We start from the raw sequence: 72,089 nt of genomic DNA, 5'->3' as shown, positions 1-72,089 counted from the left end.
AGTTATGAAGTTTGGCTTAATTGACTAAGTGATCAGAGGCTTCCAAATTTGTCTTACCATCCTCAGTTATAAGGACCGGCAACTATGACCAAACAAGTCCATTAACAAACTTCCTACATTTCTATTTCCATTGCTTCAGACTTCTCACACTTGTGAACATGTTAAAAATACCCTTTCTCACTGGTAATCTAAATTCATGACTTTTGCAAACAGCTATTTGAACCTTTTGAGTGTGACCACTTTCAAGAGAGGTGACAACCTTCATCTTACACCACTGTAGATGTAAACAACCTTCTTATTAAATAAGAAACACAGAACCAATGCAAAGAAGAAAGCCAAGAGGTCAGAGCTAAGAGCTAAAACCTTACCCTTCCTCCTGCAGTGGTCCTACCTCTCCGAACCAGAGCTACCCCTGTGTTAAAGTCTTTATATAGAGTTCCTGTCCTGCCTTCTCATTGGTTGTAAACCCAACCACATGACCGCCTCCTCATGGCCTGTCTGTATAGGCCTCCAGGTTTTCCATGATTGGTATTGAGATTAAAGGCATGTGTATCCAATAATGGCTGTATCCCTGAACACACAGAGACTTACCCAGCTCTGCCTACCAAGTGCTGGGATTAAAAGTGTACACCACCACTGCCCTGCTTTCCTATGGCTTGCTAATAGCTCTGACCCCCGGGCAACTTTATTTATTAACATACAAATAACATTTTAATACAAAATAAATATCACCATACATCACTCACTGTCTTAGTCACAGCTTTTAAGTGCTCAACTAAATCATTAAACTAAATTAATATTGCACTGATCACAAAGGAACCTTTCCAACTAGATAATGATATGTCCCCCTATTTAAAGATTTTTCTCAAACACAAATAAATAACTTAGGAAATACAGTATTAATTATATAAGTGGCAATGTAGTGCTGGTTATGATTGAATATATACTGCAGTATATAACTATATAATCATTTGACCTGCTAAAATAAGCTCAGAGACCATTTCAAGTACTATCTTCTCAAGTCACTTAATAAAAATAAATAAATAACTGAAATTCAGCTGCACTACTAAATCTACAAAATGAACACAAATTATGAGTTGTAGTTTTGTCTATCGTCTTTAAAAGAAAGAAAAACTATAATGGAGAACAATTTTATTTCTTTTGTAAAACCATGGAAGTAAAATATTGCTTAAAAGAGGATTCACAGCATAAACATTTTAAGGTAAGAATGTCCTACATGCTGGGAAACATTCACAAGTAGAAAGCTCTCAAGGAGGCTTCAGATCCTTGTATTATAACCACATCACATTATGTAATTGTTAAGATCCTTGTTTTATAAGGACATCATAATATCTGATTGTTCTGTACAAAAATATAGAACTTTTATCATTTCACTTGCTAAATACAGTGTATTTTAGATGCTTTTAAGAGTTGAACTTTATGACTAAGTCTTTATGCCTCTAGTGTATTTTATTATTGGGAAATGTAAGCTAAAACACACCTAATAACATAACCAATAAAGGCTTTTTAAAGTAACTAGCAATCACTGAATCAATACATTGACAGCATAATTCCTTGTACATTTAAATGATAGCATCAACTTATTAATAAAAATTCATTAATTCCTATAGTTTGGGTGAAGACACTATTTATTAACAATGCTGAGATGGAGTCCAGGAAGTTTTGCATAATATGAGAATTCTACTGCTGAGATGCATTTCTGGGTGCTACAGGCCATGTTTCACTTATTAAAGTAACATTTCATTACATTTAGAATGAAAAGAAATAGAAATTTATGCTAAGTTATATGTATTATAAAATAAGTATAAATTTAAGCTGTATTTGATTACATAAATATGGTATCTGTGAAAAATTCATTTTTCCAATTGCATATACATGTGTGTTTTCAGAACCAATATAAAAGGAGATTGAATAATGGATACTTATATTCAGTACCAATGAGTACCAAGTAGAGTTACATAAGAAGAATAAGGTCAAATGTTCTCTAAGAGAATAAAGTATCCCATTTCTCAGAGAGACTGTTTCACTTCCGGGTATTCCGGTTCTTACAATCATTTTGTCCCCACTACGTTAATGTACCTGGAGCCATAGATGCAGGTGATATGATAGAGATGTGTCAACTGGAGCTGGGCTCCTCAAGATACCCTGCTCTCTGCATTGTGGTCACTTGTTGATTTCTGCAGTGGCCTCCATTTCCACCAAAGGGAATCTTCTTTGATGAGGGATCATAGCTACATTTATCTGTGACTATAAGAATAAAATTTAGCCCAGGTGGCCTAAAAGTCATGATCCTCCTGCCTCCAACTCCTTCAGCAAATCCTACCAGCATGGGCCACCAGGGAATGGGGAGGTGGGTTGGGGGGAAAGGCTGGGGCGGGCAGGAGGAGGGAAGAGAGGAGGATCTGTTGGTTGGTATGTAAAATGAATAAAAAAAATCTTAATAATAAAAAGAATAAATTTAGAATGTAGTAAGATATTATACTGAACTAATAAGGTTGTGGTAGTAGATGCTTTTCTCAGGTCCATGATATCACTAACCCTGGGAAGCTGGCTAGGTTTTCAGCACTAGGCATGATTTCTTAGTTTATTGGACCTTAAGTCCAATTAGACCGCTGTTATCAACAACAACGTGTGAGCACCACTTACTGCATCTTTACAAATATTTTGCCATGGTGTCTATTGTGGTTCACACACATGCCTGGAACTACATAAACTATGACAGCTGAGGTGGGGGAGGGGGGATGGAGAGCTAGCCTCCCCTAGGGATGAGCTCCCTAAATGGCTGTTCAATACAAACTGGTCAGCCTTGAAACAATATACACACAAATAACAATAGATTCAGCAGGTAGTATTTACATATTTGTACACACACACATACATACACACACACACAACTATAATAATTGAAGAAGAGGCCATCAATTGAGAGTAGTTGTACATGGAAAGAATTGGAAAGGGGAATTGGGAATGACTGGAAGGAGGAAAGTAAGGGGGAAAGTAATGTAATTATATTTTGATTAAAATATTAAAAAGAAAAAAGAAAATAAAACAGTATCCCTAGTTCATAATAAAATAACTTATTTTATAATAAAAACTGGAAGAATGACTAAAGAAATTGCTGAGTGGGTAAATTAACTACCATCTAAGTGTAAGGAATAAATTTCAGATTCCCAGCACACCCATATAAATTCCAGGCAATATGTGGAATTCTTGAAATCACACAGGCTGCCCAGGGAAAACTGGCTGGGCACACTACCTAAATCAGTGAGCACTAGATTCAATATAGAAGGTGGAGAACAATTGAAGAAGATGACATCAATCTCTGATCTCCATGCACACATGTACATACACATTCATGTTCACATGAACACATGCACATACACATTCATGTTCACACGCACACACACCTTCATGTTCACATGCATACATGCACATACACATTCATGTTCACATGCAAACATGCACATACACATTCATGTTCACATGCACACATGCACATAAACACTCATGTTCACATGCACACATGCACATACACATTCATGTTCACATGCACACATGCACATAAACACTCATGTTCACATGCACACATGCACATACACATTCATGTTCACATGCACACATGCAAACATGCATAGATATCACACATATAAACAAATAAAAATCGATAAACTTGGACTAGGCATGGTGATGCTGACATTTAACCCCAGCTCTAAAGAGGCAGAATAAGGTAGATCTCTGAGTTCCAGGTCAACCTGGTCTACATAGTGAGTTCCAGGAAAGCCAGGGCTATGTAGAGAGAAACTGTCTTAAAATAAACAAAAAACAAGAATAATAAATAATCAGATTGAAGATCCTGACATTAATCTGCATACCTATTAACACCTGATTTTTGACAAAGAAGCCAAAACTGTACAATGGAAAAAGAAATTATCTTCAACAAATGGTGCTGGTATAACTGGATGTCAACATGTAGAAGATTGCAAATAATCCTGCATAGGCCCCAGGTTTCAAACAGCCAATTCATGCAATGAGCACAAGATCTGGTCCCACTGGCAGGATTGTTTGGCTTGGCCTGGGAGGAGGGGACTAGACCTACCTGGACTGAGTCTACCAGGTTGACCTCAGTCTGTGGGGAAGGCTTTGCCCTGGAGGAGATGGGAATGGGGGGGGTTTGGGGGGAAGGTGAGGGGGATGGGAGGGGGGAGAACAAGGGAATCCGTGGCTGATATGTAGAACTGAATTGTATTGCAAAATAAATTAAAATAAATTAAAAAAAAAGAAGATTGCAAATAGATCTGTATCAATTGCCATGCACAAAACCAAACAGATCAAAGACCTCAACATAAATCAACTTACCCTGAACCTGATAGAAGAGAAAATAGAAAGTATTCTTGAATGAATTGGCACAGGAGACCACTCCCTAAATAAAACACCAGTAGCACAGACACTGAGAGAAACAATTAATAAATGGGACCTCCTGAAACTAAGAAGTTTTTGTAAGGCAAAGGACACAGTGAATAAGACAAAACGACAGCCTACAGAATGGGAAAAGATCTTCACCAAACTTACATCTGACAGAGGGCTGATCTCCAACATATATAAAGTGTTCAAGAAACTAGACATCAAAATACCGAACAATCCAATTAAAAAATGGGCTACAGAGCTAAAGAGAGAATTCTCAACAGAAGAATCTCAAATGGCCAAAAGACATTTAAGGAATTGCTCAATATCCTTAGTCATCAGGGAAACGCAAATCATAATGACTCTGAGATATCATCTTACACCTGGTAGAATGCCTAGAACAAAAGCACTGATGACAGCTTATGTTGGAGAGGATATGGAGAAAGGGGTACATTCCTCCACTGTTGGTGGGAGTGCAAACTTGTATAGCCACTTTGGAAATTAGTATGGCAGTTTCTCAGAAAATTAGGAATCCATCTTGCTCAAGACCCAGTTATTCCACTCTTGGGCATAAACCCAAAGAATGCTCAATCATACCACAAGGACACTTGCTCAATTATGTCCATAGCAGCATTATTTGTAATAGCCATAACATGGAAACAACCTAGATGCCCCCCAATGGAAGAATGGATAAAGAAAATGTGGTACATAAACAAAATTGAATACTAATCAGCACTAAAAAAAATGACATCATGAAATTTGCAGGCAAATGAATGGAACTAAAAAATATTATCCTGAGTAAGGTAACCAAGACTCAGAAAGACAAACATGGTATGTCCCCATTCATAAGTGGATACTAGATGTAAAGCAAAAGATAACTAGACTACAACCCACAACTCCAGAGAAGCTAGCTAACAAAGAGGACACAAAGAGGGTCACGTGGATTGCCCTTGGAAGGGGAAATAGAGGAGATCTCCATGAGTAAACTGAAGATGAGAGGGGAAATGGAGGGTGGGGAATAGGGGATGAGAACAAGAGGGAACAGGATGGTCAAGCTGTATCAGGAATGGAGTTGGGGAGCAGTGAGGGAGATACCATTATAGAGGGAGACTTTATGGGGACGGGGAGAGACCGGATGCTGGGGAGGTTCCCTGGAATCCACAAGGATGGCCCCACCTTAAACTACTAGCAATAGTGAGAGTGCCTGAACTTACTTACCCCAGTAATCAGATCAGTGGGTACCCTAACTGTCATCATAAAGCCTTCATCCAGTAACTGAAGGAAGTCGATGCAGACAGGCCAAGTTCAAGGAGTCCAGTCAAAGAGAGAGAAGAGGGATTCTATGAGCAAAGAGCATCAAGATCATGATGGGGAAATCTACAGAGACAACCAAACCAAACTGGTGGGAACTTGTGAACTTTAGACCAACAGCTGTGGAGCCTCCACGGGACTGGACTAGGCTCTCTGCATGAATGAGACAGTTATGTTGCTTTACCTTCTTAAGGTGTCCCCTGGCAGTAGGATCAGGATCGATCCCTGGTGCATGAGCTGGCTTTTTGGAGGCTACTACCTATGGTGGGACACCTTGTACAGCCTTGATGCAGGGGAAAGGGCTTGGTCCTGCCTCTACTAAATGTATCAGGCTCTGTGAACTCCCCATGGGAGATCTTGCCTTGTTGGAGGAGGGAATGGGGGGATGGGTTGGGAGTGAAGACAGGAGGCTTGGGAGGAGGGAGGAGAGGGGGATCTGTAATTGGTATGTAAAATGAATAAAAAGTTCCTTAATAAAAAAGAAAGAAATTTCCCATGAGTCCACTATCCCCAAGAGTTAAAAATATTAAAAGTCCTCCATGCACACAATACATGGATATCAAAACTGAAGGGGAATGACCATCACAATGGCAATCACATGGCTCAGTTTTACTAGATCTTTGTTAAGCTGCTGTGCTGGTTATGACTTTTCCATTCCCATCTGATATGACTGCACCAGTGTCAAAATGAATATAATGTATAACACAAAGAATAAATCTTGAAGTACTGAATATATATGTGTGTGTATGTGGGTGTTTTGTGTGTGTGTGTGTGTGTGTGTTGTGTTGTGTGTGTGTATGCTCATCAGTTGTAATAAATGTATCCCAGTTACACAAGATTGTAGATGTATCCAACCTTCTTATTAAATAAGAAACACAGAACCAATGCAAAGAAGAAAGCCAAGAGGTCAGAGCTAAGAGCTAAAACCTTACCCTTCCTCCTGCAGTGGTCCTACCTCTCCAAACCAGAGCTACCCCTGTGTTAAAGTCTTTATATAGAGTTCCTGTCCTGCCTTCTCATTGGTTGTAAACCCAATCACATGACCGCCTCCTCACGGCCTGTCTGTATAGGCCTCCAGGTTTTCCATGATTGGTATTAAGATTAAAGGCATGTGTATCCAATAATGGCTGTATCCCTGAACACACAGAGACTTACCCAGCTCTGCCTACCAAGTGCTGGAATTACAAGCATACGCCACCACTGCCCTGCTTTCCTATGGCTTGCTAATAGCTCTGACCCCCGGGCAACTTTATTTATTAACATACAAATAACATTTTAATACAAATAAAATATCACCATACAAGATAATGACAAATTCATTGAACTTGTGGGAAGGACAGGTAAGGAAACATAAGAAAACTGTCTTCATTTTGTTCAATTTTTCTTAAAATATGAAATTCCAGAGGCAGAAATCCATTTGTTCAAGGATACAGCCAAGCATGGTGACTCACACCTTTAATCCCAGAAAGTGAGCCTTTAATCCCAGGGAGTGATGGTAGAAGGCAGAAATATATATAAGGCGTGAGGACCAGGAACTAGAAGCATTTGGCCTGGTTAAGCATTGGCTGGTTAAGCATTCGGGCTTTTGAGCAGCAGTTCAGCTGAGATCCATTTGGATGAGGACTCAGAAGCTTCCAGTCTGAGTCAACAGGATCAGCTGAGAAGTTGGCCAGGTGAGGTTAGCTGTGGCTTGTTCTGTCTCTCTGATCTTCCAGTGTTCACCCCAATACCTGGCTCAGGTTTGATTTTATTAATAAGACTCTTAAAATTCCTGCTACACTGCCTCTAACAAAAAATCTGTAAGTTAAAAAACAATATAATAGTGAGGAATAAAGACTTTATCAAATAGTATATATCATAAGAATGCAAACTATACCAAAGAAACAAAATGAAGAATGCAGAAGGAAATTCCTTTATGGCATAATCATATATGGCAAATAGATTTTAATGATAATTGACTAGGAAAATACAGTATTTTAACATGTCTTCCAAGCCTATTACTGTTTCTTAAGAAAAAATACTTAGTACTGGAAAATAAATGCCATCATATTCAATTTTGTAAAATCATAAGTAATATAGCATAAGAAATTTGTAAATGTATTCTGTGATGATATTTTGTAACTAACTCATGAGGTAGAACTTAAGTTCAGAAAATGATCAAAATGATAATTACAAAATAAACAGTTTGACATATACTTAAAATCTGAAATTTATATTTAAAAACTATGGAACAAATGACAGTGAAAAAATATATATGGATATTTGTAATATTATGATAATGATGGTATTATCATAACTGAATCTAAAACTAGCATAATTGATGTGGAAGAAAAAGAAACGATTAATAGGAAATGGTGTTGCTAATGGCTAGCACGTTCATAAAAGAGAAAGTGTTGTGAGTTTTGCTACATAAAAATGGAATTTAGCCTATCTAGAAGTTAGTAAATTTATAGTAACTTAATTTTGTTCAAATTATAATTCTCAACTTTTGTGAAAAGGTTGCATTCTCTTGGCTGTATTCAGAGTTGAGTTCAAGTTCTCTCCTTTGTTGTACTCTTTTGCCCTCTACTACCATACTCTTAATTAAGCCTCAATGAATTTTTACAGATTCAGGCTAGATATTCCAGTTTAATATTCCTATATTAGTGCTTACCTTAAAAACAACATTGATTCCCTTTGAATAGTTCCTTTATAGCAGTTTCTCACTTCTGGGTACATAATGTAGAAATGAACAGAGAGTAGAATCTTGGGGAAATACCTTTACAATTATGTTTACAACAGTTTTTAATTCTTATTCTCTGAGAATTTTGTAGATGTATGTCATATATTTTGATAATATACACCATTTATTAGCCCAATTCTGCTCCTCCCAGACACCTTTTCCCTATGTTACCCTAACCCTACCTACAGTTTCACATCATCTTCAAATTTTTATTTCCCTTTGAGTATAGTGTCAGTAGATGTATATTACCTCAGAATTATCCACTAGAATGTAGGAAACCTCGGAGACCACACTCCTAAAGAAAATGATCCTCTTTTCCTAGCATCATCAACTACCAGTGACTCCTCAGCTAAGAGTAGAGTCTTGCAATCTCCACCTCTAACCATTCTGGAAGATGATTAGCTTGATCTTGTGTAGGATTTGTGCATGCAACCACAGCTTCTGTGAGCTCATGAGCACAACAATCCTCTTATGTCCAGAATATATTGCTTCATTCTAGTCCTCCATGTCCTCTGGCTCTTATAATATTCCTATGCGTTCTTCCTCATATTTCCTGAGACTTGTGGGGAAGAGGTGCAACTTAGATATCCCATTGAGGTTTGGGCTCTCCATAGTCACTTATTTTCTGCACACTTATCACTTCTGGGTATCTGTATTAACCTCCATCTACTGAAAATAAAAGTATCTCTGATAAGGTCTGAGATAGAGAATGACATAGGTATTAACATTTTAATATAGGTGCACCAGTACAACAAGTGTAGCACTCTGGCAGGGTAGTGATAACAGAGGAAGATATAGGTATGAGCAGGGCAGGTTTGTATAGGAGGCATCTCTACATAATCCTCTAAGTTTTAATATGAACAGGTAAACAGTGTCTATATTATTCTAAAGAACTGTTGGTAGTCTTTAACCAGTATCATTTAATGAATTAGATTCTTCTAAATCTTACTTGGATAAACTGCAAGATCTGTTATACTGGATGGTGATGCTTTGAACAGTTGTGATGATGACAGTCTTCTTAAACATCACGTAACATGCTGTCATCCCAAATACTGAAATTTATAAAGATCAAAATCCCTAAAGTCTAAAATTCTTGAAGTCTAAATTAAAAACAAAAACAAAAAAACAAAAAACAGTAAGATTCTCAGTCCCGTTGACAACAGGATTAAAAAGCAAAAAAAAAAAAATGCAGAATAAAACTAACTAATGATGTAGTATGTGAAAGACTTCTATATTTAAAACACTAAAGAAAAGAAATTGAGAAGAGACTCAACAATAGAAAGACTCCTATGTACATGCATTGATAGAATCAATATTGCAAAAAGGGCCATCTTACTACTAAAATGAATCTTCATATTCAATGCAATCAAAATCAAAATTGCAGTGACAGTCATAACAAAATTTTTTAAAAAAATAGAATTCATTCATTAGCACAGGAGACACTGGATTACCTAAGCAAGGCTTGGCAAAAATAATATGGCAGAATGTATCAACATATCTGATTCCAAGTTATGCTACAAAGACAGTGATATAAACAGTGTGATGTTGCTATAAAAAGCGACACACAGATCAATGGAATAGAATGAAGATCCAGTTCCAAGGCCAGATGACTAAACCATCTGATCTTCAAAAAATATGCCAAAAATACTCACTTGGAGATAGGACAGCATCATCACAAACGGTTCTGCAAAAACTGTATGTCTACATGCAGAAGAATGAAATTAAATATTTATCTCTCAGTGTGCACATAAATCAACACCAAATAGATTGTGAACCTCAACATAAGAATTTAAATTCTGAAACTGTTTATTTAAGGTGGAAACTTGAGCTGTTGGGCACCATTTGTAGTTGAAGTTTTCCTGTGTCCACCTGGCTTTTGCAGCTGCTCAGACCCAAGTAAACACGCAGACACTTCTATTACTTACAAACTGTATGGCCATGACAGGCTTTTTGTTATCTACTTTTTATATCTTAAATTAACCCATTTCTATTAATCTATAAGTTGCCACGTGGCTTGTAGCTTACCAGGATTTTACATCTTGCTTTTCATGGTGGCTTCACCTGGCAGCTTCTCCTGACTCAGTCTTGCCTTCCCAGAATTCTCTTTTCTGCTTGTCTTGCCTATACTATACTTCCTGTCTGACTATTATCCAATCAGTGTTTTATTTATCAATCAATCAATCAGAGCAACACATTCACAGCATACAGAAAGACATCCCCAGCAACCGTTAGATGAAAAAGAGAGAAATACATTTACATAAATAGGCATAGATAAAGTCTGTATCAATAGGACTCTGATCACTCAGAAAATAAGGCCAATAGTCAACAAAAGGGATATCATGAAATTACAAAGGAAACTGTCAGTAAAATGAAGAAAAAAACTACAGAATAGGAGAAAAAGAATGTGAGAAAATCCTTCACAACTATAAATCTGATGGAGGATCTATATCTAGAATATATGAAATAGTCAAGAAAATAAGCATCAACAACATAGATGGGTGGAGACATTCAGAGGACCCGATTCTGGTTCCCAGTAGTGACAGGGACATTGGGTTATTCAGGACAGCTTGTAATTCTAATTCTGGCCTCTGTGGGTACCCACACATGGCAAAACGCTCTCTCTCTCTCTCTCTCTCTCTCTCTCTCTCTCTGTCTCTGTCTCTATCTCTATCTATCTATCTCTATCTCACATCTCTATCTCTATCTCTCTCCTTCTGTTCTTCCTCCCTTCCTACCCTCCCTCCACCCCTTCATCTGTCTCTCAAACACACACTTAAAAGAAAAATACAGACATAAATGGCCAAGTTAAACACTTGGACATGAAATTGAATAGAGATTTCTCAAAAGAAGGTATATACGTGACTAATATTTTTAAAGTATTCAACATCATTTGGAATGAGGTAAAAGATGGTGAGGATATATTCAAACAGGAATACTTATCCACTCTTAGTGGAGGCATAAATTGATACAACCACTATGGAAGTCATTGTTGATACCTCTAAAATATCTAAAAATAGAACTATCATGTTATGTATCTATACCCCTCTGGGCAATCTATTCAGAGGAAACTCACAAGAAAAATTACACATCCATGTTCATTGCTGTTTTAGTCACAATAGCTAGGAAATCAAATCAGCCAATATAGCCCTCAACTGTTAAATGAATAATTAAAATATTTATATATACACAGTAGAATTTTAAAGACAATTACAAAATGTGCAGAAAATTCAGTGAAACTGGAAAATGCTATTCTATGTAAGGTTATCTGCTGTGGGATGGTCTGTATGTCAAATGTGTTGCTGATTGGTCAATAAATAAATCACTGATTGGCCACTGGCTAGGCAGGAAGTGTAGGCGGGACAAGGAGGAGAATAGAGCTGGGAGTGGAAGGCTGAGTCAGAGAGACACTGCCAGCCGCCATCAGGATAAGGAAGATGTAAAGTGCCAGCAAGCCACAAGCCACGTGGCAAGGTATAGATTAATAGAAATGGATTAATTTAAGCTGTAAGAACAGTTAGCAAGAAGCCTGCCACGGCCATACAGTTTGTAACCAATATAAGTCTCTGTGTTTATTTGATCGGGTTTAAGCGGCTTGGGACTGGCGGTTGAGAGAGATTTGTCCTGACTGTGGGCCAGGCAGGAAAACTCTAGCAACAAATGGCGTCCAACGTGGTGGCTCGAGTTTCCACCTAAAAACTGAGAAAAGATTCTAAAACGGAGCTAAAAACAGTTCCTAATTGTCTCTCTCAAATGAGCGGCAGCTGCCGGTTTGAGCTACTGGTGGGTTCCTAGTGTGCGCGCTCGACCTGCGGTATGGCAGGAATGAGGCACATTAAGCTGCTTGGTAGATTTAGCCTTTGCTAGTACAAAACAAAAAAAAGAGGTTTCTGGGCTACACGCTGCTTGGATAAAAGCATAGACCCACGATGGCTCCCAGAGCTGGAGGTAAGCATACTGCTGCCATGTTGGGAAGCTGAGGTGGGCAGAGCCAGCAGCCACAGCTGCTGCAGTTTAAGGCAATAGATTCACAATAAGACAGATTCAGATGTAAGAGTTTAAAATGTGTGTAAAATATACGTAGGCTTGAAAGAGATTAAAAAGGTGATATATACAGTTACAGAAACAAAAACATAGTTTTAAAAAATAAAGTCTTTAAAGAGACAGTAAAATTAATATAAAAAATAAGCCCCGTAAAGATGGATATCACACAGAGAATCTGGATTGTGTTGTCTTTGGGATTCTTAACTACAGAGAGATATTTGATTATAAAGAAAGCTGAGTTAAACCAATATGCATATTTTAAAGGTACCTTGACTTCAAAATTTGGATATAAGGATATGTTACTTTGGAAAGGAGACTCTGCTTTTGTTTCCACAGAAAGCCAGAGGCTATGGATTTGTTCCAGATTAAGACACATCAGGTTTGACCAGCCAAGACCACCTGAAAGGTCTCCGATGACACCATGGCCCAGATGATCCAACATCCAGAACCGTTTCAAGGCAACTGGCTCAGATGATACAGCCTCACGGACTACTCCATGATCCTAAAATTTTCTTTGTTTTCCCAGAAGATACAGCGCCCCCCTCAGCAGGAAGTAGTAAGAGAAGCTACGCCCAAATTCCCAAATATACCAAGCTGACTTTGGAGATGTGTAAAGGTTAAAACCTTCCTTTTTAAGAAAAGAAAAGGGGAAGTGCTGTGGGATGGTCTGTATGTCAAATGTGTTGCTGATTGGTCAATAAATAAATCACTGATTGGCCACTGGCTAGGCAGGAAGTATAGGCGGGACAAGGAGGAGAATAGAGAGGACAGGAAGCTGGGTGAGGGAGACACTGCCAGCTGCCATCAGGACAAGGAAGATGTAAAGTACCGGTAAGCTACAAGCCACGTGGCAAGGTATAGATTAATAGAAATGGATTAATTTAAGCTGTAAGAACAGTTAGCAAGAAGCCTGCCATGGCCATACAGTTTGTAACCAATATAAGTCTCTGTGTTTATTTGATCGGGTTTAAGCGGCTTGGGACTGGCGGTTGAGAGAGATTTGTCCTGACTGTGGGCCAGGCAGGAAAACTCTAGCAACAGAAACCTATTATGATGTGAGGAGTAATCTGTTTTAAAACAAGATTAAAAATTGGAAGGGGCCTCTCTAGCACTTTGCTTCTTCCTATTCTCATGTGGTCTTCATTTACCATGGTCTCCTATTCCTTGTTCTCCCTCTCTGTTCTTGATCCAGCTGGGTTCACAGAAATCCACAAAGATACCCCCACAATAGACTGCTGGCAATGGTCGAGAGACAGCCCGAACTGACCTACTCTGGTGATGGGATGGCCAAACACCCTAATTGTCGTGCTAGAAACCCCATCCAATGACTGAGGGAACTGGATGCAGAGATCCACGGCTAGGCCCTGGGTGGAGCTCCAGGAGTCTAATTAGCAAGAAAGAGGAGGGTTTATATGAGCGAGAATTGTTGAGACCAAGGTTGGATAAAGCACAGGGACAAATAGCCAAACGAATGGAAACACATGAACTATGAACCAATGGCTGAGGGGCCCCCAACTGGATCAGGCCCTCTGAATGGGTGAGACAGTTGATTGGCTTGATCTGTTTGGGAGGCGTTCAGGCAGTGGGACCGGGTCCTGTGCTCATTGCATGAGTTGGCTGTTTGAAACCTGGGGCTTATGCAGGGTCGCTTGGCTCAGCCTGGGAGGAGGGGACTGGACCTGCCTGGACTGAGTCTACCAGGTTGATCTCAGTCCTCGGGGGAGGCTTTGCCCTGGAGGAGGTGGGAATGGGGGGGTGGTCTGGGGGGAATGGGAGAGGGGCAGGAGTGGGAGAACAAGGGAATCCATGGCTGATATGTAGAACCGAATTGTATTGTAAAATAAAATTAAAAAAAAATTGGAAGGGGTTTGAACACAGACACCCTGCGTGGACGGACAATGATTCTTGAAAAAGACATAGATTATAAAATGAGAAGCTCAGTACCATGATGTTATTTGTCCCCCATTCTTCTTTCCCCTTCTGAACTTATCTCCCTCACTCATCCCCAGTTGGAACCCCCTTTCCTGGTTATTCATTCACACCTCATATCACATATATCCTGCTGTTCCCCTCCCAAGTCTACCCTGCATCCTATGCTCCTTTATATTTTCCTGGATTCTGTGGTTATTCCATGTTGTATACACACATCTGAGGACTTGGAGGTAGGAACCATAGATGAAAAAGATTTTTTTTTGGGGGGGGGGGGTCTGTGTTATCTCAATAAAACCTTTTCCATGTCCATCCATTTACTAATAAATTTCTGTTTTCAGTTTTCTTTGTACATGGATAGTATTCCATCCTATATAAGTATTCCATTTTTCTTATCCACTCATCTGTCAAGGGCATTTAGGTTGTTTCCATTATTTTCTGGCTGTTATGAATAGGGTGACAAGGAGCATGGCTAAGCAAGCATCTGTGAAGTAAAATACAAAGTCCTTTGAGCATATACCAAGGAGTGTTATATCTGGGTCATGGCTCATAGGTTTGTTTGTTTGTAGTGTTTTGAGGATTCCACATACTCATTTCCATAGTATCTGTACCAGTTGTCATTTTCACCAACTTAGAAATGGCAGCATTAACAAAGACTAGAACAATGGCAGTAACAATGAACATGTTAACGTGGAAGAGGGAAGTTTTCATGCAGTTCCACCTCTAGACAAAAAAACTACAGGAAACTAATGATTGCTGAAAGAAATTAGACTTTCCCAGGGATGATGTTCCGTATTGGTTGTCCAAAGCAAAGAGGCAAAAAAGTCAGCCTTGAGACCATATAAATACCCCCAACAAATATGGACTCAGAGGGTCTTGTGTGTGTGTGTGTGTGTGTGTGTGTGTGTGTGTGTGTGTGTGTGTGTGTGTATGTGTACTACACATACATATATACATATGACAATAGTAATCAAAGAAAAGGAGGCCATGTACTTAAGCGTGGGGAGCACAGGTGGGGTTCAAGGGAGGGTAGCTGAGAGAGGTGGAAGGGAGAGAAGGAGTGAGACAGTTTTACAACTCTATTTCAAGTTAAACATATTTATAAAAAGAAAATCTCAATAGCAGGAATGGAATTCCTCCCTACAAGTTTTTGAACAGGGAGGCCACAGATCCTGCAAATCCACACAAGCTATTGTCATTGTTCTAGGTTGCCTACCAGAACAAATAGTAAGACCCTGTAGACGAATTGCTGAATGGTCTTAGCAATAAAAAAAAACCTGGAGCCAGGTATTGGGGTTAAAACATGAGAGATCAGTAAAGCAGAAAGAAGCCAGCCACTTGAAAATCCTCTGCCAACGAGAGCTACTTCCTGTGTACCCATGCCTATATGCCTTTCGGTTCTTCCATCTCAATTCCTCCCTGTCCAGCTATATCACTTCCTCTTCCTGCCCAGCTCTGTCACTTCCTGTGACCTCCGGACTTTTATGGTTAACTAGTGTTGGAATTCAAGGTATGAGCCACCACTCCTGGCTCTGTTCCAAGTGTGGCCTTGAACTCACAGAGATCCAGACAGATCCCTGCCTCCCAAGTAATAGAACTAAAGGCATGTGCTACCATTGCCTGACTTCTATGTTTAAGAGAGTGGCTGGCTTTTTCCTCTGATCATCAGATAAACTTTAATGGGGGACAGATAAAATATCACCACAAGAGCCTATTGCTGAAAACAAAACACACGTTTTTCCAAGCCATCATAACAAAATAAAGCTGAAGCTGACCTGAGAATTTTCTCCTGCTGATTTCTTTCAGAGTGCTGAAAGTTGTTGTGCAGGCCATGTTGGGGGAAAACCACACGTTTTATCTCTTTGTCAACCCTGCATGCTACGACACTGACTTGACAGGGGAAACGGGGCCCAAAGAGGAAACAGTGTAATGAAGGATCTGTGAGTGAGCAACTGTTTGGGGATTTGGTTTCTGGTCTGCTCCACACGGAGAAATTCAGATCTGGTAATGTAAATTTGGTTTGAAACCCATGACTTGGGAGGTCACAGGCCCTAGGGCAAGACCTAATGCTGGTTTGTTTTGGTTTTATTTGGTTGTTCTGTTTTGTAGTGTATTGTTTCGCTAAAAGTGCCCTCTAAATATTTAAGCTTATAATCAGAAGTCTCAGCTGCCCTCACCCTTGGCCAAAGATGGTTCTTTTTTGCAGTGATCAGCAATTAATGCAAAGCATCATAGATCATCAAAATGCTAAGTGTAAGTGTTGATTAATCACTCAATCCTGAATGAGACTTCTGTAGAAGCACCAACCCCAAGGCACAGGAAACAATGTGGAACAGAGATGGACAGAAAGAATTCAGAAAACAGGAAATGGGGAGAAGTAAATGAAATACCAAAACAACATAGTCATTACACCTATGAGTACTGCATGTAAAACTATCTCTGAAAGATCAAATTTACAGCTTTAGTCAACATTCAGTGGGATAGAATTAAAAACAGAGAGGACATAATGGGGAGGTATGTATTATGGATCCCCCGGTGTTGAAATTAAGAAGTTGGAAAGCATTGATCAAGAAAATTGTTTACATGTATGAAATTGTCAAATAATAAAATATATGTTCTAGAACAAACAATAAGATCCTTAATGTTGAGCATGATACTGAAATCCCAGGAAACAGAATTGACATGAAAAAAAATTCTACCTTTACAAGTTTTTGATATGTAGCTCAACAATAGAACCACTTGCAGAGCATATGAAAGGCCCTAAATTCAAACACTATATAGCATGAGTTGAAAGGATTATGGGGAAGGAATACAGCATGAAATATGTTAAAAATGAAAAATTCAATTTAAAAACGCAGTCACAATTAATGGAAAAAAGCCATGGGCATGGCACAGAGGGATGTTTTGGAAGGTTTGGAGGGAGGTAAAGATAGAGGAAGGGGGATTCCTCCTATCCACAACCTTCCCCAGGCAACCCCAGTAGACTTCTGCCACTTTGGCACAGACCACAACAGCCAGAACAGGTGAGTGAACCGCCTGCCAGCAGAACTGCACTCCTCCCTGTATTCTATTGCCCATGACCCATCTGTCCCCAGGCCCACACCACCCCAACTATTCCCAGACCCTGCTGCTGAGCCCTGCCCACAACTCCAGTGGACTTCTGCCACTGAGGCACAGACCACAACAGCCAGAACAGGTGAATGACCTCCCTGCCAGTGGAACTACTCCCCTCCCCAGAGTCTTTCCCAAGGGCACTTCCCTAGACCCACACCATCCAAGCGCATCCCTGGCCCTGATGATAATGGGCCTTGTCCCCATTCCCAGAAGACTTCTGCCACTGAGGTGCAGACCACATCAGCCAGAATAGGTAAGTCATCCACCTGCCTATGGAACTGCACTACTCCCCAGAGTCTTCCCCCAGGACCTTTCCCTGGGCCCATGTCATCATACATCATCCCTGACCCCTCTGCTGGTCCTCCAGTCAACTGCAGGAGACTCCACCAAGCAGGCTCAGGCCACACCAGTCAGAACCAGGTGAATGAGCTGTCTATCAGTGGGTCTGTACTCCATCTTAGATTCTGCCCCCCTTGAACTTCCCCAGGCCCAAGCCAGCCCAGCTAGTTCCTAGCCCCTGCTGCTGCTGGGCCCTGCCCCTAATCCCAGGGGATTTCTACCACTGACTTGCAAAACAAAGGAGTCACAATCTATTGTGGGATGGTCTGTATGTCAAATGTGTTGCTAATTGGTCAATAAATAAATCACTGATTGGCCATTGGCTAGGCAGGAAATATAGGCGGGACAAGGAGGAGAATAGAGCTGGGAAGTGGAAGGCTGAGGGAGAGACACTGCCAGCCGCCATCAGGACAAGGAAGATGTAAAATACCGGTAAGCCACAAGCCACATGACAAGGTATAGATTAATAAAAATGGATTAATTTAAGCTGTAAGAACAGTTAGCAAGAAGCCTGCCACGACCATACAGTTTGTAACCAATATAAGTCTCTATGTTTACTTGATCGGGTTTGAGCGGCTTGGGACTGACAGATGAGAGAGATTTGTCCTGACTGTGGGCCAGGCAGGAAAACTCTAACAACAAATGGCGCCCAACGTGGGGCAAGAGTTTCCACCTAAAACCTGAGAAAAAAGATTCTAAAACGGAGCTAAAAACAGCTTCCTAATTGTCTCTCTCAAATGAGCGGCAGCTGCCGGTTTGAGCTACTGGCGGGTTGCTGGCGTGCGCGCTCGACCTGCCGCCATATGGCGGGAATGAGGCCTCTACAAATGACACATTAAGCTACATTATGGATTTAGCCTTTGTTAGTACAAAACAAAAAAAGAGGTTTCTGGGCTACACACTGCTTTGATAAAAGCATAGACCCACTATTTCTGAAACTTGATGGTTCCCAGAGCTGGCGGTAACCGCCATGTTGGGAAGCTAAAATGGACGGAGCCAGCAGCCACAATGCCGTTTCAGGCTTAAAAGGCTACAATTTAAAACAACAGGTTTACAATAAAACAGATTCAGATATAATAGTTTAAAATGTATATAAAATATACATAGGCTTAAAAGAGACAAAAAAAGATGATATATACAATATAGAAACAAATACATGGTTTTAAAAAATAAAGTCTTTAAAGAAACAGTCAAATTAATATAAAAAATAAGCCACATAGAGATGACTATTACACAGAGAGTCTAGATTATGTTGTCTTTGGGATTCTTAACTACAGAGAGATGTTTGATTGTAAAAAAAGCTGAGTTAAACCAGTACGTATATTTTAAAGATACTTTGACTTCAAAATTTGGATGTAAGGATATGTTGCTTTAAAAAAGAGTCTCTTTTGTTTCCACAGAAAACAAGAGACTATAGATTTGTTCCAGAGTAAGATACATCAGGTTTGACCAGCCAAGACCCCCTAAAAGGTCTCCGATGACACCATGGCCCAGATGATCCAACATCCAGAACCGTTTCAAGACAACTGGCTCAGATGATACAGCCTCACGGACTACTCCATGATCCTAAAATTTTCTTTATTTCCCCAAAAGATACAGCGCCCCCCTCCAGCAAAAAGTAGTAAGAAAAGCTACGCCCAAATTCCCAAATATACCAAGCTAACTTTAGAGATATGTAAAGGTTAAAACCTTCCTTTTTAAGAAAAGAAAAGGGGAAGTACTGTGGGATGGTCTGTATGTCAAATGTGTTGCTAATTGGTCAATAAATAAATCACTGATTGGCCATTGGCTAGGCAGGAAATATAGGCGGGACAAGGAGGAGAATAGAGCTGGGAAGTGGAAGGCTGAGGGAGAGACACTGCCAGCCGCCATCAGGACAAGGAAGATGTAAAATACCGGTAAGCCACAAGCCACATGACAAGGTATAGATTAATAAAAATGGATTAATTTAAGCTGTAAGAACAGTTAGCAAGAAGCCTGCCACGACCATACAGTTTGTAACCAATATAAGTCTCTATGTTTACTTGATCGGGTTTGAGCGGCTTGGGACTGACAGATGAGAGAGATTTGTCCTGACTGTGGGCCAGGCAGGAAAACTCTAACAACAACAATCAGTGAGAGATCCTCCTGTACTGTGGCCTGGCCCCTCCTATCTCAGCACCAGCACTATTGGTGGGTCCTGCCCCCCACTCCAGAGGAATTCCACTGCTCTGGTGCAGCCCTCACAAGTCAAGAAGTAGGTGAAATGACCCACTTGCAAGCTGGACTGCTGCCACCACCTGGATTCTGCCCCCCCCCCAAGACTCACAATGTCTCCCAACCCCTTCCACCTCATCATCCTCCCCATGGGCAGCCCTTCCCCAAAACTCTAACAGACACCTTAGGTCCAGACACAGTCTATGCCAGTCCAAAGAACAGCCCCAGCTGCTCTACTGGAGGCCAGGCTGGTTCTGGGTACTCTAGAAGAAGACTCAGTCTTTACTGGAGGCCAGGCCAGATCTAGAAACCCAAGAAGACTTCAGCTTTATAAGAGGCCAGACAGGATCAAGGGAATCAAGGCCCCAAAAACTCCATTAGAGACACCCTCCTGGACCTGAAGACTCACCAGCCACCAGAATCCTTAGCCACATAGGCTAAAAGACCAGAAAGGGAACAGAAATCAAGGAACAAAACACTCATCCGACAAAGACAAACACAGGATTCAACACCTAGACCTATAACCATCCCAAATCCAGATGCCTAAAGCCAGTGTGAGAACACAGTAACAGAAAGGGCCATATAGTGTTGGGGAATATTAATATGTTGTAGAATATTATTTTAAGGTGTGTTACTTTTGTTTATGTTGCATTTGTTTGACTCTGTGAAGCTGTGTAACACACCTGATGATCTAATAAAGAACTGGACAATAGCAAAGCAGGAGAAAAAAATAGGCAGGGATGGCAGGCAGACAGGATAAATAAATAGAAAGAGAAATCTGAGAAGAGTGGATTGGAGCGCTAGGAGCCAGAGAAGGAGAAGGACTTCAGGTGCCAGTCCTCGCCCCCCCAGCTACCCAGCAAGCCACGGAGTAATAGTAAGATTTAAGGAAGTAAGAGAAAGGGAAAAGGTAGCCATGATGAGTTAAATTAAGGAAAGCTGGCTAGAAAGAAGCCAAGTTAAGGCCGGGCATTCATAAGTAATAATTAGCCTCCATGTGTGATTTATTTGGGTGCTGGGTGGTCAGTGCCCCAAAAGAATAAAAAAGAGTAAAAAAACCCAACAACAATAGAGCACCAACAGAATCCAGCTATCCCACTACAGCAAGACCTGAACATTCCAATGCAGCTGAAGCACAATAAAATAACCTTAAAAATAACTTTATGAAGATAGAGGTCCTTAAAGAGTAAATGAAATTCCTTAAAGATATTGAGGAAAAGACAAAAAAGGGAGTGGGAAATCAATAAATCTCTTAAAGAATGATAAGAAAATGAAGAAAAAAACAGTTGACAAAAACAAAACTGCTCAAGACCTGAAAATAGAAATAGAAGCAATAAAGAAAACACAAACTGAGGGAATTCTGGAGATGGAAAATCTAGGTATGCAAGCAAGAACTAGAGATGCAAGCATCATCAATGGAATAAAAGAGATGGAAGAGAAAAATCTCAAGCATTAAAGATATGACAGAGGAAATAGATTTATCTGTCAAAAAATGGTAAATCTAAAAAATTTCTAACATAAAAAATCCAGGAAATCCAGGACACCATGAAAAGACCAAAACTAAGAAAAATGGGAATAGAAAAAGGAGAATAATACCTGCTCAAAGACTCAGAAAATATATTAAAAAAATTCCTTAGGAAAATTTTCCCAACCCAAAGAAGGACATACCTATAAAGGTACAAGTATCTTAAAGAGGAGCAAATAGATTGGACAAGAAAAAATAGTCCCCTCACCACTTAATCAAAACACTAAACATAAAGAAATTAAAGACTTCCTAGAATTCAAAGAAAATAGAATGCGTATCATTCCCAAAACCTATGGGACACAAAGAAAGCAGTGCTAAGAGGAACATTCATAGTGCTAAGTGCCTGCATAGTATTTGGAGAAATCTCAAACCAGTGACTTAAGAGCATACCTGAAAACTCCAGAACAAAAAGAAGCAAATACACCCAAGAGGAGTAGATGGCAGGAAATTTTCAGACTGAGGGCTGAAATCAATAAAATAGAAACAAAGAGAACATTACAAAGAATCAATGAAACAAAGAGTTGGTTCTTTGAGAAAATCAACAAGATAGACAAGCCCTTATCCAAACTAACTAAAAGGCAGAGAGAGAATATGCAAATTAACACAGGCAGAAAGGAAAAGGTGGACATAACAACAGACACTGAGGAAATACAATCATTAGGTCAAACTTCAAAAACCTGTGTTGTATGATATTTTGTTTGTGTTCTACAAATAAAACTTGCCTGGATATCAGAGGGTGGATCTAGCCACTAGTTAACCATAGAGGCCAGACTGTGGTGGTACACACCTTTAATCCCAGCACTTGGAAGGAGGAAACAGGAAGATCAGGAATTCAAGACCACCCTAGGCTACACAAGATTGAACTAGTCTAAAAGAGAAACAGAGCCCAGAGGTGGTGGCTCACACCTTTGATCCCAGCACTTAGGAGGCTCATGCCTTTAATCAAACCACTAGGGAGGTGGAAACAGGAATACAAGACTGGTGGAGACAGCATCTGGGGCCCATTCAGTCTGATGATTCTTATAGATAAGACCTCCCCTCATTCAGTCTAAGGTTTCATAGAGACAGGATCCACCCCATTCAGTCTGAGAATTCTTAGAGGTAAGAAGTTTCTGGTGGCTGACTGCTCTGCTGCTCTGCTCTTTCAGCTTTCACTCTCAATATCTGACTCTGGGTTGTTATTGATTAAGATTAATTAGATTCATGCTTCAAACATGTACTCCACAAAATTGGAAAAATCTAAAAGAAACAGACAAATTTCTTGATAGACATTGAAGGGTCCAGGAATATAAAAATATAAAATTGTAAATCTAAAAAATAAAAGCTGACAGCCATCAGCTCTAAAGGTTAACTGCTAACAGTGACTCTCTGCTTACAGCCAGCTCCTCTGTCAACAGCCAGGGGTTAACTTTTAACGCCTTTGCCCCTTATAGCAAATAACCGCCTGGACCAAAGTTAACTTTTAAAAGATGTTTCTACATGACTTCTAGCATGTACCCCATACTTGATGCTTTCCCCTTTACTATAAAAAGTTGGCCAGAACCTGCCTCCATTGCCACAGCCTCGGAATCCTGAGCACTGGCTGCAGCCTCAGCTAGCTGATAAGCTCTTGTGCCCTGCAGTGATTTTCTTTTTTCTTTTTTTCTGGAATAAAGTCTGCCTCTGGTTTAACGAACTTTGGTGGTCTGTCCCCCATTATTGCATGACCCTGGAACCAAGAATTTGGTGCTGAAAACCGGGACTTCTTGCAATACTTGTTCTGGGGGGCACCCCAATCTCTGGCAAACTTTATTCCACTGGTTTTGGCCAAGCGTTACGTTTTCTGTATCTGGTGTCTAGACAAAACTGAAGCTCAATAAGAGTAGGTGGGTGCACTAAAGACCTCTGACCTGGAGGGCATAAAGGACGCTTCAACCCAGTTTCTGGCCATTGGGTTGCTTCAGGACTGCTTTGGGACTGGTTGAGACCTCCAAGGTCCCTGCATTGCAGCTTCTTCCTTCTGAATGTCTTGTCTACTCTGTTTGTTATCTGCTGTCATTCTCTTTGTGGTGATTGTCAGTAAATTAACATTTACCCTGGGACAAGGTTCCTCTAAGCCTCAGGTCCCTTTCAGGATTTGTTCTCTCATCTCCAGGATTTCAGGAATGTAACAGTAGTTTTGCCAGCCTTCCCTGCCCTTTGCTGCCTCAGGAGTCCAGGCTCCCCAAGGCAGTGTGAGCAGCCTCAAGCTAAGGGAGAGGACCGACCCTCCCCACTGTACATACTGCAGTTTTCGGAATGAATACCAAGGAGGAAGCCAGCAGAGGAAGGCGAAGGAGACTGTGAGGCCAGGCACCTCGCGTGACCATTGCTAGCCACTTCTCCCAGACACGGTGGGCTACGGGGGTCGCCAGCAGGCGTGCAGTAGGAGCACGGCTGACTGAGCAGCAGCCAGTGCATGGGTACCTCAGCTGCGGCCTGTTGCCCAAGTTGGCAGACCACTCCTGCCCACCCATGGAGGAGCTTGGAAGTTCAGACAAGTGCAGCTGGGAGAGCTGTGGGCACCTGGGCCCTGAGGCGATGGCCCTGGGAGCATCCCCCTGCAAGTGGGGACAGACTCAAACTGCTGGGAAGGGCCAGGCCTGTGGGACCCTGGAGGCCTGAAGGAGAGAGGCGCCTGGGGGTGCAAGAAGCAAACTGGCTGCTCAGAGAGCAGGAGGGCAAGGTCATGTGGGCTGTTCAGTAAATACCAGGGCTGAACAGCAGCAGAAACAGCCCCATTAGGAAAGCACAAACGGCCTGCCACCCCTCCCCCACCTAAGAATTCAGCTAAAGAAAGTAAGAAAAATTTTGTCTGGTTTGAAGGAATGAAGATGGCCACTAAATGCTTAGTTTCTGATGCTTCACATTGGTACAATGTTGATGCAAATTTAGAGTTATTCTTTTTATAACATATACATATATTTCTGTTCGTGTTTAAAATATTGTAGCCATACAATATATTCTAGACTACTGAGGGGAACCACAAGAAAGACTTTGGTAAAAGTTTCTATGTTGTTTGGAAAGTGAGAGAGAAGGCAGGAGGCTAAAATAATTTTTTAAAAAGAGGAAATAGAAATTTGTCTGAAACAAATGTCTTAAGAATCAAAGGCATGGACTGAAGATATGTAGAAAGTTGAAGGCCAGAGGGGATGTAAACTATGCTGGTTATGGTTTCTCATACCTGCAAATACTGAATTGGAAATTTGACCATATTAAGTTAATTCTGGTTGGTTTTCTTCATTTTAAAAATAGCTGATGATTCTTCACTGCAAAATGTTTATGTTAAAAAATAGAGATATATACATATATGTATATATGAACACATATATGACGGATTCACTCTATGTATGTGCATGGAAGCTAGCTTTAAATCTGTATGTATATGTATATAACTTAGATCCAACTGTGCATACATATGCATCTAATTATTGTTTAGAAGAACTTATTTCTAACAGAAACCACATGGCCTTCCTCCACTTTGGCTGATGACCTCATCATGATGTAGGCAGCAATTTTTTACTAAGGTTATAAAGATCTATTCAGATTAACAAAAGTTAGCTTAGAAATTTATATCTAAGTACTTATGTCTTTGTCAAATGTTCAACAATAAGCTTCTTGAGAATTTAAATAGGTGGCTATTAAAACTGCACCTCAATGCCTTTATACACAATAATGTATCTTGCTCTGGCAGCTAAACTTTGTAATTTAAGAGTCACCCAGGTGATAAGGTGATAATGGTTTTAAAGACATGAAGGGATCCTAGGGAACAACTGAGGGTTGAAAATATATGCCAGGGCCAGATGATGGTCACAGAAGCACCAGCCACAATGAAATGGAGCAGGCTGAGATCTAGAAGGCAGGCTATGTATATGCTGCCAAGGGTATACAGCCTAAGAAATGATCCAAGCCTCTAAAGAAAAGAACCAAAAGGATTATAAATATTGAACTTTGGAGCTTGGTTTTGCCTTATACAGATTATGGTTATGCCATACATATTTTCTCTATCTTAATGTAAAAGGGGAAACTTTATTTTTTATATTGCAGGAAGACATTTGAGAGATTTTTAACCTTTTTACAAACATTTAAATTTGTAAGGCTATGGGACTGATGTAATTAATTACAGGAATAAGCTTTGCTTAGTCCCTTGAGTATGTTTTCAGAGTAGAAAGAAAATTTGTCTATTCAGATATATATGGAAAGCCCTCAAATACTTCATAGATCTGCAGAATACAACATTTAAAATGTTGATTAAAAAGCTTATTATATCAGACAGACTCCCAGATCCAAACAGTGACCCAGGGTCTCCAAAGAAGATTACACGGCACCACTATCTCCAGCTGGATTATAGAAATGATGACAACAGGGTGAGATGCTCCAATGCAACACCCGCTGCCAGGACCCTGCCCAGACTGTGGATAAGCAACAGGACACTAGAAATTGATTACACCCCTTTTGCTTAGATAAAATAAGATCAATTTTCCCCATGTCCCTCTTCCACAGGAAAAACTCTCTCCTTGTGGACCTGGCAGCAGAATACTGATACTGTTCTGATACTTCTGCCTCCAACACTATGGAGACCTGGGTACGGACTGGTCCCTGTCATTTTTTTTAATAGATTCAGAAGCTGCTTGGTCTGCACTCAGGCATAATTTATCCTCCTCAGATCTCTGACAGTAATTGGTGGCTAGACTAACTATAACTTTATCAACTTTGCAGTATCAAACAACCAGATCCTTCCACAAAAATATAGCCAACTTGTTAATTCATGTATATATAAAAAAGCCTTGCTTTTTCTAAAGCTACTAGGTCTCTTGATGAAAAAAACAAACAGCTTTGCCTTACTTACAGACTTCATATTAAGGGACAAACAGGTTTCAAATATGATTTAAAATGACTGCTCTCAATAATAGCTGCTAATATCCCTGATAATTGATTAAATATAAACTTAAAAATACTTCTCCCCAGGCCAAAGAAATATCTCTCCAATCTGTACCTGGCTTTCTGAACAACAACAAAAAATGCACATGCCTTTAACCCAAATCTGTAGTTTTTGCTACATATATAAATGTATGAGTCCACTTCTGCTGTTTTACAGATACCTATTTCTTGGTTTGTCTGTGATATAGATTTCAATACAAATAGATAATACTAATATGTCTAAAACTTTTATGTCATTTTGTAAGATAAAAATCTACATAGGCCTTAGAGGATTAAAAGAGTCATAAAACCTGGATCCACTACACAGAGGTCAAAATGACTCCAGATAAGTACAGCATAAATTTATCCTACTCTATTCTTGAAGATGATCTCTCTCTCTCTCTCTCCTGTCTTGGGAATTTTCCCCTTCTCCAACTACTGACTATGAACCTAAAAGTTCCAATTATAATTTTCCCTTAAATTCCTAAATTTTAACTTTTGTCTCTAGTCTATATCTGTTTCAGCAGATTTATACTTGACTGACTGACACATCCAGGCATCAACTGCTGACTTCATCCTGTGAGCCATGGCTATGCTAAAAGCCTAAATGGACCAATCCATTTGATATGAATGCTCCTTGTCTACACCTGGGTCAAATCAGACATTTCTGATAAATGTGCCATTGTCTAAATTTCCTCCTTGTCTTTGACTAGCATTTTGCCCTCCTGAGCTCTGACCATCTATGTCCCACGTCAGCTTGAAGCAGTTATAGAAGAAAATGCATCATCCCTACCTACCCCCAAAACAGGCTAAAAAGGCCAAGTCAAAGGAAAACTCCCTGGCATGGGGATGGGGTGGGGGGACAATGGCTAGCTATAATGTCCATTGATATACCAGGAGAATGGGCCCAGAGCTGTCAATTGATAAATTCATTAACTAAAATGATTTTACAACAAGATAAGACACTTAACCTTCTTTATATAAAACTAAAGAGGTTATTATATGGTTAAAAATTATTATTTTTATATAAATCATTCAAGATTATAACTTGACTCATATTTATACCTAGAAGAATCAAAGGTTTGATTCTGGTTAAAACTCAAGGGGGGGGAATGAAGGGTCCAGGTACATAGAAATATAAAATTGTAAACCTAAAAACTAAAAGCTGACAGCCATCAGTTCTAAAGGTTAACTTCTAACAATGGCTCTCTGTTTACAGCCAGATCCTCTGTCAACAGCTAGGGGTTAACTTTTAACTCCCTAGCTCCTTATAGCCAACAACTGCCTGGACCAAAGTTAACTTTTAAAAGATGTTTCTAAATGACTTCTGGCATGCATCCCATGCCTGATGTTTCTACATGACTTTTAGCTTGAATCTGTGCTGAAATGTGGTGATATTTTCTTTGTGCTTTAATAAATAAAGCTTGCCTGGAGATCAGAGGAAAAAGCCAGCCTTATAAGTAAACACAAAAGTCTGGCAATGGTAGCTCATGCCTTTAATCCTATCACTTGGGAGGCAGGAATCTGTCTGGATCTACATGAGTTCAAGGCCACAATGGGAACAGAGCCAGGCATGGTGGCACATGCCTTAAATTCCAACACTAGTTAAGCATGGAGGTTTGGAGGTCTGTACAGACAGACAGGAAGTGACAGAGCTGGGCAGGAAGAGGAAGTGATGCAGCTTGACAGAGAGAGCAAATCAGATGGCAGAACAGCAAGACATACAGGCGTGAGTAGACAAGAAGTATTTTGCATTTGGAAGCTGTGGAGTTAGTGAGGTAAGGTTAGCTGTGACTTTCCCTATTTCTCTTCTCTTTCTCAGGCTTTCACCCCTATATCTGGCTCCATGTTCTTTAATTTAATACGACTGTTTAGAAATTTGTCTACATGTATCCCATGCTTGATGCTTTCCCCCTTACTATAAAAAGGGAGTTAGAACCCACCTCCATTACCACAGCCTCAGAATCCAAACACTGGGTGTGGTCTCAGCTAGCTGATAAGGATTTGTGCCCTGTGATTATTTTTTTCCCCATTTTTTTGCTGGAATACAGTCTTCTTCTGATTTAATGGACTTTGGTGGTCTGTTCCCCATTATTGTATGAACCCAGACCCAACAGTATCATATGCAACAATTAAATCAAGATTGATCAGATAAAATACTCAAACAGACCCCTAAGGAAATAGGATCAGTCATTAAAAGTCTCCCAACCAGAAAATAAAAGCACAGGGCCAGATGGTATCAGTGCAGAATTCCACCAGACTTCCAAAGAAAAGCTAATACCAGTATTACTCAAATTATTCCAAAAATAGAAAGGTCATTACCAAATTCTTTTTATGAGGTCACAGTGACCCTGATACCCAAACCACACAAAGATTCAATGAGGAAGGAGAATTACAGACCAATTTACTTTATGAACATCGATTTTAAGTGCTCCATAAAATACTGGCAAATCAAATACACATGAAAAATATCATCCACCATGATAAAGTGGGCTTCATCCCAGAGGTGCAGGGATGGTTCAATATATGAAAATCTGTTGTAGAAGAATTGTTTGTATGGCCATTTTACTGTGCCAATAAAGTCACCTTGTATCAAAGGATGGAGTCAGCAATTGGCTAACTGAGATTAGCAGTAGAGTTCTTGGAGGACTGAGGAGGTAGGCTAGAGAGCACAGGAAGAGACAAGAAAGGATTTCAGGGGCTGGTGGTTGGGAAAATTGTGAAGAGAGGGTCAGTCAATCAACTCTCCACTGTCCTTGGATTTATCAGTTCTTTACCTCAATTTCTGTCTCCTGAGTTTTTATTATACTGGAACAATTTAGATACTCATTACATCTGGCATCTAAAGCGTGCCATTATTAAACCACACCAAGATGGTGAACCTGGCACACTGCTGCTGCTGCAGTGGCCACCTTTGTCTCCCGCCCCACAGGCCTCCACACCTGTTTTTCTGATTCTGGGTTTTTTCTGTTGCAGCTTTTCTACAACAGCCTTCAGCTGCTGCCCTCAGCCCCCAAACACTTCTCAGGCAAGCTGCCCTGCTGCTGGCCCTCACTTCCCTCTGTGTGGGTAACCCCCAGACCTCATCCCTGAACCACCAACCCAGGGTAGCTCAGCTGTCTTGAAACCTGCACAGCACGCAGTCTCTTACTGCTGCTGCCACCACCACAAGCTGCTGAGGGGGCCCAGCCATGTGTTGCCAGTGTCCTCTACCCAGCCACGCTGAGCAGCAACAGTTAGCCACAGCTAGTGACAGAAAGGGTGATCCAATCCCAAGCCAAGCCAAACAAATTTCTCCTACCAGTTTCCATAAGTTAGCTCTTCAGAAAACTCACCCCACTCCCTGCATTACGCCTGAGCAGCCACAGTGGCCCCTGTCATACCTGCCCTCCATGCAGGCACAGTTGAACATCATCACTATAGCTGATTACTCCCACACATCTCTTCCTATGCGGTCAGCATCATCAGAGCTGGTAAGATACTTGGGAATTTTTAAACAGGGAATTAGGTTTAAAAAAATTAGATTTTAAAAAAAGCAAACTATTTCCCATGTTAAGAATTAGAAATATCACAATGCAGGGAGTTAGGACCCTGTTTAGGGATACTTTGGATGGCTTGCAAATGGAAAAAATAAATGAGGGGATAAACAACTTAGCTGGGATTGACGTAATATTAATCATAATTATTATCAGTCTGGTAATTCATATTTTATCCTTAAAGAAGTGGTTTGAGAACTTTGCCAAATATGATAATTTGACTGATAAGATATAAAGTCTTACTATTTACAAGATACAAGCTTTAGAAAGATATACTACTGATAAGAAAAATTTGAATGATAAGATCCATACCTTAGAAGGACTTAGTATTGAAAAGATACAAGCGTTAGAAAGACTGTAGCTAGAGTTTTCCTGCCTGGCCCACAGTCAGGATAAATCTCTGCCACCCGCCAGTCCCACAACCGCTCAGACCCAACCAAGTAAACACAGAGACTTATATTGCTTACAAACTGTATGGCCGTGGCAGGCTTCTTGCTAACTGCTCTTACAGCTTACATTAATCCATTTCTATACATCTATACCTTGCCACATGGCTCGTGGCTTACCGGCATCTTCACATGCGGCTTGTCATCATGGCGGCTGGCAGTGTCTCTCCCCCTCAGCCTTCCACTTCCCAGCTCTATTCTCCTCCTTGTCCCACCTATACTTCCTGCCTGGCCACGGGCCAATCAGTGATTTATTTATTGACCAATCAGCAACACATTTGACATACAGACCATCCCACAGCAAAAGACCACCTAATGAAAATAAGAAAATACTCAGATACAGAAAAAGGAATTTAGACAAGAACCTTCTGCACCATTGCATTATGAAACCTAAGAGGAGTGGCCCAAGGTTATTAGAAGCCCAATTTCAATTTATCCAGTTATCATAGAAGAATGATCACCAAAGATAGTCACTCCCAAGGTTATGCAGAAGTTGTGGTGATATTTTATTTGTGCTTTAATAAAGTTTGCCTATGAGATCAGAGGAAATAGCAAGCCATTTTAAGTAAACATAGAAGTCAGGCAGTGGTAGCCCACACCCTTAATCCAATCACTTAGCAGACAAGGTCTCTGTGTGTTCAAGGCCATACTAGGGAACAGAGTCAAGTGTGGTGACACTCACCTTTAATCCCAGTACCAACCATAGAGAACTGGAGGTCTGTACAGACAGACAGTGACAAGGAAGTGAGGTAGCTGGGCTAAGATAGCCAATGAGAGGACAGAACAGCAAGGCAATAAAGGTGTGGGTGAGACAAGAAGTAGCTCATATTTAGAAGCTATGGACCTGATGAAATAAGGTTGGCTGGTGGCTATTCCTATTTCCCTGATCTCAAATGCTTTCACCCCTATATTTGGATCCATGTTTTTTATTTAATAAGATCATTTAGAAATTTGTCTACAGGAAGTTAATTGGGATACTGTAAAAATGTTAAATTTGAAGAAATTTTAGGAAGCATTTGTTTCATAAGGTATGCATTGGTGAAACAGTTGTTAAACTCATGGGCAACCTGGAAAAGAATTATTCCACAAGACTGAGAAGCATTAGCTAAGAAATATTGGAAGCTGGTCCTCAGTTACAATGGAAAACATGGTGGAGAGAGGAAGCTAGCATCATAGGACAAAGAAATAGGTATAGAGGTACTGACATGTCTAGAGGTATTGAAATTTCCCAAGACCATCTTCTCTGTGAGGGCTAGTATGCTGATTTGCAAAGGCAGTCTATATTTGATGATCACACCTTGGTTCTATGCCCTTTAGAATCTTTGAATGCTCAGGACAGTGTTGAAGAGTCAGGAAATGACTGAGTCATTTATTAAATTATACAAGGTCCAAAAGAAGACTTCACTGATTTTTTACAAAGATTGACTACAGCTGTAAATAGAATGTTATTAGATACAGAAGACAGACAAATATCAATTGAATCTTTGGATTTTCAAAATTGTATTAAAGAATGCAAAAGGGTAAGAAGGCCTTTAAAGGCAAGATCAACACCCATAGATGAATGGATCTGAAATCTGATATTTGATGTTACACTTATAATGCTGCTTTGATAGAAGTAATTTTTAGAAATTTTAAGAAAACTTTAATGTCAGATGTTTTCATTGTGGTAAACAAGGTCATTTGAATAGGGATTGTAGGCAAGATGTTCCTAGGAACAGTGATGGGTGATGTTGCTCTGTATGCTGTGAATGTGTTGTTCTGATTGCTGATAAACAAAATGCTGATTGGCCAGTAGCCAGGCAGGAAGTATAGGCAGGATAAGTAAACAAGGAGAATTCTGGGAAGAGGAAGGTTGAGTCAAAAGTCACCAGCCAGACACAGAGGAAGCAAGATGTGAAGACAGAACTGAAAAAAGGTACCAAGCCACACAGCTAAACAAAGATAAGAATTATGGGTTAATTTAAGTGTAAGAACTAGTCAGTAATAAGCCTGAGCAAATGGCCAACAGTTATAAATAATATTAAGCCTCTGTGGAACTGTGTGTGAGAGATTTGTCCTGACCGCAGGCCAGGTGGTACACAGAAAACCTTCTGGCTATAGAACAAAGTTTTTTCTAGAGACAATCCAAACAGAAGGCTCCAGTCTTCTGGGATAGGCAGAAAGTGTGGCAAAGGATGTCATTGGACTAATGAATTCAGATCAAAAAGGGACAGACAAGGTAACTCTTTGTCATTGGGAAATGCCAGCAGGGGCCTCCTGTAGGCCCCAATATCAAATTTGGCTCCTCTGTAGTGCCTGATTTTATACATGCTATGATTCCCAAAAGAATTGGGACAAAGGCAACCTGGGGGTTTTTCCCTTCCTGCATTTCCCATTTCCTAGTTAAAAAGAGGACCTGCATTCATAATGATTGGTCCCAAATGTTTTCAGGTGATATCCAGAGTGTGATAACAGAAGCCTCACTCAAAAAATTTTCTAAATGAGAGGTTTTAACTCTTATATCCCTGGTCAGAAGCAAAGCTTTTAAGAACTCTGAGTTGGGGATCCCTGATGGCAAAAGGGAAGTTTCCCATGGCAAGAGGACAATAGGCAGGGAAGATAGTATATATAAGCAACCATAAAAATTCTACCAGGTAATGTTACAGCTGATAAACACATCATTTCATACAAGGTAACTAAAAACATCAGTAGCCATCTTATATGCAAATGATAAAAAGGCTGAGAAAGAAATCAGAGAAACAACACACTTCACAGCAGCCACAAACAATATAAAATATATTATGGTAACTCTAACCAAGTAAGTTAAAGACCTATATGACAAGAAATTCAAATCTTTGAAGATGGAAATTGGAGAAGATATCAGAAGATGGAAAGATCTCCCATGCTCATGGTTCTATAAGATTAACAAAGTTAAAATGACCATCTTACCAAAAACAATCTACAGATTAAACTCAATTCCCACCAAAATTCCAACAAAATTCTTTACAGAACTTGAAAGAATAATATTTAACTTCACCTGGAAAAACAAAAATTCAAGGACATCTAAAACAATACTGTACAGCAAAAGAACTTTCAGAGGTATCCCCTTCCCTGATCTCAAGCTCTACTACAGACTATAGTAATAAAAACAGCATGGTAGTAGCATAAAAACAGACAGGTGGGTCAATGGAATTGAATTAACAGTGCAGACAAAAATCCACACACTTATGGATACCTGTTTTTTTTTTTTACAAAGAAGCCAAAATTATATACTCAAAAAGAGAAAGTATCTTCAACAAATGGTGCTGGCATAACTGGAAGCCAGCAGGTAGAATGCAAATAGATCCATATCTATCACTCTGCACAAAACTCAGGTCTAAGTGGATCAAAGACCTCAACATAAATCCAGATACACTAACCTTGATAAAAAAGACAGTGGGAAATAGCTTTGAATGAATTAGCAGAGGAGAAAACTTCCTGAATAGAACACCAGTAGCACAGACACTGAGATCAAGAATTAATAAATGGGACCTCATGAAGCTGAAACATATTTCTAAGGCAAAGGACACTGTCAGTAGAACAAAATGGCAGCTAACAGAATGGGAAAAAATCTTTACCAACCCCACATCTGACAGAGGCCTGATCTCTGAAATATATAAAGAACTCCAGAAAACTAGACACCATAAAACCAAATAAACCAAATAAAAAATGGAGTACAGACCTAAACAGAATTCACAACAGAAGAATCTCAAATTGCAGAGAAACACTGAAATGTTCAAAATCCTTAGCCGTCAGGGAAATGAAAGTCAAAATGACTCTGAGGGTCCATCTTACACCTGTCAGAATGGCTAATATCAGAAGCATAAATGGCAGCTTATGCTGGAGATGATGTAGATCAAGGGGAACATTCTTCCATTGCTGGTGGGAATGCAATCTTGTACAGCCACTTTGGCAATCAACATGACAGTTTCTCAGAAAATTGGGAATCAATCTACCTCAAGACCCAGCTATAACACTCTTGGGCATATACCCAAAGGATACTCAATCATACCATAATGACAGTTGCTCAATTATGTTCATAGCATCTTTGTTTATACTAGTCAGAACATGGAAACAACCTAAATGCCTCTCAACCAAAGAATGGCTAAAGAAAATATGACACACCTGCAGAATGAAGTATTATTCAGCTGTTAAAAACAACAACATCATGAAATGTTCAGCAAATGAATGGAACTAGGAAAAAAACATCCTGAGTGAGGTAACTCAGACCCAGAAAGACAAACATGGTATGTACTCCCTCACAAGTGGATATTAGTTGTAACTCAAGGACAATCATGCTACAATCCATAGACTCAGAGAGGCTAGGTAACAAGGATGGCCCAAGGGATGACACATGGATATCCCTGGCAAGGAGAAATAGAAGAGATTTCATGGGTGCACTGGGGGTGGGTGGTGACTGGAACATGAGGGATCAGGTTGAGGGTAGATTGCAGGGGGAGAATATTGAAAGTGATTACTAGTCCTAGAAATCTAGCCAAATACACAAAGATAGTGAGATCATATATCTTAGATTAACTACTAACACCTCTTTACTAGGGGTGGTATATAATTCCAAATTTCATTCTAAATCTTATCTTTATACCCACAGATAAATGTAGCTCTCACCCCTCATCAGAGAAACTTCTCTCTGTAGCACATGAATGAAACAGAGGCCATGACAAGAAAAAGTCACGCTGGAGAGATAAACAAAATGTCAGGAGCCAAAGCCCAAAGAATACATCTACAACATAGCACAACTCCTGACATTGGATTCAGGAAACATCACAGAAGAAACAGAAGTATTTTAAGAGCCAGAGGACAAGAAATTCTACTATGGGATTGTGTCTCCTAAAAATGAAAAGGAAGCTATACCCATGACATTGCAACAGTATTGCTGCCCAAATGAGACCTGGGCAATGATGGTAAGGGGGAAATAGAACAGGGTTCCACCCCTAGATAAGAACTCTAGGCAACTAATGACTACTGAGAGAAAGAAAATTTACCTGTCAAGAAATGAGACCCCCCCTAATTGGTTACTCAATACAATGTGGTCAGCCCTGAGATAAAAAAAAAATGGACTGATCAGGTTATATTTATAAATACATGCATATTTATATGTAACAATAATAAAGAAAAAGAGACCACCAATTAGAGAAGATGTGGGGTATGAGAAGAGAAGGAAGGATGGATGAAGTGATGTAATTATATTATTTAAAATAAACTAATATAAACACAATATTATATTATTTAAAATAAACTAATATAAATACAAAATTATATTATTTAAAATACTATAAAAAATAAACATTTTGAGATTTCATCTTACCTCACTCAGAATTTATTTAGATAGATAGATAAATATTTAGATAGATAGGTAGATAGATAGATAGATAGATAGATAGATAGATAGATAGATCATGGTGTGGATGTAATGAAAGGGGAATATTTACATTTTGTGAGAGGGCACCCTGGTGTAGCTGCTGTGGAAGTCATGCACTAAGGACAGGTCCTGATCGCACTGCCGTTGGGTGCTGTGGGATGGTCTGTATGTCAAATGTGTTGCTGATTGGTCAATAAATAAATCACTGATTGGCCCGTGGCCAGGCAGGAAGTATAGGCGGGACAAGGAGGAGAATAGAGCTGAGAAGTGGAAGGCTGGGTGAGGGAGACACTGCCAGCCGCCATCAGGACAAGGAAGATGTAAAGTACCGGTAAGCCACAAGCCACGTGGCAAGGTATAGATTAATAGAAATGGATTAATTTAAGCTATAAGAACAGTTGGCAAGAAGCCTGCCACGGCCATACAGTTTGTAAACAATATAAGTCTCTGTGTTTATTTGGTTGGGTCTGAATGGCTGTGGGACTGGCGGGTGTCAGAGATTTGTCCTGACTGTGGGCCAGGCAGGAAAACTCTAGCTACAGTTGGGCCCCCTAAACAGTTCAAGATAAACAACTGTCTCACTTATTCAGAGGGCCAAGTCAAATACCATGGGGGCTCTAAGCTGTTGGTTCACAATTTAGGTGTTTCCACTAGTTTGACTAGTTGTCTCTGTACTTTTTCCAATCATGGTCTCAATATCTCTTGAGACACTTCTTTTTCACAGTAGTGGTTAAGGCAAAGACTCATAGCTGGTCAAAATACAGAGTATAAGTAACTGAGAGCTCATCCATGGATGAATCTGCTATATTAACCTTCACTCACCAAAAGTTATAAGGATATCACAGAAAAGCATGCCGAAAGAATGAAAGAGACAACCAAGTCAGAGATTTAAAATGCAGATTTCTGTAAATAACGTAACTGCTGCATACTCCAATTAACAGTACCTTTGGTTACCTACTCAAGATCAAACTCTTCAAAGTTCTAACATGAATTGTGAAGGATGTGTCTAAGGGCACACCATTGGAGGGGCTATGAGCAACTGATGGTTTCTGAGAAAGGGAAAGTCACTCCTTTTGGAGAAATGGCCTCTGTTAGGTTGTCCATGTTCTAGTAGGTGGACTCACACACATGGGCACATGGGCAACATTAGTGGACTCAGAGGGTTATTAATAATCAAAACAGAAAGCATGAAGTTGAGAACACGACAGACTGGGACCACTACAGAGAGTTGAAGGGAAGAAATGGTCAACGGATAAAATCAAAATATATTGTCTACATGTATAAGTTCTTGAAAGAATAAAACAATTTTAAAAAGTACTCTAAGACAATGTGATTGTTTGAATAAGAAAGGCCTCCATAGGCTCATATACTTGAATGCTTGAATTAGGAAGTAGGGCCTTGTAGGAGGAAATGTGTCACTGGGAATGGAGTGGGCAGTGAGGTTCCAAAAGGCCATGCCAAGTCCAAAGTCTTTCCTCTCTCTGCCTATCGATCGGGAGGTAGTTTTCAACTACTGCTCCAGAGTCTGCTGTCATGCCACCGTGTTTGCTGCCATGATGATAATGGCCTAAACCTCGGACACTGAAACAAGCCCCAGATTAAGTGCTTTCTCTTGTAATAGTCGCTTTGATCACGGTGTCTCTTTACATCACTAGAACAATGGCTAAGATAGTTAGGCTGTGGTTCAAGTCATATAGTTAAAATAAGGAATCACTTGTAGGCCAAATTTAACATACACACTATTTGACACTTTTTAAAATTTTTCCAACCTAATATTTTATTAATCATTTGAGAATGTCATACAACATACCTCAATTACACTTGCTTCCCATTCCTCCCAGGTCCACCCTCCCACCCTTGTGGCATCCTCCCCCAGAATAGAAAAAATACAATATAACAAGTCCAATCGGTGTAACCCTTATACTCATTGGAGCATGGTCAAACTTGCAGTGGCCAGCCCCTTAAAAAGGAGTTGTTCCCCAACCCCTGCCTGAAGCCATCAACTGTGAAGAGCTACAGTTAAGTATTTTTATTACAACTTTCAAGGACTCTCCAATAAGATCCTGTCTGGATTTTCTTTTGGGGGATATGGTGGCACAGACGCCTTCATTGTCTGTCTGAATTTCAGTTATGATTCTACAGTCATTGATACCACTGCAAAAGAAGCTCCCTGCCAATAGAAGTCAGTGGCAGTACAGATCTCCGACTTCCACATGGTTTCCAGTAGCAGAATGGATCATAGACTTCTAAAGGGTTTCCAGGAGCAGCACAGATAATGGTCCACAAGATTTCTCCTGACAGCTTGGATAACTGACATCCATTTGGTCCATGACATCAACACAGATCACCAACATAACATGTTTGTGGGAGGCATCACAGATCACTATCAGGATGCCTTCTTGTGGCAGTACTAACCACAGACATTGACACAGTCTCCATCAGCATCTGAGTCATGGATATTCAACTGGTCTTCAGCATGCAGCCCAGAGCATGAACATAAACATAGTTTTTGGTGGCAGCAAGGACAAAGATGTCAACATGGTCTCCAGCACCAGGATGGCTTAATGATATCAAAATAGTTTCTGTTGGCAGCTCAGATCATTTATATTGACCTAATCCCCAGCAGCAGCACAGACTACAGTCATCATGGTCATCATCATGGACTCAGGTGTCAACATGGACAATGGACATGCACAAGGTCTAAGATTCCAACAAAGACTATGGCCATAAACATGGTTATCAGCGGCAGCATGAATGAGTGACATCAACATAATTTCAGATGTAAAATCAGATAATGAACATCCACATGGTCAAAACAGGGAACAAAGATCAGTGACATCAACAAGGTTGGTTTCCTGTGGCAGATCATGTACATCATCTTAGTTTCAGGTGGCAGACAAATCACAGAAATCAACATTGTATACATTGCCAACATAAGACACTTACCTGAAGTGGGTCTCAGGTGGTAGTATGCACCACTTATTTCAGCATTGTCTCAGATGATAACAGACTACAGACATCAGTATGGTTACAAGTGGAAGCAAGTTTCAGTAGCATCAACATGGTTGACAGCAACAGCAAAGATCAGTGACATCAACAAAGTTTCAGGTGACAGGTCGAATCATGGATATCAGCAAGGTTAAGACAGGCAGCAAGAATCAGTCACATCAACATGGTTGCCTGTGTCAGTATAGATCATGGATATCAACTTGGTTTCAGGTGGCAGACAGATCATGCAAATCAATATTGTACACATGAGTGGCACAGGAAACTTACTTGAACTGGGTCTCAGGTAGCAGTATGGACGAATGACTTCAACATTGTTTCTGATGACACTGCACACTGCAGACATCAATATGGTTACAGGTGGTAGCAAAGTTCAGTAACCTCAACATGGTTGACAGCTACAACATAGATCAGTAACATCAACAAAGTTTTGGATGGTAGGTTGGATGATGAACATCAACATGGTTAGAAGATGCAGCAAAGAACAGTGACATCAATATGATTTCCTGCAGTGGCATGCATCAAGAGTATTAAATTAGTTCTGGATGGCATGTGGAATCAAGGAAATCAACATTATTTATGTTGGCCGCACAGAATACTTACCTCAATGTGGTCTCAGGTGGAAGGACAGAACATGGACATCAATATCGCATCCAGGGGCAACAAGGACCTCAGGCATCGCCATGGCTCCCTGAAGCAGTAGGGGTTGAATGGTAGGTCAGATCATGGGCAGCAACATAGCTAGCAGAGGCAGCAAGGTTCAGAGACATCAAAATGTTTGCCACTGGCAGTACAAATCAGTGATATCAACACAGCTTTGGGGGGCAAAACAAATCCAAGACAACAACATGGTTAACAAAGGCAGCACAGATCAGGGATAGCAGCATGGTTACTGGTAAAGTATGGAACAAGGACATCAACATGGTCTCTGGTGGTATCAAAGACAAAGACTATCAATGTAGCTTTCAGAATGAGTAGGATCATGGAAATGACATGGTGTCCAGTGGAAAGAGAGACTAGATATGTCAACACAGTTATCAGTGGCAGCATAGCCTCTGCTGTCACACTGAGACAGGAATATCAACATGCTTACCAGAAGTAGGAAGGATCCATAATATCAACATAGTTTTGAATGGAGGGTTGGCTCATGGATATCAACATAGTTAAAACATGCAGCAAGGATCAGTGACATCAATGTGGTGGCCTGAAGAAGCATGGGTGATGAAGTACAGCTTAGATTTGGATAGTAGGTTAGATCAAGAAGAAGAACATACTTTACACTGGCAACAAAAAACATTTACCTCAGCATGGATTCAGGAGTCAGAACAGAACATTGACATCAAGATCATATCCCTGAGCACCAAGAACCACAGGCATCAACATGGCTTCCAGAAGCAGTAGGGACAGCATGGTGGGTCAGATCGTGGTAATTAACATGATAAACAAAAGAAGCAAGAATCAGTGGTATCAACATGGTTCCAGGGACAGAATGAATTACAGATATCAACTTCAGTTCCAATGGCAGATCAACTCATGGAAATCAATATTCTTCATGTTGGCAACACAGAAAACTTACCTCAGCATGGTCTCAGGTGGCAGGTCAGACCATTAACATCAACATCTTATCCAGGAGCAAAACATAACCATAAGGCATCAACATGGACTTCAAACCAAAAGGAATAGCACAAATGAACATGATAAAGAGGACAGCAGGCATCAATGTCATCAACAAGGTTGTAGGTGGTAGCATGTAAATATCAATAGTTTCAGATGGTAGCTGAGATCATGGCAATTAACATTCATCATGTTGGCAGCACAGAACTCTTGCATCAATAGGGTTTCCGGTAGCAGAAGATCTCCATGGATATGGACATCAATGTCATATCTACAGTAAGAAAGACCACAAGCATGAACAAGGCTTCCAGAAATAGTAGGAAGAGCATAGTAGGTCATCCAATCATGGACATCAATTTGGTTAACAGAGGCACATGGGATAAATGGCATCAAAATGGTTTCAGGTGGCATCATGAATTATGGATTTCATCTTACATTTGGATGGTGGGTTAAATCTTGCAAATTAACATTCTGCATGTTGGTAACACAGAATAATAATTTAATACAGTCAAAAGGGGCAGGAGAGATCTTGGAAATCAACAATGTATGTAGTGGTTAAGAAGGACCACAGGCATCTACATGGCTTCCAGAAGAAACAGGAATAGCATGATGTCCTATGTTAGACATCAATTTGATTAACAGAGTAGAATCAATGACATCAACATGGTTGCAGGTGGCAGCATGAATCATAGATATCAACTTATTTTCAGACTGCAGATTAAATCTTGAAAATTAACGTTTTTCTCATTCACAAAACAATGGCAGGAAAGCTAGATATAAACTTCATATTAAGCAGCAAGAAGAACTACAGGCATTAACTTGCCTCCCAGAAATAGTAGGAATACCATGGAATGTCTGACCATGGACTGATCAAAACTGTTAAGAGGGAGCAGGAAACAATGGAATCAACATGTTTATAGACAGCAGCATGAATTATGGATATTAACTTAGTTTCAGATGGTAGTTGATTTCTAGTAAATTTACTTTGTTCATGTTAGAATAACAGAAAATTTATCTTAATATGGTCAAAATTGACCACACAGTTCACCAATATCAAGACGTTATCCATTGGTAACAAGGAGCATGGGAATCAACATCGCTTCCAGAAGGAATAAGAATAGCATGTAAGTTCTGATCATAGGCATTAACATGGTTAACAGAGACAAGTGGGATCAATAAAATGACCATGGATTCAGATGACACCAAGAATTATGGGTATAAAACTAGTTTCCAAGATCAGTGAAATCTTGGAACTTAACATTTCAATGGTTAAATCTTGGAACTTAATATTCTTCATGTTGGTGAGAGAACATTTAATTTAACAAGGTCAAAGACAGCAGGGGAGATCACAAAAAACAATATGGTATCCACTGGTACAAATATGATGGGCATCATCATGGATTTCAAATGTACTAGGAATATCATAATTAGAATCATAAACACCAATATGTCCAACAGAGGCAGGAGGGATCAATGACTTCAACATGTTTGGAGGTGGCACCATTCATTCTGTATATAAACTTAGTTTCAGTTGGTGGTTAAATTCTTGGAAATTAATGTTCTTCACATTGACAGCACAGAACCCTTACATTAACATTGTCACAGGTGGCAAGAGTTCAAGGAAATCTATATGGAATACACTGGCAAGAAGGACCACAGTCATCCACATGGCTTCTAGTAATGCCAGAAATACCATAAGACAATGGATCCTGGACATCCACATGTTTACCAGATGCAGCAGGGATAAATGAATTCAATTTATATGGAGGTAGCAGCAAGTATTCCAGATATCAACTTAGCTTCAGTTAGTATTTCAGTTCATGGAAATTTACATTCCTCATGTTGGAAAAATGTACACTTACCTTAATATCGCCATAAGAGGCCAGGGAGGTCATGGCAATCAAGATGTTATCCCATTAAAACAAAGACCACATGCATCAACATGACTTACAGAACCAATAGGAATGCCTGGCAGGTCCTTTCATAGACATCAACAACGTAAACAGTGGCAGCAGGGGTCAATGACATCAGCACGAGTGCAGGTGTAAACATGAATTACAACTACCAGCTAAGTTAACAAAGGTTCATTATATCTTAGGAATTACCGTTGAATATGTTGCCAAAAAGAACACTTACATTAAAATGGTCACTTGTAGCAGGAGAGATCATGGAAATCAACCTGGTGTCCAGTGGTAAGAAGATCATGAGCATCAACATTGCTTCCAGAAGGAGTAGGAATAGCATTGTGGTTCCAATCGTGGACATGAACATTTTTAAGAGACTCAGCTGAGATTAAAGACCTCAACTTGTTTGGAGGTAGCAGCATGTATTCAGGATATTAACTCAGTTTCTGTTAGTATTTCAATTCTTGTAAATTACATTCTTCATATGAGTAACACAGAACACTTACATGAATAAGGTGATAAGGGAATGGAGAATTCAAAGCAATCAAGGTATTATCCCCTGGTAACAAGGACCACATGAATCAACATGGCTTACAGAACCAACAAATGCATTGGAAGTGCATTCATAGACATCAACAGGGTTAACAGTGGCAACAGGGATCAAGGATATCAGCATGGTAGGAGGTGGCAGCATGAATTATGGATATTTGCTTAGTTACCAATGCTTGATAAATCTTGGAAATTACCATTCTACACATTGCCAAAAAGGAACACTTGCCTTAATATGGCCATAAGGGGCCAGAGAATATATGGCAAACAAGATATTAACCCATGCTAAAAAAGGACCGACTGCAACAACATGGCTTACAGAACCAATAGGAATGCATGGGAGCTCCATTCATTAATATCAACAGAGTTTGCAAAGGCAGCAGTGATCAATGACATCAGTATGGCTGCAGGTGACAGCATGAATTATGTGTATCAGTTACCAAAAGTTGGTTAAATCTTGGAAATTACCATACTATACATTGGCAACAAGAAACACCTATATTAACATGACCACCAGTATCAGGAGAGATTATGTAAACCAACATGATGTCAAGTTGTTTACAAAAACATGAGCATCAACACTGCTACCAGAAGTAGTAGGAAAAGCATTGTACTTCTAAACATGGATATACATATGGGTAACAGAATTAGCAGGGATCAATTAAATCCACAAGGTTTCAAGTGGCAACATGTTGAATGGTTAGCCACATAGTTAACTTTGGTAATTGAGATGAGGAAAATAAACTTTCTTCATAATGGAAAGACTGAACATGGTCTCAAGTAGCAGGACAGATGGATATCAACATCAGATCCATAGTAAGAAAAGAAACCTGGCATCAACATGCTTCCAGAAATAGTAGGAATAGCATGATATGTCTGCTCATGGACATATACATGTCTAATAGATGCAGCAGGGATGAATGAATTCAATTTGGTTGGAGGTGACAACAAGTATTCCTGGTATAAACTTAGTTTCAGTTGGAATTTTGTTCTTAGAAATTTACATTTTTTATTTTGGCAACTCAGAACATTTACATTAATATGGTCATAAGGAGCCAGAGAGTTAATGGCAATCAACATGTTATCCCATGGTAACAGGGACCACATGCATCAACATGGCTTACAGAAACAATAGGAATGCAAGGCAGGTCCTTTCATATACATCATCAAGGTTAACAGAGGAAACAGAGGTCAATGACATCAACATGGGTGCAGGTGGCAGGATGAATTACAGATATCAGCTAAGTTAACAAAGGTTCATTAAATCTTGGAAATTAACATTCTATATATTGTCAAAAAGGTACACTTACCTTAATATGGTCACATGTAATTGGAGAGATCATCAAAGTCACCATGGTGTCTAGTGGTAAGAAGTACATGAGCATGAACATTGCTTCCAGAAGGAGTGGGAATAGCATTGTGGTTCCAATCATGGACATGCACATGTTTAAGAGACTCAGCTGGGATTAATGACCTCAACTTGTTTTGAGGTAGCAGCATGTATTCAGTATATTAACTTAGTTTCTGTTAGTATATCAATTCTTGGAAATTATATTCTTTATATGGGCAACACAAAACACTTACATGAATAAGGTGATAAGGGGATGGAGAATTCAAAGCAGTCAAGGTGTTATCCCCTGGTAACAAGGACCATATGCATCAACATGTCTTACAGAACCAATAGGAATGCATTGGAGGTGCATTCATAGACAACAACAGGATTAACAGTGGCAACAGGGATCAATGACCTCAGCATGGTTGGAGGTTGCCGCATGAATTAGGGATATCTCCTTAGTTACCAATGCTTGTTAAGTATTGGAAATTGGAATTCTACACACTGCCAAAAAGGAACACTTGACTTAATATGGGCATATGGGGCTGGAGAATTTATGGCAAACAAGATGTTAACCCATGCTATAAAGACCACCTGCATCAACATGGCTTACAAAAACAATAGGAATGCATGGGAGCTCCATTCATTAATATCAACAGGGTTTGCAAAGGCAGCAGTGATCAATAGCATCAGCATGGCTGCAGGTGGCATCATGAATGATGTGTATCAACTTATTTACCAAAAGATGGTTAAATCTTGGAAATTACCATTTTATACATTGGCAACAAGGAACACGTATATTAATATCATCAACATATCATCAACGGTAGAAAAAGAGATCATGGAAATCAACATGGTGTCCATTGGTTTACAAGACCATGACCATCAAGAATGTTACCAGAAGTAGTAGGAAAAGCATTATAGTTCCAATCATGAACATCCATATGGGTAACGGAAGCAGCAGGGATCAATTAAATCCACAAGGTTTCAGGTGGTAGCATGTTGAATGGATAGCCACATAGTTTACTATGGTAGTTGAGATCAGGGAAATTAACATTCTTCTTGTGGAAAAGACAGAACTCTTGCATCAACATGGTCTCAGGTAGGAGGACAGATGGACATCAACATCAGATCCATGGGCAAGAAAGAACCCTGGCATCAACATGGCTTCCAGAAATAGTAGGAATTGCATGGTATGTCTGCTCATGGACATCTGCATGTTTAACAGATGTAGCGGGGATGAATGAATTCAATTTGGTAGGAGGTGACAACAAGTATTCCAGGTGTCAACTTAGTATCAGTTGGTATTTTTGTTCTTGGAATATACATTTTTTATGTTGGCAACACAAAACATATACATCAATATCATCATAAGGGACCAGAGAGGTCATGGTAATCAAGATGTTATGCCATGGTAACAAGGACTGTATGCATCCACATGGCATACAGAAACAATAGGAATTCCTGTCAGGTCCTTTCATAGACATCAACAAGGTTAACAGAGGCAGCAACAGTCAATGACATCAGCATGGTTGCAGGTGGCAGCATGAATTGCAAATATCAGCTAAGTTAACAAAGGTTCATGAAATCTTGGAAATTACCATTCTATATATTGCCAAAAAGGAAACTTACCTTAATATGGTCACCAGTAGCAGGAGAGATCATGGAAGTCACCATGGTGTCCAGTGGTAAGAAGATCATGAGCATCAACATTGCTTCCAGAAGGAGTAGGAATAGCATTGTAGTTCCAATCATGGACATGCACATGTTTAAGACACTCAGCTGGATTAAATGAACTGAACTTGTTTGGAGGTAGCAGCATGTATTCAGGATATTAACTTAGTTTCTGTTAGTATTTCAATTTTGGAAATTACATTTTTCATATTGCCAACACAGAACACTTGCAAAAATAAAGTAATACTGGAATGGAGAATTCATAGCAATCAAGGTGTTATCCCATGGTAACAAGGACCACATGCATCAACATGGCTTACAGAACCAACAGGAATGCATGGGAGCTCCATTCATTAATATCAACAGGGTTTGCAAATGCAGCAGTGATCAATGGACATCAACATGGCTGCAGTTGGCAGGATGAATAATGTGTATCAAGTTAGTTACCAAAAGTTGGTTAAATCTTGGAAATTATCATTCTATACATTGGCAACAAGAAACACTTACCTTACGGTGGTGACTTGTAGCAGGAGAGATCATAGAAATCAACATGGTGCCCAGTATAAGAAGATAATGAGCATCAACATTGCTTCCAGAAATAGTAGGAATGGTATTGTGCCTCCAATCATGGACATCCACATGGTTAACAGAAGCAGTAGGGATCAATTTTATCCACAGTGTTTCAAATGGCAAAATGTAGAATGGATAGCCACACAGTTTACTTTGGTACTTGAGATCAGAGAAATTAACTTTCTTCATGATGGAAAGACAGAACACTTGCACCAACATGGTGTCAGGTAGGAGGACAGATAGACATCAACATTATATCCATGTGCAAGAAAGAACACTGGCATCAATGTGGCTTCCAGAAATAGTAGGAATAGCATGGTATGTCCGCTCAGGAACATCCACATGTTTAACAGACGGAGCATGGATGAATGAATTCGATTTTTTTGGAGGTGACAGCAAATATTCCGGGTATCAACTTAGTTTCAGTTGGTATTTCAATTCTTGGAAATTTACATTCTTTATGATGGCAACACAGAACCCTTCCATCAATATGGTCATAAGGGGCCAGAGAGGTCATGGCAATCAAAATGTTATCCCATGGTAACAAGGACCATATGCATCAACATGGCTTACAGAAACAACAGGAATGTGTTGGAGGTGCATTCATAGACATCTACAGGTTTAACAGTTGCAACAGGGATCAATGACATCAGCATGGTTGGAGATGGCATCATGAATTATGGATATCTGCTTAGTTACAAATACTTGTTAAATCTTGGAAAATACCATTCTACACATTGCCCAAAAGGAACACTTGCCTTAATATGGCCATAAGAGGCTGTAGAATTTATGGCAATCAAGATGTTCACCCATGGTATAAAGGACCACCTGCATCAACATGGCTTACAAAAACAATAGGAATGCATGGGAGCTCCATTCATTAATATCAGCAGCGTTGGCAAAGGAAGCAGGGATCAATGACCTCAGTATGGCCGAAGGTGGCAGCATGAATTATGTGTATCAACTTAGTTACCAAAAGTTGGTTAAACCTTGGAAATTATCATTTTATACATTGGCAACAAGGAACCCTTACATTAACATCACCACCTCTAGCAACACAGATATTGGAAGTCAACATGGTGTCCAGTGGTTTATAAGACCATGAGCCTCAACACTGCTACCAGAAGTAGTAGGAAAAGCATTATAGTTCCAATCATGGACATCCATATGGGTAACGGAAGCAGCCAGGATCAATTGAATACACAAAATATCAGGTGGCAGCATGTAGAATGGACAGCCACATAGTTTACTCTGGTAGTTGAGATTAAAGAAATTAGCAATCTTCATGATGGAAAGATAGAATTCTTGCATCAACATGGTCTCAGGTAGCAGGACAGATAGACATCAACATCAGATCCATGGGCAAGAAAGAACCCTGGCATCAATGTGGCTTCCAGAAATTGTAGGAATACCATCATATGTCTGCTCATGGACATCCACATGTTTAAAAGATGCAGTAGGGATGAATGAATTCAATATGTGTGGAGATGACAGCAAGAATTCCGGATATCAAATTAGCTTCAGTTGGTATTTTTGTTCTTGGAAATTTACATTCTTTATGTTGGCAACAAAAAATACTTACATTATTACGGTCATATGGGGCCAGAGAGATCATGGCAACCAAGATGTTATACCATGGCAACAAGGACCAGATGGATCAACATGGCTTACTGAAACAATGGGAATTCCTCTCATACATTATCAACAAGGTTAACAGAGGCAGCAACGGTCAACGACATCAGCATGGGTGCAGGTGGCAACATGAATTACAGATATTAGCTAAGTTAAAAAAGGCTCATTAAATCTCAGAAATTACCATTCTATATTATTGCCAAAAAGGTACACTTACCTTAATATGGTCACTTGTAATTGGAGAGATCATCAAAGTCACCATGGTGTGTAGTGGTAAGAAGTACATGAGCATCAACATTGCTTCCAGAAGGAGTAGGAGTAGCATTGTGGTTCCAATCATGGACATGCACATGTTTAAGAGACTCAGCTGGGATTAATGACCTCAACTTGTTTTGAGGTAGCAGCATGTATTCAGTATATTAACTTAGTTTCTGTTAGTATATCAATTCTTGGAAATTATATTCTTTATATGGGCAACACAAAACACTTACATGAATAAGGTGATAAGGGGATGGAGAATTCAAAGCAGTCAAGGTGTTATTCCACGGTAATAATGACCACATGCATCAACATGTCTTACAGAACCAATAGGAATGCATTGGAGGTGCATTCATAGACAACAACAGGATTAACAGTGGCAACAGGGATCAATGACCTCAGCATGGTTGGAGGATGCCTCATGAATTAGGGATATCTGCTTAGTTACCAATGCTTGTTAAGTATTGGAAATTGGAATTCTACACACTGCCAAAAAGGAACACTTGCCTTAATATGGCCATAAGAGGCTGGAGAATTTATGGCAATCAAGATGTCAACCCATGGTATAAAGGACCACCTGCATCAACATGGCTTACAGAACCAATAGAAACGCAGGGGAGCTCCATTCATTAATATAAGCAGGGTTTGCAAAGGCAGCAGTGATCAATGACATCAGCATGGCTGCAGGTGGGAGGATGCGTTCATTATGTGTATCAACTTAGTTACCAAAAGTTGGTTAAATCTTGGAAATTACCATTCTATACATTGGCAACAAGGAAAGTCTACATTAATATAATCACCTGTAGAAACAGAGATTATGAAAATCAACATGGTTTACTGTGGTTTACATGACCTTGAGCATCAAAACTGCTACCAGAAGTAGTAGGAAAAGCATTAAAGTTCTAATCGTGGACATCCATATGGGTAACGGAAGCAGCAGGAATCAATTAAATCCACAAGATTTCAGGTGGTAGCATGTTGAATGGATAGCCACATAGTTTACTATGGTAGTTGAGATCAGGGAAATTAACATTCTTCATGTTCGAAAGACAGATATCTTGCATCAACATGGTCTCAGGTAGCAGGACAGATAGACATCAACATCAGATCCATGGGCAAGAAAGAACCCTGGCATCAATGTGGCTTCCAGAAATAGTAGGAGCTGCATGATATATCCACTCATGGACATCCACATGTTTAAAAGATGCAGCAGGGATGAATGAATTCAATTTGGTTGGAGGTGACAGCAAGTATTCTGGATATCAACTTAGTTTCAGTTGGTATTTCAGTTCTTGGATATTTATATTCTTTATGTTGGCAACACAGAACATTTACATTAATATGGTGATAAGGTGCCAAAGAGGTCATGGAAATGAAGATGTCATCCAATGGTAACAAGGAACACATGCATCAACATGGATTACAGAACCAATTGGAACCCATGGCAGTTCCTTTCATAGACAACAGGGTTAACAGGGGACGCAGCAGTAAATAACAGCATCATGGTTCCAGGTGGCACATGAATTACAGATATTAGCAAAGTTAACAAAGGTTCACTAAACCTTGAGAATTACCATTCTATATATTGCCATAAAGGAACACTTACCTTAGTATTGTCACTTGTAGCAGGAGAGATTATGGAAGTCACCATGGTGTCCAGTGGTAAGAAGATCATGAGCATCAACATTGCTTCCAGGAGGAGTAGGAATAGCATTGAAGTTCCAATCATGGACACGCATAAGTTTAAGAGACTTAGCTGGTATTAAAGACCTCAACTTATTTGGAGGTAACAGCATGTCTTTAGGATATTATGTTAGTTTCTATTGGTATTTCAATTCTTGAAAATTACATTATTCATATTGGCAATACAGAACACTTACATTAAGAAGGTCATAAGGGGATGGAGAATTCAAAGCCATCAAGGTGTTATCCCATGGTAACAAGAACCACATGCATCAAAATAGCTTACAGAACATATAGGAATGCATGGGAGTACCATTCATTAATATCAACAGGGTTTGCAAAGGCATCATGATCAATTATTAGAAACACATTAGCATGGCTGCAGGTGGCAGTATGAATTATGTGTATCAACTTAGTTACCAAAAGTTAGTTAAATCTTAGAAATTACCATTCTATATATTGGCAACAACAAACACTTATCTTAAGGTGGTGACTTGTAGCAGGAGAGATCATAGAAATAAACATGGTGCCAAGTGGTGAGAAGATAATGAGCATCAACATTGTTTGCGGAAGTAATAAGAATGGCATTGTTCCTCTAATCATGGACATCCATATGGTTAACAGAAGCAGTATGGATATATTATATCCACAGTGTTTCAGGTGGCAGAATGTAGAATGAATAGCTACACAGTTTACTTTGTTAGTTAAGATCAGAGAAATTAACTTTCTTCATGATGAAAAGACAGAAAGAACTCTTTTACCAACATTGTATCAGGTAAGAGGACAGACATCAACATCAGATCCATGGACAAAGAAGAATGCTGGCATCAACATGGTTTCCAGAAATAGGAGGAATAGCATGGTATGTCCGCTGATGGACATCCACATTTTTAACAGATGCAGAAGGGATAAATGAATTCAATTTGTTTGGAGGTGACAAATATTCCGGATATCAACTTGGTTTCATGTAGTATTTCAATTCTTGGAAATTCACATTCTTCATGTTGGAAACACAGAACACTTCTATCAATATGGTCATGAGGGGCCAGAGAGGTCATGGCAATCAAAATGTGGTGGTGCACGCCTTTAATCCCAGCACTCGGGAGGCAGAGCCAGGCGGATCTCTGTGAGTTCGAGGCCAGCCTGGTCTCCAAAGCGAGTTCCAGGAAAGGCGCAAAGCTACACAGAGAAACCCTGTCTCGAAAAACAAAAAAAACAAAATGTTATATCATGTTAATAATGATCACATGCATCAACATGGCTTACAGAAACAAGAGGAATGCATTGGAGGTGCATTCATAGACTGGGTTAACAGTGACAACAGGGATCAATGACATCAGCATGGTTGGAGGTTGCAGCATGAATTATGGATATCTGCTTAGTGACCCATGCTTGTTAAATCTTGAAAATTACCATTCCACATATTGCCAAAAAGAAACACTTGCCTTTATATGGCCATAAGGGGCTGGAGAATTTATGGTAATCAAGATGTTAACCCATGGTATAAAGGACCACCTGTATGAACATGGCTTACAGAACCAATAGGAAAGCATCGGAGCTCCATTCATTAATATCGTCAGGGTCTACAAAGGCAGCAGTGATCAATGACTTTAGCATGGCTGCAGGTAGCAGCATGAATTATGTGTATCAACTTTATTTACCAAGAGTTGGTTAAATCTTGGAAATTACCGTTCTATACATTGGCAACAAGGATCACTTACATTAACATCATCACTTATCGCAACAGAGATCATGGAAATCAACATGATGTCCAGTGGTTTACAATAACATGAGCATCAACACTGCTACCCAAAGTAGTAGGAAAAGTATTATAGTTCCAATTATGGACATCCATATGGATAACAGAAGAAGCAGGGATCAATTAAATCCACAAGGTATCAGGTGGCAACACGTAGAATAGATAGCCACATAGTTTACTATGGTAGTTAATATCAGGAAAATTAACAATTTTCATGATGGAAAGATAGAACTCTTGCATCAACATGGTCTCAGGTAGCAGGACAGATAGACATCAACATTAGATCCATGGGCAAGAAAGAACCCTGGCATCAATGCGGCTTCCAGAAATACTAGGAATAGCATGGTATGTCTGCTCATGGACATCTGCATGTTTAACAAATGCAGCAGGGATGAATGAATTCAATTTGTTTGGAGGTGACAGCAAGTATTCCAGGTATCAACTTAGTTTCAGTTTGTATTATTGTTCTTGTAAATTTACATTCTTTATGTTGGCAACACAGAATACTTATATTAATATGGTCATAAGGGGCCAGAGCGGTCATGGCAATCAAGAAGTTATCCCACGGTTACAAGGACCATATGCATCAACATGGCTTACAGAAACAATAGTAATTCCTGTCACGCCCTTTCATAGACATCAACAAGGTTAACAAAGCAGCAGTGGTCAATGACATCAGCATGGGTGCAGGTGGCAGCATGAATTACAGATATTAGCTAAGTTAACAAAGGTTTATTAAATCTTGGGAATTACAATTCTATATATTGCCCAAAAGGTACACTTACTTTATGTGGTCACTTGTAGCAGGAGAGATCATGGAAGTCACCATGTTGTCCAGTGGTAAGAAGATCATGAGCATCAACATTGCTTCCAGAAGGAGTAGGAATAGCATTGTAGTTCCAATCATGGACATGCACATGTTTAAGAGACTCAGCTGGGATTAATGACCTCAACTTGTTTAGAGGTAGCAGCATATATTCAGGATATTAACTTAGTTTCTGTTAGTATTTCAATTCTTGCAAATTACATTCTTCATATTGCCAACACAGAACACTTATATTAGTAAGGTCATAAGGGGATGGAGATTTCATAGCAATCAAGGTGTTATCCCATGGTAACAAGGACCACATGCATCAACAGGGCTTATACAACCAATAGGAATGCATGGGATCTTCATTCATTAATATCAATGGCTTTAGTGATCAATGGCATAAGCTTGGCTGCAGGTGGCAGTATGAATTATGTGTGTCAACTTAGTTACCAAAAGTTAGTTAAATCTTGAAAATTACCATTCTATACATTGGCAACAAGAAACACTTACCTTAAGGTGGTGACTTGTAGCAGGATAGTTCATAGAATTCAACATGGTGCCCAGTAGTAAGAATATAATTAGCATCAACATTGCTTACAGAAAAACTAATGTCATTGTGCTTCCAATCATGGACATCCATATGGGTAACAGAAGCAGGGATCAATTATATCCACAGGTTTTTAGGTGGCAGCATGTCGAATGGATAGCCACATAGTTTACTATGGTATTTGAGATCAGGGAAATTAACATTCTTCATGCTGGAAAGACAGAACATGGTCTCAGGTAGCAGGACGGATGGATATCACCATCAGATCCATGGGCAAGAAAGAACCCTGGCATCAACATGGTTTCCAGAAATAGTAGGAATAGCATGGTATGTCTGCTTATGGGCATCCACATGTTTAACAGATGCAGCAGGGATGAATGAATTCAATTTGGTTGGAGGTGACAGCAAATATTCTGGATATCAATTTAGTTTCAGTTTGTATTTCAGTTCTTGGAAATTTACATTCTTTGTTTTGGCAACATAGGACACTTCCATCAATATGGTCACAAGGGTCCAGAGAGGTCATGGTAGTCAAGATGTTTTCCCATGGTACCAAGGACCACATGCATCAACATGGCTTACAGAACCAACACGAATTCTTTTGAGGTGCATTCATAGACATCAATAGGGTTAACAGTTGCAATGAGGATTAATGACATCAGCATGGTTGGAGATGACAGCATGAATTACGGATATCTGCTTAGTTACCAATGCTTGTTAAATAATGGAAATTACCATTCTACACATTGCCAACAGGAACACTTACATTAACATCATCACTTGTAACAGGAGACATCACAGAAATCAAAATGATGTCTAGTGGTTTACAAGATCATGAGTATCAACACTGCTATGAGAAGTAGTATGAATAGCATTGTAGTTCCAATCATGGACACCCATATGTGTAACAGAAGCAGCAGAGATCAATGAAATCCTCAAGGATTCAGGTGGCAGCATGTAGAAAGGATAGCCACATAGTTTACTTTGGTATTGAGATCAGGGAAATTAACATTCTTCATGTTGGAAAGACAGAACTCTTGTATTAACATTGTCTCAGGTAGCAGGACAGATAGAACTCCACATCAGATCCATGGGCAAGGAAGAACCCTGGTATCAACCTGGCTTCCAGAAATAGTAGGAATAGCATTGTATGTCCACTCTTGGACATCCATATGTTTCATAGACATAGCAGGGATATTGGCATCAACTTTGTTGGTGGCAACATGCATTCTGCATTTCAACTTAGTTTAGTTAGTATTTCAGTTCTTGGAAATTTATATTCTTCATGTTGGAAACAGACAACACTTACCTTCTCATGGTCCTCAGGCCTCAGAGAGGTCATGGCCATCAAGATAATATCCCATGGAACCAAAACCACATGCATCAACATGGCTTACAAATTCAACAGGAGTCCATTTGGGTCCATTCATAGACATCAATAGGTTAAGAGAGGCAGCAGTGATCAATTACATCAGCATGGGTGCACATGGTAGCATGAATTATGCACATCAATTTAGTTACCAAAAGTTGGTTAAATATTGGGAATTACCATTCTATTCATTGGCAACAAGGAACACATTAACATGATCACTTGTAGCAGGAGAGATCATGACAGTCAACATGTTATCTGGTGGTTTAATAGATCATTAGCATAAACATTGCTTCCAAAAGTAGTAGGAATAGTGTTATAGTACCAATCCTGAACATCCATATGGTTAACAGTTAGCAGAGATCAATTAAATCCACATGGTTTCAGGCAGCATCATGTATAATGGATAGCAACATGGTTTCTGCTGGTAGTTGTTATCAAGAAAATTAACATCCTTCATGTTGGCAACACAGAACTCTTGTAGCTACATGGTCTCAGGTGACAGGGCACATGATATACATCAACATCAGATCCATGGGCAAGAAAGAATCCTCCTCAACTTGACTTCCAAAATAGTAGGAATACCATGGTATGTCTGCTCATGGACATCCACATGTTTAACAGAGGCAGCAGGGATAAATGAATTCCATTTGTTTGGAGGTGACAGCAAGTATTCTGGATATCAATTTAGTTTCAGTTGGTATTTCAGTTCTTGGAAATTTACATTCTTTTTACATTCTTTATGTTGGCAACACAGAATACTTACATTAATATGATCATAAGGGGCCAGAGCACTCATGGCAATCAAAATGTTATCCCTTGGTAACAAGGACCACATGCACCAGCACGGCTTACAGAACCAATAGGAATGCATGGGAGGTGTTTTCATAACTATCAACAGGGTTAACAGAGGCAGCAGTGATCAATGACATCAGCATGGGGACCATTGGTAGCATGAATTATGCATATCAACTTAAGTTACCAATGGTTGGTTACATCTTGTAAAATAACATTCTACACATTAGCAAACAAGGAACACTTACCTCCCCATGGTCACTCATTGCAGGAGAGATCAGGGAAATTAACATGGTATCCAGTAGTAAGAATATCATGAGCATCAACATTGCTTCCGGAAGTAGTAGGAATAGTATTGTAGTTCCAATCATGGACATCCATATGGTTAACAGAGGCAGCAGGAGTCAATTAAATCCGGAATAATTTCTCTAAACTATAACGTATGCCCCTGAGAATGACAAGATATTTACCTGTATGGATAAATTTCAGAACAAATACAAAGAATATTCATGTAATTCTGGCAAGCACAACAAGAGTCTTATGAAATCTTTTCAAACTTCATGTCTCATTCAAAAATTATAATGCAATGAGAAAAATAAATGAAGGGTTTATGTTTAATAAATAAAATATTTCAGAAGCAAAATAACCTGGTGTTCTTGCCTTATCAAAATGTTCAAGAAATTTCTTGTATGAAAGTACATTGCTTTTATTATAGTTCACACTTTTTAACATTGTTATTACATTTTGGGTACTGTGATAAATAGTTAATGACATAAAATTTTAATTCTCAAATAACTAGTTTAAACATGGTAATTATTGGAAAGATGAGAATCTTGAGTTATTCAAATTAGGGAAATTTTCTAAAATGTAAATGGTGAGATTCATTTACATGACTATTTCTATGGTCTTTGGGCAATCACAGAAACTTAATATCCATATATTTTTTATACAATAGAAATACTGTCCATACTACATAGAATTGTTCTGAAAATTAACTAAAATGTAAACATGAGACATACTTTATAATACCTAGTATGATGGACAGTATTAATTAATCAACACTTAGGAGGCAAGGCACTCAGCACACCTATGAGATATTGTCTAAATCAAGATTAATTTGAGACTGTCTTTGAGGGAATAACTTGATTATGTTACTTGATACGGGACAAGCCAACTTAACTTTGTTGAGAAGAAGAAGCCAGTAAGATAAAAGGGACCATTGCAGGGTTAGTGGTGAGAGAGCAATGGAGAGGTCAATATCAAGTTATGTGTGATCGGAAGGAGGACACGGAATAGACAGCGTCAGGGAGGGGGGTAAAGACAAAAGGAGGGTCAAATAACAGTAAGGATGTCTGAGAGAGTCGTAAGAAATCACACTATTAAGTGGCTACATAAATACCTCCAATATATTTACATATTAAAGCCAATGTGTAAAATTATGTCTTTTTATTTTACCTTATGTAACAATTATGTCTATTTTGCTTCAAGTAATAGGATTACAATGTGATCAGCTGCCAAAGTAATCTTCTGTAATGAAACCTGAGAGATGCATTTATATATAATACAATGATAAATCTTTAGGGATTATCTTGATACTAGATCCTCTTAGCTGAATAATAAGAGTAGGTTCTCATCCAGGGCCTTTGATCTATATTTTAAGTTCATGGCCCTGTAAATTGTACCAGATATGATTTCTGTTGTGGAGATTTAGCTCAAAATCCAACCAGAAAGTCATTGGTTTCTCCCAGAACATTCATGCCACTATTTGTCTCTAAAAAATATCTTGCCATGTTAGTCATTATTGTAGGTCACAGGGTTCTCATCTAGGTGAGATGGATGATTACATTCCATAGTATTGAAGCTTCATCCCTACAGGCTTGCTTTCATAGTGATGACCTAAAAATCAATAGAGGTAATATTCTATCTACTTCGGAAGACCATATTTACAATTAGGCAATCTCAATTAGTACAACATATATACTAAGAAATGGTAATATGCATCATATAATATGTAATAAAATAAATTGAAATGAATTAAAGTTATAACAATATGACTGTACAGTATATGTTGACACAAACTGCTGGATTGCAATTTTCGGGGGGAAAACAGGGACTTGTGGGTAGCTGTTCCAGCTTTTCCCTGGAAGTACTACCCCCATTGAGGCTTCCTGTAACTGTCACTCCTATGAGGCGAGGCCGAGACAGGAGCCCTTAACACCCGAGATCCGGATGTGCCAGCTCTCTTGGTTCCTGGATCCTGGATGATGGAGGTAGACCGAGCAGAGTTCCCCCCAAGTCAGGATTCCTTCCCCTCCAGGCCTGAGCTGTCCTATTTCGGCTCTAGCCTCTGAGCTGTCCTGTTGCAGCTCTACGTAGAGGCTGGCTTCCAGACAGTCAGGATACCTTCCCTCCAGAGCTGAGCTGTCCTCTTGTGGCTCTACCCTCCAGAGCTGTCCTCTTGTGGCTCTACCCTCCAGAGCTGTCCTCTTGTGGCTCTACCCTCCAGAGCTGTCCTCTTGTGGCTCTACCCTCCAGAGCTGTCCTCTTGTGGCTCTAGGTATAGCCTGCCTTCCCATTTCCAATAAGTCAGGATACCTTTCCCTCCAGAGCTGTAACACTCACAAAATCAATATATTACTAGCTTCTACTCCCACATATGTTAAGAATGTTATCAGATATTATATAAAGCCTAGAGCCAATTCCATTCCCCCACCTAACTTAATAACTTTGCTGTATACCCTCCTCTGATAGCCCATAAAGTCTCTCAGTCAATGTATTTAGTAATATCTTTGTCCTATGACAATAAAAATTCTTCATGTCACTAACATTAAGAATGCTTGAAAAACTTTTCGCCAAGATGGCGCCGAAAGCGAAGAAGGAAGCTCCTGCCCCTCCCAAAGCCGAAGCCAAAGCAAAGGCCTTGAAAGCCAAGAAGGCAGTGCTGAAAGGCGTCCACAGCCACAAAAAGAAGATCCGCACGTCACCCACGTTCCGGCGGCCCAAGACCCTGCGGCTCAGGAGGCAGCCTAAATATCCTCGAAAGAGCGCGCCCAGGAGAAACAAGCTTGACCACTATGCCATCATCAAATTCCCCCTGACCACTGAGTCAGCCATGAAGAAGATAGAAGACAACAACACACTTGTGTTCATTGTGGATGTCAAGGCCAACAAGCACCAGATCAAACAGGCTGTGAAGAAACTCTATGACATCGATGTGGCCAAAGTCAACACCCTCATAAGGCCTGATGGAGAGAAGGAGGCATATGTTCGGTTGGCTCCTGACTATCATGCTCTGGATGTTGCCAACAAAATTGGGATCATCTAAACTGAGTCCAGCTGGCTAATTCTAAATATACTTTTTCACCATAAAAAAAAAGAATGCTTGAAAAGACCTGGGTGGTGGTGGTGCATGCCTTTAATCTCAGCACTGGAGAGGCAGAAGCAGGAGGATCTCTGTGAGTTCGAAGCCATCCTGGCCTACAGAGTGAGTTCCAGGAAAGGCACAAAGCTACACAGAGAAACCCTTTCTCGAAAAACAAAAAAGCAAAAACAAACAAACAAAAAGAATGCTTGAAAAAGCAATATATTGTTTCAAAAGATTTTTATTGGACTTACCATACATGTGAGGAAAATGCTTCTTTTATAATCCATAACTAGGTATGAATACCTCATTTTCCATTGTTAGTTATGTGAGTCCTAAAGACTAGCTAAAAAATACAAACTACTCCCATTGTTCTTGTTAACCCACCAAAACTTGATGGTGAATAAAACCCCATTGCTGAAGACACCACACACTTTGGTCACAGGGAGGGAAAAAAATCCAGCTGCTATAGACCTGGAATCTTTTTCCCTGATGGATAGCTTTCACAGAGCCAGAAGATGCTGCTCCCGTCACTGGCGAAAATTCCTCAGCAACCTCACCCAATTTTGAATCCTGCAAACTAGAATAATGCCTGACCTGATGAGACATGCTCATTGGTACAATAATAACATGAAGTTACAAATGAAGTGTAGCTCTTAGCCATCATCAAATAAACTTCACTTTGTAACAGACAGAGACCATTACAGAGAACCACAACCAATCAAATTGCAGGAAACAAGTGATCATAGAGTACTCACACCACAATTGCTACATATAAAACACAATACTTGGACCGAAGGTCCAAGGAATATCCCAGAAGAGAGAAAGAAAGATTTGAAGAGCCAGGGGAACAAGAAGTTTGCTATGAGATTATGTCTCCTAGAAATGTTGCACAAGCTATATCATGAAGTCTCAAAAACACGGCTGCCTAAACAAGATCAGAACAAGGACAACACCAAAAGACATGCTAACATGGCGGAAGCAACCTCTCATGGGGCCCTGAGCATAAACAAAGAACTACAGAAAACTTGAAATGCTGCGAGTGGGAGAAAGGTCAGAAGAGTCTCCTCAATTATCTATCCAGTACCACACGCTCAGTCCTGAAATCAGATACATACAAATAACATCCTATGCACTGAGCAGGATGTATTTATATATTTAGGAAAATACACACATACACACACACACATACACACACACACACACACACACACACACACACACACACACACACACAAAGAAAAAGAGGCCACAAATTTGAGAGAAAGCAAAGTTGAGGGTACCTAGGAGGTGTGGAAGGCAGAACAGGGAAGGAGGAAAATTAAACAGCTATAATTTTAATTCCAAAAAATAAAAATATATAAAAAGAAAGTATCATCTTCAGAATTTTTTTTCAAAAAATGATCAAAACACACTTAAGCATACCCTTCTAGACTTTTGCCATCAAATTATATTGGCTGACATTTTCTTAACTGGACTTTCGTTACATAATTTGAAGTATTTATAAAATGTATGCAGCTTTTAAGCAACATCTGAGTTAGGGTTTGTATGTGTCACAGGCATACATTCATACACAGCTTCTATTAATATTTTTTTCAAGACCATAAGAAGTAGAGTTTCAGAGTGATAGGGACTAAAGTGGAGCCGTCACCATTGTGTTTCTTTTAAGATCAAACATATCGTTGACCATCACTGATTCTATATGGTTCTTCCAAGCCTGGATAAAGAAAACATTTTGTCCTGAAAAATTAATATAAATTTTCAAAATTACACCTATGAAGTAGCAAGGAAAATGATTTTATGTTGTGAGGGTCACCACAACATGCAGAACTGTATTAAAGGGTCATAGCATTAGGAAGGTTGAGAACCACTGTTATAGATGATAAAAAAAAAAGTAAGCTATCAGATGGACAGTTTATACCAGGTGAATTGACAGTAATAGTCCTCTGAAAATAGTGCAGACCTTGATACAATGGTCATTATAATACCGTGCATTTCTTAATAATTAGACTCGATCTAGTGAAAGTTATAGAGGCTCCACACACAGACATTGCCAGTGACCTACATTGGAATTTTTTTCCTTTCTTTACCCCTATACCGTCTTGAGTCCTCATGGATCCCATAACAAGGATATATATACGTAGGTAAGGATGGAAGGTAAGAATCACATTAAACTAAACTCTATTGTTGCTTGCTGGAGACTTCCGGATCCTAGTACTGAGACTAGCAAGTACAGAATGCAGTGTACTATATGGGCAAGAAGGAAACATTCTTGGAACATGATAATATAGGGCTATGTCAATTAAACTGGCAGGGACAGGAAGGTATATTTCAAAGCTTAGAGAAGCTGTTTTTTGTTATCCTCTGTCAAGGTTAATCTTCATTGTCAAGGTTGATAGTATCTGGAATAATCTGAAACTGTGACTCTGAGTGGATCTGTGAGTACATTTCAGATGATCACTAATCAAGTGCTCTCTGACAGCAGCCCAAATACAAGGAGATCCGAGGAAGCAGTGCGGCTTGCCTACCAGGCTTCACTCTTTGTGAGTATGTATAGCAGATGCTGCTGTCACTCTTGGAGAGCATCAGAATCCAGATTCTTCAGGCTCCAACATGGATTGAAGACCAGCAACCCTCTGGAAATCTTCAGGTTGGGACTGCTGAAAACTGTTTCTGAACTGAGTCATTATGGGACTACCCAGTCCTTATCAGTTGTAAGCCATTCTAGTCAATACACTTTATAATAAATACTTACATATTTTATTGACTATGGTCTTCAAGACAACCTTGAATAATGTATTGGTATACTATGTTATATCTGTAAAGTAGAAAGAGCAACCATCAACTAATAAGTATCAAACCACCAAGAAAGGAACTGAGACTAGTAAAAACACTAACAATAGGGGAAGGAAATGTCCAGTGGGGTGAAGGAAAGGTAAGACATTATAACTCTTGGACAAATGCCTTGAAGCACTGAGTGCTATAGTTTGCCTCAGTAGCCTCATTTTGAAAATAAATCCCATTTGCTATGACAAACTAATATGCTAAAGCTGTACCTAAATGGAATGAAACTGTTTTGGGAAGTGAGTATTCCATCAAGGCACCCTTATCAGGTGGTGCACTCCTCCTTCATCTACTGGTTAATAATAAATTGTCATGCCGCCCCCCGCCCCTGTTTTCTTGCTGATCCAAGGGAAAGCTGCTCCACCTGTTGAGACTGTATTACATACATGTAAGGGGCTGACTTTTCTCAAGGACAAAAAGACATGGAATACCAGAATGTCTAACCACTTACTCTAAGGTGGGATCAAATATTTGGTTCAATACTTGCTTTACAGCTTCCTTGTGCAATCATACTGAATTTGCTTTCTACTTGAAAGCTGAATGCACCTTTTATCTCTTGGCTCTCCTGTTCCCCAGATACCCCTTCTCCTAAGACAAATGTCCAGTACAGAAAACTGACACGTTTAGGGCTCTGCTTTTCAGAAACTCCACTCAAAGCACCTTGAATATACTACCTGTAAAGTCCACCAGACTCCATCAACCTATTACAATCACTCTCTAGAAAAAAAGTGCCAATTTTTCCTGATTTTCCAAATTCATCCATGCATATGACACTAAACGACACTCTACTCCAGAAATTTGTCTGCTTTAAAATGTATATAAATGGAAGTAATGTATTAATATCCCTTGTGGGTAGATATTCCTGCTCAAGATATTATATTATAGACATAATCATACTAACTATATAGTTTTGTTTGCTTTCACAATATAATGTTTTCCATAAATACATGAAAATGTATTATTCATTTGTTGGAAAACAAAATTGTGTTGGAAAAGCATTGATTCCTTCCATTTTCTATTACAGTGGGATGCATATTCGTACACTCATCTCAGTGTACAAACATGAAATTTTCCTCTAGTGAAAGCACCTAGATCATGTCACCATAGGAAAGTAAACATTTTAGTTTCATGATGTAATTCCAAATTATTCAAAGCTAACTGGACTAACGAAACTCATAAAAAACATCAAATATTTTGCACATAATTGGCAGTACTTAGTGTTAGAATAACTTCTATATGACAAATTTGCCAAATTAGCTTATAGGAAATTGTATTTCATAGTGTTAATTCCAACTTCTTTGGTTATTAATGAGCATTTGGGAATATTACATATTTTGCTATCTTTCACACTTGTCAGTTTTTTGATATCTTTGAAATACTTATTTTTATTGCATTTCCTGTTCAATTATTCATGGTTTTTTTTGATGATGCCTAGTCAAGGTTCCACTCTGTGGAAGACAAAAGGGGGCCTTTAGGAGGGTACATTAAGTCGGGGGAGATGGTAAATTCTAGGAAAAATTAGAGTGTCAGACTTTGGTGATTGGAAAGGCTTAGGTAGGTAGGAACACAGAAATATGAACTATAATGGGGGTTAGGGAGAGAACCCAAAGAAAGGTGGATGAAACTTGTATCAAAGCCTATGATCCCATAAACCAATTAAAATATAGTTGGAGGGAGAGTAAAATTCATGGGATCTGAAACTAAAAGGATGTATAAGGGAGTTAAAAGATTAATGGGGTGTCAAGAGAATGAGGGAGAAGAGGGAATATTGTGAATAAAATAAAATAAAACCCTAATGATAAAGGTGCCACACACTTTAGCTAAACACACAGAGAAATCCATTTCAAATCACTGGAAAAGTAGCTTCCTGAGGGCTAGCTTCCATAGAGCCAGAATGGGATTGGGGATAAAAGGCACCCATGGACTCACCTAGTGCTGGAAACTGTATGCTCTAACACTGGCTTGCCAGACAAGATTTGCCCACTGTTGCTATGGCTGCATCGCTATTATGAGGTAACCACCTGCTTTCTTAGTGCATTTGAGACCTGCCCAACATAAGGGAAATTCATGCTTGGTACTGCAACCATAGTCAAAGGCTCATGGTTTAAAAACCATGGATATATTAAAAATACTTTATGGGAACTCACATCTTAGGTGGTTCCCAAATACAACTTAAAACAAAGAATTCAAACAGAATTACCCAGCATACATTGACAATTTCACTCCTGCAAAACAGGAGTTATTAATAACAGGTTATTAAATGAAAATCAGAGTGTAAGAAATAAGACACCTCATCTTGAAGTACTGGCCAGGAAGGCCTCAACAGCAGGCCCTTAATCCCTACACACAGGAATCAGAGGCAGGTGGATCTCTGTGAGTTCAAGACCAGCCTAGTCTACAGAGCAAATTCCAGGATAGGCTCCAAAGCTACACAGAGAAACCCTGTCTCAACCCCAACCTAACCCACAACACCCCCACACACACAAAAAGAAAATAAAACAAGATAACAAATACCTTTGCCACTGTCCTTGGTTACCCACCACAACTTCATGATAAAATTCTAATGATAAAGGTGCCACACACTTTAGCTAAACACACAGAGAAATCCATTTCAAATCACTGGAAAATTAGCTTCCTGATGGCTAGCTTCCATAGAGCCAGAATGGGATTGGGGATAAAAGGCACCCATGGACTCACCCAGTGCTGGAAACTGTATGATCTAACACTGACTTGCCAGACAAGATTTGCCCACTGTTGCTATGGCTGCATCGCTATTATGAGGTAACCACCTGCTTTCTTAGTGCATTTGAGACCTGCCCAACATAAGGGAACTTCATGCTTGGTACTGCAACCATAGGCAAAGGCTCATGGCTTGGGGTTTTCAAGGTCGTAGGATAGAACCTGATATTGGAATTTTGCTCAAAAGTGATGTTGCAAAATTGCCTTCTAAATATTTCTGTTTGTACCCATAGATTGCTCTCTAGCATGGTCACATAAACCCTTTTTGAAGCTGGAGGTAGACGGAGAAGAATTCTCCAGAGAACACCGCCAGACTGTGCCACACCTTTCCCAGACTCTGTAAACTATCCCTTCACTTGTAATTTACCCCACAAAATAAACCTCCCTTTTAACTACATGGAGTGGCCTTAATAATTTCACCAATATATACATACAAAATGTGCTTTTTTTGTGGACAAACATTCTAACCCTGTAGATAAACAAACCATTTTGGTCAAGAAACAGACTACCTTAAACTGCATCATGAATGTATAATAGAATGCTTTCAGGCTCTGGGACCCACTTAAAACTGGCTTCCATTTGTGGAAAAGAAAAATAGTATTGGAGCAGTATCAAGTGTAGAAAATACTGATTTCAAATCCTTAGCAGATCTGTCTGGCATTATGCTTAATTCCTTGTGGTGGGAATTACAGCAGTCAGTAACTTGCTTTTTAAGAGATACCCAGCATTTTGTGGGTCCCTCAATTGCCAAAACTTATGAGTATGAATCAAGCCTTTGACAAGGTTTATCTATCATCCTCTTTGAGCACATTTTTTTCTTATCAAGGTATCCATTATACATGCCGTATCTTCTCCAAGTCCAAGTAACCATGGCATTTTTAGAGCTAACAAATGTTGATCTTATCTAAATTATGTATAGAAAGATCAGCTATCTTTAGACAAATTACAGAAAGTAAAAATATTTATATGATATTGTAGTTTTAACTATTCCAAATGAAATTTTACAACCTATAATATGCTTTTGGGATACATATAAAATTAAACACTCTGAATACATTTGTGCCATCAAACCATATACTTAAGAACATCTCAAATTATTTAAGAAAGAGGCAGCATCTATTATAACTGGTGTATCTTATTTGAGCTTAGTCATCTACTATCATTATGAAGGATTAGCATTTAATAGTAAATTAAATGAATACCTCTGCAGCATTCTATAGGCCTATTGGGGTAGCAATAATCTCTGGCATATTTTTACATTATGTTCTACAGTTTCTAATTACCTATTTTTGTGTGAAAGTCAATATAATGTGTTAACATATATTAAATACTAGGATATATTGACTGCTATTATGTGTACTTTTCCTGTGGAGATGAACCAACATCATTTCACTCCTGATAGGTCATGAAGGAGAGACCACAGAAACAAGTTAACTCAAGTATAACTTGACTAAACAAAGAATTAATTAGAATTATGTAGCAGAAGTTTCTCCAGTTCTGCCAAGCCCCGCGGTCCAGACAAATCTCTCCCACCTTCGGTCCCACAGCCGCTTATGAAATAATCACTAAGAGGCTTAATATTAATTACAAAGTGTGTGGCCTATGACTCAGGGTCATTATTAACTAGCTGTTATAACTTAATTCAACCATTTTATATTAAACTATGTTTGGCCACATGGATTCGTGACATCATCTGTTCTCTCACATCTTGCTTCTCCTGGCAGTGGCTTGCAGCTTCTGCCCTGACTCCACTCTTCTTCCTCTCCTTCTTTAGTTTGAATGTGCCGCCTAACCTTATTCTGCCTCACCATTGGTCAAACAGCTTTATTTATTAACCAATGGGAACAAACACATATTCACAGCATACAGAAAGATATCCCACAGCAGAATTCCTTATAGGGATGTCGGTGAGAGGTCACTTACAGGAGGAGAAGCAACTAATTGTTGGCTACATCACTAAAGGAAAAATTCATTCCTTCCTCAACAACCATTAACTATCTCTATATATCTTTGGAGAAGATTGTGTCTTTATGAGACCTCCCTGCTTGCAATCATTAACTCTATGAATCCTCAGAGGGGCATGGCTTCATGATACTCTCATGATGAAAATTTAATGTTTTAATCCTCAGAGCCATAATCAATCTCTCTCTCTCTCTCTCTCTCTCTCTCTCTCTCTCTCTCTCTCTCTCTCTCTCTCTCTCTCTCTCTCTCTCTCTCCCTCCCTCCCTCCCTCCCTCCCTCCCTCCCTCCCTCCCTCCCTCTCTCTCTCTCTCTCTCTCTCTCTCTCTCTCTCTCTCTCTCTCTCTCACACACACACACACACACACACACAGAGTATTTAATGAACTCATTTAGCAACATTTGTCTCATACCTGAGAATCTTAGAACCCTGTAGTTGCTTGGTCCTTGAGGCTGCATGCCTCAAACACTGGAGTTATACAGCGCCTGTCTTATAGTGAAGAGGTCAACAATTGGTGACTCAAAAGTCCCAATCTGGTGCAGGAAACCTTGAAGTCTCCCAGAGAGCTGCTGTTTCTTAGGCAATGGTAGAAGCCTGAAAATACTGGTCTTGGTACCAGTGAAGGAATAAACAGCATCCATAAGGGGGTAAGTCAACTTGGCAGCAAGAAGGAAGTTCAACTTGTCAAGAGGCAGAGGCCAAACAAGCAAAATGTGAATAATCCTCCTTCTGCCATGCATTTTCTAATCTGGGCCACTACTTGAAGGTGCCACCCACCATTGGTCTGTCTTCCCATAGCACTTAAGGCAATCAGGACAATTCTTCAGTTGAGGTTCCTTTCTCGGGGGACTCAAATTTGTGGCAAGTTAACATTAATATCAACTACTACAAATGTACTTTATTTTTAGAGTTATACTTAGGTGACTATCATTTCTTCCTATTTCTTAGCATTATGTAAAAATGCCTCCCTTGTATAACAATGTAAATGTCAGAGATTTACTTTGTAAATATACAATTACTGCATATTTAGCAGTCAAAATAAAGTTGTTTTAAAATACTTTTTAAGTTTCATTGTTTATATCATTCATGACACTGTTACAAATATACATTTCCATATAAGTAGATATCATACATTGTGAATTTTACACGTGACACGTGCATACAGAAGGAAATGTTGCACACTCTGAAGAAGTACTTCTCTCCAATATAAACAACTTTAAAGCACTCAAAGTAAATTGAATCCTCTCACATTAAAAAGAGTGACAAAAATCTGGGGCTTGTTCTACCACCAGAAAGGCTTCTCTTACCTGCTTCTCTCTGGTCAAGTAGGTTGCTTATAAAATGAGAAGTTGTTTTTGAGTGTTCTTAGAGTAAACTTCATCTCTATTCAAGCATAGTCATCTACTTTGGCAAGAAACTTTGAGATCACTTCCCTATCAGACTTCCTTAGAACATAGGGAAAGTCTTGATACACTGTAGAGTATACTAGTCATGTTTTAGGCTCTGAACGCTTGACCTGCCTTTCACAATGTGTAACATCTGTTCTCCAAGGGAACTGGGGAGATTACAATTAGACATATCATATGTTTAGCTTGCTACACTTAGAATTAAGCTTCTTTAAATGTGAAAATAGTGGCTTTGGAAAATGTCTTATGCACTCACACTGAGTACCTCCATCCAAAGCCTTTACTTTATTTTATTTCATTTTATCTTATCTTTTAATTTGGCTATAAGTTAAGTTTCATTGTGGATTTTTTAAAGATTTATTATTTCTTTTAATTGTATATATGTGTGGATATGAGTATAGGGGTATGTGCACATGAGTGAGGGTGCCTAACAGTATAAGAATAGGGCATCAGAGCCTTTAGAACAGTGGTTCTCAAGCTCTGGGTTACCTTTCACAGGGGTTACCTACGACAACTGGAAAACAGATCCTTAAAATTCATAGCAGTAGCAAAACTACAGTTATGAAATAACAACAAAAATAATTTTATGGTTGGGGGTCACCAAAAGAGGAGGAATGATGTTAAAGGGTCACAGCATTAGGAAGGCTGAGGACCACTGCCTTAGAGCTACATTTGCAGGCAGTTGTGAACTACATGACATTGGCACTGGGAACCAAACTCTGGTGCTTAACAAAACCAACAAGCACTTTTAACCTCTGAGTCATCTATGTTTCTTGGCCTTCATTATGGCTTCTTCACTGGCACTCAGGACATACCCCTGTCCCCTCCACACCCCCTATCATCATCCCCATCTGCACTCAATTTGCTCTATACTAATTACTCCCCTTTCCAATTTATTCCTCTTCAAGCTTCTTTTTGCCCTCTCATGGGGCTCTTTCCTAGTGTCCTGGCATTTAGACACAGCAGATGTGATTACACACAAAAGACCTGTACAACATTAGGCTCATTAGCATTCCGTCAAGAAGAAAGACCCTTGTGTGGCCTCCACCTCCCCTCCCAGACAGTTCATATTTGCTGGGAGGATGTGAGGCTCTCATAAGACTCCCAACTGCTCCTGGAAGATGCATAGGCAGTCAACAGTAGTGAGGAGGGTGGAGGGCATGAAATCCCACTGCTCCCTGATGACTCACAGGCAGTTGGCAGTTGCTGGGGAGGGGAAGATATTTTCTTAAGGATTATAGCCACCGGTAAGTGCCCATGACTCTGTAGAGAACTCCTTACCTCTGCTCCTGTAAGCAGGCCTGGTTTAAAGCAGATTCTCCCACCTTCTCTCCCCACCCAACTCTGTGTCTTTTTATCTCATCAAGTCAATTTTGTGCCATCCTTAGACTCTAAGCGTTGACAGTTTTCCTAACAGATTATAGTTCTGAATGGGTATTGACTATTTAAGAATGCAATTTTCTTTTGACAGTAGAGTGGAGTTTCCATCAAGGTGAATTTGTTTTGTGGGGAGATGGAGACATGGATCACTGTTGAAACATTACATATTCTACCTGATCTTACACAGGTTTTGTAAAATATATACATTTCTTGTATATCTTTAGAGAAGTTTCAAGAGACCTTAAATTCTTGTTCATTTTTTCCCGACAGCTTTGTCTATTTTATTAATTTTACTGAGTATGATATCTATAGTCCTGCTCAAAATGCTCTCAATGCTGTCAGAAGTCTAACTCATCCAGATGAATTAATTTTAAGATTATCAACTATATCAGTTAGAACTGCTCAGAGAAACAGAACCAATAGCTTATATGTTACTATCAAAGTAAACAGGTAAATTTCAAGGCAAGGAGTCGTGCAGTCTGCTTGTTATCTGTAAGCTAGGAAATCTGGAAATAATTCAATCCAAGTCTGAAGACTGGAGACCCAAGGAACTGATACTGTAAGTCCTGATCTACAACTGAATACCAGGAGTGGCAGTGATGTTTGGCATCAAAATGAATGGATGAATATCTCAGCCAAAGAAAAAAATTATTTGCCCTAATTCTATTTCTTTTGTCCAGGTAGGATTCCATTCAAGCACTAATAAAGTATAAAATATACTGAAAATACAGTTGAAGGTTAAGTAGGTTAATTTTTTTAAAAGATGCCATGGAGGAACTTACAACTATAACAAGAAAAAAATTAAGTGCCGTCATAAACACTTTAGCCATTATGATAAATTATTGAATAAGAGTGGTTTCTATTACAAAGGCAACATTTATAATTTTATACTCTCAGGGAATAAGTGAATTATTACTTAGTTCGGGAACTAACAAGACTTTCAGGTACTAAAAATAACTATTGGATAACAGAAGTATACCTATGATAAAGAATAATGGTATCAAGGGATTGTCATATTCAACACAGTCCTTTATTTTTGTCTTTGACACAAATGCAAACTATTTTATTGTTTCATGAAAATTAGAATTTAATATACCCAAAGAACTCTAAATTATACACTAGAGAGACTATAACACCCATATTTATTGCAACACTATTCACAAGAAGCAGGTTATAGACTAGGACTAGGTACCCAAAGAAAGTGTGGTACAGATTCACAGTGGAATTCTCTTCAGCCATAAAGAAGAATGAAATTATATCATAAGAAAATGGATTCAACTAGAGATCACTATATTAAGTAAAATAACTCAAGACTCAGAAAGACAAATATCACAAGTTCCCTTTTCTGTAGATTCTAGATTTTGCATATGTACACAAAACTCTTTATAAATGAACATATAACAGGAAAATAGATGCAAGAGTGTCTGGGAAGGATAGGTTCTAGTGAGAGGTGGAGTAGGAAAAGTAGAAGGATGTATAGGGATGGATACATTTAAAAGTATACAGTATCCTAGAATGAAAATACTTTTATGAATCTCACCACTCTGTATAATTAATATACAAGAATACTAATCAATATTAGAAATACTAATCAATGTAAAAGTATGTGTCAAGCATCAAAACTGTCCACTAAGTACATATGGAGTTAGAACCTTTCTTTCTACTTAGTGATGTATTGACTCAAAGGTAATGTTGATTTAAGGGCAGGCCCTGTGCAGATCAACACAAAATGAACTCAGTGGTATTTTTAGCTATTTTTTGCCTCATATTTCCTTGTTTGGGCATTCTTTTAACTTACTGATCCTTTGCTTGTATATTACGGTTTCTGAATTTAGGATTTATGGTGTGTGTATGTGTTTGTATATGTATATGTTTCTTGTGCTTATTCTTTGTCTTTGTTTTTTAATTACTGTTTGCTTTTATTGGTTTTGTTTCAGTGTATTTTCTAGAGAGAGAGAGAGAAAGAAGGTGTGTCACTGGATGGGAGAGGAGGTGGGAATAGTCTGGGAAATAAAGAAGGGGAATGATTAGAATATTATGTATGGAAAATATTTTCAATAAAAAACAATCTATGCTTCATTTTAGGGTCTGTGTTGTCTCTCAAATATATCTATTTGGAATATTTGACAAAGTTACTTTCTCCTTCTCTTCCAATTCATGCTGAGTAATCACTATCTTTATCCTGACTACTAAAGCCCTAGTGGAGACTGTCTACATTTTAGATACTGTTACAATGCTGAACCTTGAATTGTTTTTTCATATACAATATCCCCATCATACTGCCCTTCAGATTAAGCAGATATTTACAGTGAATGGCTAGGGAAAACAAAGGAATGCAGTTACTGTGTGAATTAAGTGATGGTCTATAATGAATAGTAAGATTTGTATGCTATGTAATCATAGGGAGTGGTAAACTTTTTTCCTGAGAGTTTACATTCTTCCAAACCAAAATTCCCTCCACGTTTTCTAACTAAAGTTGCTTTTTTATAGAAGTTATGAAGTTTGGCTTAATTGGCTAAGTGATTAGAGGCTTCCAAATTTGTTTTACCATCCTCAGTTATAAGGCCCGGCAACTATGACCAAACAAGTCCATTAACAAACTTCCTACATTTCTATTTTCATTGCTTCAGACTTCTCACACTTGTGAACATGTTAAAAATACCCTTTCTCACTGGTAATCTAATTTCATGAATTTTGCAAACAGCTATTTGGACCTTTTGAGTGTGACCACTATCAAGAGAGGTGACAACCTTCACCTTACACCACTCACTGTCTTAGTCACAGATTTTAAGTGCTCAAACACAGATAAATAACTTAGGAACTATAGTATTAATTATATAAATGCCAATGTAGTGTTGGTTATATGATTGTCTATATATTGCAATATATAACTATATAATCATTTGACCTGCTAAAATAAGCTCAGAGACCCTGACAAGTACTATCTTCTCAAGTCACCTACTAAAAATAAACAAATC

The 72,089-nt window shown here is 39.3% G+C and overlaps 1 protein-coding gene and 1 long non-coding RNA gene across 2 annotated transcripts; one reads left to right on the top strand and one right to left on the bottom strand.

Annotated features, from left to right (window-relative positions):
* Positions 1-37,795: 37,795 nt before the first annotated feature.
* LOC128115972 (uncharacterized) lies at positions 37,796-42,550 on the bottom strand. Its single transcript, XR_008220327.1, has 6 exons — positions 40,225-42,550; positions 40,017-40,127; positions 39,527-39,614; positions 39,194-39,429; positions 38,864-39,097; positions 37,796-38,772 (listed from the first exon to the last, which is right to left on the bottom strand). It is a non-coding gene; the product is annotated as an uncharacterized LOC128115972 (long non-coding RNA).
* Positions 42,551-58,272: 15,722 nt separating this feature from the next.
* LOC128115967 (60S ribosomal protein L23a-like) lies at positions 58,273-58,761 on the top strand. Its single transcript, XM_052747195.1, has one exon. It carries the CDS (start codon positions 58,279-58,281, stop codon positions 58,744-58,746), a length of 468 nt encoding a protein of 155 aa, XP_052603155.1. The 5' UTR covers positions 58,273-58,278; the 3' UTR covers positions 58,747-58,761.
* The last annotated feature ends 13,328 nt before the right edge of the window (positions 58,762-72,089 follow it).

The sequence above is a fragment of the Peromyscus californicus genome, unplaced genomic scaffold (genome assembly GCF_007827085.1).
Source record: "Peromyscus californicus insignis strain IS unplaced genomic scaffold, ASM782708v3 Scaffold_10__1_contigs__length_136768540, whole genome shotgun sequence".
Lineage (NCBI taxonomy): Eukaryota > Metazoa > Chordata > Mammalia > Rodentia > Cricetidae > Peromyscus > Peromyscus californicus.
This window is presented reverse-complemented; position numbering and strand designations above follow the sequence as displayed.

Bases quoted from the DNA above. Each gene is read 5' to 3' on its own strand.
- LOC128115967 (XM_052747195.1), top strand. From the start codon at position 58,279: ATGGCGCCGAAAGCGAAGAAGGAAGCTCCTGCCCCTCCCAAAGCCGAA.